Below are 72,089 nucleotides of genomic sequence, written 5' to 3' on the forward strand. Positions count from 1 at the left end.
AGTCTTCTTTTCCTACCGCCTTTGTCAGCACAAGCCAGTGGCTGCAAACGTCTAACAGAAAGGTCATTCCTGAAGTTGCTAACCTTTGAGGATGTCCAGTGAAGACTCTCCAATCTCATTATGCTAAAACCAATGGCTTTTTCAGTGTAGCATTATTGAAATGGCAGGACATCTGTACAGCTTTTTTCCCCCTAAACCATTTTGTCTCCTTCTTGTAAAGATTATTCCTTATTGGATCTTCCTAGCGTTGGCATTACTGTACCTATCTTTTGGAGGAAGAATTGAGACACAGAGACGTTGAGTAGCTTGTCCTAGAACATGCGGTTCTCAAAGAACCCAAGGGTCTCGGGATATTTCATGATCTTTTCCTAAGTGGAGGATATTTGGTAGTTGAGAGTCTCTGCTTCACCACTCTGCAGGCCATTCCAGGCCAGTCTAAGTCTGGTGCTATTGCTGACAACTAGCCGTAGAAATGCTTTAAGACTTGGATGCAACAGTAGACTAAAAGCACAGGGAAGGAAAATGGATTAAACATCCATTTCATTCCAGGAGAGTTATATGTGTCTAGTTATAGAAAATGCCCTGGAGTTGCCAAGATTGCGTTTTTTTTTTTTCTTTTTCCCTCATCTCCTTGGGGGCAGATTAAACTAGAGATTTTTTTTTTTTTAAATACTGTTGACATCGTTAAATTCTAAACCTCCCTCTGCTCATACCAGGAACTTTCCAATAGCTAAATGTGAGCAATTTAGACTTAGGTTCATAAGACAAAGTGAATCCACTAATATACAGTTGTCCATTTTCCCAGCTGTTAAAGTGCAGATTTCCAGGAACTAAATTAAAATTGAAGATTGCCAGCAACTATTTCCAACCAACTGCGTCTTGGTGCTTGAATTCAAGGAGGATGTGGTTAAAGAACTGTAACAATATTTTTTAAAGAGAAGTGTCTCTTGAGAGACATAGATAAAATACTTTATTCTATTATAATTACCTTACTCTTTGTCTTTATGCTTTTAATATCATTTTCTTCAATTAAAAACTACCTTAAATCTACATGAAATTCTTTGGTGTATATGAACACAGAAAAGCCTAAGAGGAGAGAATATAAATTACTTGTAACCCCACCATTCAATGATAGCATTTTGAGGTATAGCCCTCTAGTTAGGTTTTGAATGTGTGTGCATATATGAAAGCACATGTTTGTGCGTGTGTATGATTTTACAAAATCAAATCCACTATTTTACAATATGCTTTTTTACACTTAGCCATATATTATGAACATTTTTTCCATACCTTTTTTCTATGGCATCCTTTTAAGTGGCTTTGTAATATTTACTTAATTCTTATTATTGATTTTTACTTTTGAAGTATAAATAATATGATTAATATTTACTACATAAATCTTGAAAAATTTATGACTAACTTCCTTAGGGGACTTTATGAGTAAAGGAGTATACATGTATTTGGGCTCTGGACACACCTTGTCATTCCATCTTCCTAGAAAGTAGGAAACCTTTGCACTTTTCACCAGTAGTAGACTGAAGTCTCCATTTTCCTGCACCTCAGTGAGCCTATTTTGTTTCAGTCATTGCCGGGTTAGTTAGCAAAAAATGTGTTTTATTGTCTAAATTTATATCTACTTCTAGAAAGGATAAGAATTCATCTTGTTATCTAGTCTTTTTATTTCTTTTCTGAATTGTCTGTTAATTATCTTGAACATATTTTTAGGTTTTTGTTTTTGTTATTTCTGTTGCTGATTTTGAAGTGCTTGGAAGAAAAGTTATGACCAACCTAGATAGCATATTCAAAAGCAGAGACATTACTTTGCCGACAAAGATCCGTCTAGTCAAGGCTATGGTTTTTCCAGGAGTCATGTATGGATGTGAGAGTTGGACTGTGAAGAAGGCTGAGTGCTGAAGAACTGATGCTTTTGAACTGTGGTGTTGGAGAAGACTCTTGAGAGTCCCTTGGACTGCAAGGAGATCCAACCAGTCCATTCTGAAGGAGATCAGCCCTGGGGTTTCTTTGGAAGGACTGATGCTAAAGCTGAAGCTCCAGCGAATGTGAAGAGTTGACTCATTGGAAAAGACTCTGATGCTGGGAGGGATTGGGGGCAGGAGGAGAAGGGGATGACCGAGGATGAGATGGCTGGATGGCATCACTGACTCGATGGACGTGAATCTGAGTGAACTCCAGGAGTTGGTGTTGGACAGGGAGGCCTGGCGTGCTGCGATTCATGGGGTCGCAGAGTTGGACACGACCGAGCAACTGAACTGAACTGAACTGATGGTTAAAAAAATCTTTTTTCCTGCCATGAATTTTCTTTTACAATCTTTGTGTGTACGTGACTTTTCCACTTGCCCTAAGTTTTGTGGATGGCATTGTTGACATTCAGTGGTTTGCTTTTTTTGTCAGATCTGTCACTGTTATTAATATATTTTATTGATTCTATATTTAAATATTTGAGAACTTCTGTGTCCCAAGATCTAAAAAATGTTGATATTTTCTACCAGATTTTTAAAACAGTGCTGTTGTTTAGTTCTTGAGTTTGGCTGGGATTTAACTTCATGTGTTATGAGGAAAGAAAATATTATTGTTTACATCTAGCTAAGTATTATTTCTCTAGTGATTTGCCGTGATCCCTTTCATATACCATATTTTATATGAACTTGCCTTTGTTTCTGAACTTTAAATTCTATTCACTTTATCTATTTATTGCAAGCTTTCCACCCGTGTTTAAATTATTATTGTTTCATAATATGGTTTAATAACTTGAATGAATTCCCTCTTCTTATTGTTTTCACCTTTATCTTATTATGTAAAACTCTTTTCTTGGATATTTTAAAAGATTCTTTCAGGAAAATTTTAGAATAATTTTGTCAAATGAAATGTAAAAAAAAAAAAAAAAGAATGTTTCATTGATATTTTGACTGAAATTGCAATTGCATTTAATGTGTTAAATTAACCTGGATGATTTGATACCTTTCCAGTATTTGCTCTTATTCAGACTTGCTCTTTATTTGGGAGTGTTCATCCTCTACAGACATTTCCTGAGGTCATAGCAGATATTTCTCATTCTCCACAGGGTGTAGACGTCAAATGTTCCATATGTACCTCATAATTTGACCTAGAGGCTGCCTAAACATTAGCATTACCCTGCGGTCTGGCCAGTTAGCAAAGGCAAAGCAAGCAGGCTAAGCTTTTCTTTTAAGTAAGGAACTTGAATTTGATTAGGCAAGGAAGGAGGAGTAGCATGATCAGTGACAGGAGAGCAGGTGATTTTTTTTTGGCCTCTTCTTTAGTTGATGGAGAGATAAATTACCATAGAGTAGGAGGTGAATTTCCCAGTTTAGGAGAACTGTACAAAGATTGCTTTTGTTGCTAAAACAATTATAAGAAAAATAATGTGTTTTGTCAATAGGGAAGATGCATATATCTGTGTACCTCAGATTTGGTGTTCTGCTCTGATACTATATTCTAGACTCACCATTTGCTCTTGGGATAATTACAGGGCCAGCAACCACACAGGTAAGAATAACATCTCTCATGAACAAATTCCATTAAGAATTTTGTTTCAACTTTCACTTTGAGGAATGCAAACATATTAGCTGTTTATTTGAGGGAGGTTCTAGGAAAAAGCAAAACCCTACAGAAATGAGTGAGGAGGCGGGTGGTGGGTTGGACCCTGTTCCTTTATCCATTCTAGATTTTGTATAACCTTGCATTTTTGATGTTCGTAATATGGCATAAAACACAAATATTATCCTTAGTGTGTTTAGCCTCTAGGTGCTGTTTTTTTTCTCTTTGGATTGGAATCTGCTTTAGTAAAGAGTTGATTTGGGGTCAAGAGTGTTCAATACTTGTAAGAGGAGTTGATCATGAGGGATACAGGCTGTAGGAAGGATACTTTTCCCTGCCATGGAGTCAGAGGATGAGAATAAAATAAGCATCCCTGAATTGCTGTCCTTCTGGGTTAGAGTTCTGCTTTTGGCTTTCTGAGATGGATAGAGGAATTTTTGCTTGATTTCCTGAGTTATGAGCAAGTCTCAAAAACAAGACTTTGTATTTTTGATCTCTGCAATGTCTCCATTACAGTATGAGGCAAAATAAGGTCAGGAGACATCAAAAATGTGTTTCTTGAATCACCAGTCCAGGTTCGATGCATGATATAGGGTGCTCGGGGCTGGTGTACTGGGATGACCCAGAGGGATGGTATGGGGAGGGAGGTGGGAGAGGGGTTCAGGATGGGGAACACATGTACACCCGTGGCAGATTCATGTTGATGTATGGCAAAACCAATACAATATTGTAAAGTAATTAGCCTCCAATTAAGATAAATAAATTTATATTTTAAAAAAGAAATTTTACACCCCCCCCCAAAAAAAAGAAAAGAAAAATGTGTTTCTTTGGAAAATTCTAGATGTGAAATCAAAGAACAAAACAAAAGAACACCTGGACTATTGGTTTAAAAAAAAAGCCTTCTTGAACAAAGGATAATATGAATTTGGTTCCAACCAAGTCTTATTTCCATCTGTCTTATTTTATCTGGGATACCCAGAAGTATTTATGCTTTTCTGCTGGAAAAACGAAACCGATGTGAAATTAACTAGGTATAAGAAAAGGGAGGTTGGATAGGTACAAAACAGAGAGACAAATAATATGCTGTAGAGAGTGCAGAAGTAGGAACAATTCATTCTTATTGTGGGGAATGAGGGAGAATTCTAGAAAGGAGATGGCATTTGAGTCAGACTTAAAGTATTTAAATACTTTGAGAATTGGAGGAAGTGGGAACATTTTAAACTGAGGGAGTCACATAAACACCAGCCCAGAAGCATGAAAAAGCTTCCAGCTTGAGAATGTGCAGTTTCCAGAGGCATTGACTGCAGGGGGAATAACACAGGGAGTGCCCTCATCAGACCTGACTTAGGAGCAAAATATGCTGATGTACAGCAAAGTAGCTTCTTAAGTGCAAAATCAGGTTCAGATCACTATCTGAGGATGACACCTTGGAGTCCCAGGACATCATAAGAAATAGGCATTGACTGAAAACGAACAGAACCCTGGGAGGGGAAAAATGCTTCAATCAGTCTTTATGCTGTCATATAAATGGGTTTTTCAGACCACTTGGAATCTTAGAAGATTCTTTTTCTTTTATTCTGAATATAATTCACAGAGCTTTAAATAAAAAATAAAATTTCTTAAAATCTATTCCACATGGAAAGAAGCAAATTTTGGTGGTTAATAGTGACCATGACTTACCGCTGATGTGAATTTTCTGCACTGGGAATACCAAACCTTCTCTACTGGTTAACATTTTAACCAGACTAGACAGAGTTGCTCTGGAGAACAGGTGAGTTGTAACAGCATCCTTTGCTTTATGGCCCTATAATACAAGAACCAAAAGATATTTTACCAGTAAATGAAAAATCTACCTTATGGCATCCAGATGTCATTCTTATTTTATAAGGATCTGTATGTGAAAATTTTTGTCTTCCTTTTTTTGTGTGTGTGTGTGTATTCATTATCTAGCTGTTATCTTTGTGGAGGCACAACATCTTTCTTGAAGCTCTTCCAAAAATAGCAAATGAATTGGGGAAGAGTTGAGAAGTGTTTTGTGTTAATAACTTAATTGTGTCAGCATATGAGTACTGATGCTTGGGTCAGGGAGAAATATTGAATGCAGAAGTAAGCAAGCTGGGAGAATATGGACAATGGGTACCCACATATGTGAGTGCAAAGAAGTGACCTTCCCCAGGTGATGGTCAAAATCTGAGGAGCAAAAGTTAAGCTGAAAGGCAAATGAAAATGTTTTCATCTCCAAATTTCTCAGTGGCTAAAGGAAAATCTTAGTTCTCTCATGTAGTAAGGAATAGGTTAACTGAAGACACCATTTCTACTAGTGACCACTTCTGAAAGAGCTAAAAAAATACAAATGTATTTGTCACAATAACAAAGCTGCTCCTAATGAATCTTCCCTGGTTGATTCAAATGAGCTTGCCTTACTATAGAGCCATTATTGGGAACATTACAACAGTTATATTTGAAAAATGAACACATACTTTTTGATGGAGATTTCCAAAGGAGGTTTAATTTTATTGACATAAGCCATAGGGACAACTTAGTTCAGTAGCTCAGTCATATCCAACTCTTTGCGACCCCATAAACTACAGAACAGCAGGCTTCCCTGTCCATCACCAACTCCCAAGCTTACTTAAGCTCATGTCCATCTAGTTGGTGATGTTGTCCAACCATCTCACTCTCTGTCTCCCTTTTACCTCCCGCCTTCATCTTTCCCAGCATCAGGGTCTTTCCTAATGAGTCAGTTCTTCACATTAGGTGGCCAAAGTATTGGAGTTTCAGCTTCAGCATCAGTCCTTCCAATGAACACCCAGGACTGATCTCCTTTAGAATGGACTGGTTGAATCTCCTTGCAGTCCAAGGGACTCTCAAGAGTCTTCTCCAACACTACAGTTCAAAGCATCAATTCTTCAGTGCTCAGCATTCTTTATAGGCCAACTCTCACATCCATACATGACTACTGGAGAAACCATGACTTTGACTAAATGGACTGTTGTTGGCAAAGCAATGTATGTGCTTTTTAATATGCTGTCTAGAGTGGTCATAACTTTTCTTCCAAGGAGTAAACGTCTTTTAATTTCATGGCTGCAATCACCATCTGCAGTGATTTTGGAGCCCCAAAAGATGAAGTCTGTCACTGTTTCCATTGTTTCCCCATCCATTTGCCATGAAGTGGTGGGATCAGATACCATGATTTTAGTTTTCTGAAAGTTGAGTTTTCACCCAACTTTTCACTTTCCACTTTCACTTTCATCACAAGGCTCTTTAGTTCTTCTTCATTTTCTGCCATAAGGGTGGTGTCTTCTGCATATCTGAGGTTATTGGTATTTCTCCCAGCAATCTTGATTCTAGCTTGTGCTTCAGCCAGCCCAGCATTTCACATGATATACTCTGCATAGAAGTTAAATAAGCAGGGTGACAATATATAGCCTTGACATACTCCTTTCCCAATTTGGAACCAGTCTATTGTTCCATGTCCAGTTCTAACTGTTGCTTTTTTGGCCTGCATACAGATTTCTCAGGAGGCAGGTCAGGTGGTCTGGTATTCCTATCTCTTTAAGAATTTTCCACAGTTTGTTGTGATCCACACAGTCAAAGGCTTTAATGTAGTCAATAAAGCAGAAGTAGATGTTTTCCTGGAATTCTCTTGCTTTTTTGATAATCCAGCAGATGTTGGCAACTTGATCTTTGGTTCCTCTGCCTTTTCTAAATACAGCTTGAACATCTGGAAGTTCATCGTTCATGGACTGTTGAATCCTGGCTTGGAGAATTTTGAGCATTACTTTGCTAGCATGTGAGATGAGTGCAATTGGTGGTAGTTTGAACACTCTTTGGCATTGCCTTTCTTTGGGATTGGAATGAAAACTGACCTTTTCCAGTCCTGTGGCCATTACTAAATTTCTCAAATTTGCTGGCATATTGAGTGCAGCACTTTCACAGCATCGTCTTTTAGGAGTTGAAATAGCTCAACTGGAATTCCATCACTTCCGCTAGCTTTGTTTGTAGTGATGCTTCCTAAGGTCCGCTTGACTTCACATTCCAAGATATCTGGCTCTAGGTAAGTGATCACACCGTCATGGTTCTCTGGGTCTTGAAGACCTTTTTTTGTATAGCTCTTCTGTGTATTCTTGCCAGCTCTTCTTAATATCTTCTGCTTCTGTTAGGCCCATACCATTTCTGTCCTGTATGAGCCCATCTTTGCATGAAATATTCCCTTGGTAGCTCTAATTTACTTGAAGATATCTCTAGTCTTTCCCATGCTATTGTTTTCCTCTATTTCTTTGCATTGATCACTGAGGAAGGCTTATTATCTCTCCTTGCTATAATTTGGAACTCTGCATTCAAATGGGTATATCTTTCCTTTTCTCCTTTGCCTTTCGCATCGTTTTTTATCCTCAGCTATTTGTAAGCCCTCCTCAGACAACCATTTTGCCTTTTTTCATCACTTTTTCTTGGGGGTGGTCTTGATCACTGCCTCCTGTACCATGTCATGACCCTCTATCCATGGTTCTTCAGACACTCTGTCTATCAGATCTAATCCCTTAAGTCTATTTGTCACTTCTACTGTATAATCATAAGGGATGTGATTTAGGTCATACCTGAATGGCCTAGTGTTTTTCCCTACTTTCTTCAATTGAAGTCTGAATTTGGCAATAAGGGGTTCATGGTATGAGCCGCAGTCAACTTCTGGTCTGTTTTTTTTTTTTGCTGACTACATAGAGCTTCTCCATTTTTGACTGCAAAGGATATAATCTATTTGACTTTGGTACTGACCATCTCATGATATCCATGTGTAGAGTCATCTCTTGTGTTATTGGAAGAGGGTGTTTGCTATTAGCAATGTGTTCTCTTGGCAAAACTCAATTAGCCTTTGACCTGCTTCGTTCTGTACTCCAAGGCCAAATTTGCCTGGTACCCCAGGTGTCTCTTGTACTGGCATTCCAGTTCCTATAATGAAAAGGACATCGTTTTGGGGTGTTCATTTTAGAAAGTCTTATAGGTCTTCATAGAACCATTCAACTTTTGCTTCTTCAGCATTACTGGTTGGGGCATAGACTTGGATTACTGTGATATTGAATGGTTTGCCCTGGAAATGAACAGAGATCATTCTGTCGTTTTTGAGATTGCATCCAAGTACTGCATTTCAGACTTTTGCTGACTATGATGACCGCTCCATTTCTTCTAAGGTATTCTTGCCCACAGTAGTAAATATAATGGTCATCTGAGTTAAATTCACCCATTCTAGTCCATTTTAGTTCACTGATTCCTAAAATGTTGACATTCACTCTTGCCATCTCCTATTTGACCACTTCCAATTTGCCTTGATTCATGGACCTGACATTCCAGCTTCCTATGCAGTATTGCTCTTTGCAGCATCGGACTTTACTCTATCATCAGTCACACCCACAGCTGGGTGTTGTTTTTGCTTTGGCTCTGTCTCTTCATTCTTTCTGAAGTTATTTCTCCACCCTTCTTCAGTAGCATATTGTGCACCTATCAACCTGGGGAATTCATATTTCAATGTCCTATCTTTTTGTCTTTTCATATTGTTTGTGGGGTTCTCAAGGCAGGAATACTGAAGTGGTTTACCATTCCCTTCTCCAGTGGACCACATTTTGTCAGAACTCTCCACCATGACTTGTCTGTCTTGGGTGGCCCTACAGGGCATGGCTCAGAGTTTCATTGAGTTAGACAAGGCTGAGGTCCATGTGATCAGATTGGTTAGTTTTCTGTGATTGTGGTTTTCATTCCCTCTGCCCTCTGATGGAGAAGGATAAGAGGCTTATGGAAGTTTCCTGATGGGAAAGACTGACTGAGGGGAAAACTGGATCTTGTTCTGATGAGCAGGGCCATGCTCAGAAAATCTTTAATCCAATTCTGTTGATTGGCAGGGCTGTCTTCCCTCACTGTTGTTTGACCTGAGGCCAAACTATGGTGGGGGTAATGAAGATAATGGTGGCCTACTTCAAAAGGTTGGACAAAATTCAAGGACAACTTGAATTTGGTAAATGTCAGGTCCATGAATCAAGGCAAATTGGAAGTGGTCAAACAGGAGATGGCAAGAGTGAATGTCGACATTCTAGGAATCAGTGAACTAAAATGGACTGGAATGGGTGAATTTAACTCAGATGACCATTATATCTACTATTGTGGGCAGGAATCCCTCAGAAGAAATGGAGTAGCCATCATGGTCAACAAAAGAGTCTGAAATGCAGTACTTGGATGCAGTCTCAAAAATGACAGAATGATCTCTGTTCATTTCCAAGGCAAACCATTCAATATCACAGTAATCCAAATCTATGCTCCAACCAGTAATGCTGAAGAAGCTGAAGTTGAATGGTTCTATGAAGACCTACAAGACCTTTTAGAACTAACACCCAAAAAAGATGTCCTTTTCATTATAGGGGACTGGAATGCAAAAGTAGGAAGTCAAGAAACACCTGGAGTAACAGGCAAATTTGGCCTTGGAATGCGGAATGAAGCAGGGCAAAGACTAATAGAGTTTTGCCAAGAAAATGCACTGGTCATAGCAAACACCCTCTTGCAACAACACAAGAGAAGACTCTACACATGGACATCACGAGATGGTACACTGAAATCAGATTGATTATATTCTTTGCAGCCAAAGATGGAGAAGCTCTATACAGTCGACAAAAACAAGACCAGGAGCTGACTGTGGCTCAGATCATGAACTCCTTATTACCACATTCAGACTGAAATTGAAGAAGCAGGGAAAACCGCTAGACCATTCAAGTATGACCGAAATCAAATCCCTTATGATTACACAGTGGAAGTGAGAAATAGATTTAAGGGTCTAGATCTGATAGACAGAGTGCCTGATGAACTATGCAATGAGGTCCGTGACACTGTACAGGAGATAGGGATCAAGACCATCCCCAAGAAAAAGAAATGCAAAAAAGCAAAAGGGCTGTCTGGGGAAGCCTCACAAATAGCTGCGAAAAGAAGAGAAGCAAAAAGCAAAGGTGAAAAGGAAAGATATAAGCATCTGAATGCAGAGTTCCAAAGAATAGCAAGAAGAGACAAGAAAGCCTTCTTCAGTGATCAATGCAAAGAAATAGAGGAAAAGAACAGAATGGGAAAGACTAGAGATCTTTTCAAGAAGATTAGAGATACCAAAGGAACATTTCATGCAAAATGGGCTCGATAAAGGACAGAAATGGTTTGGACCTAACAGAAGCAGAAGATATTAAGAAGAGATGGCAAGAATATGCAGAAGAACTGTACAAAAAAGATCTTCATGACGTGGATAATCATGATGGTGTGATCACTCATCTAGAGCCAGACATCCTGGAATGTGAAGTCAAGTGGGCCTTAGAAAGCATCACTACAAACAAAGCTAGTGGAGGTGATGAATTCCAGTTGGGCTATTTCAAATCCTAAAAGATGATGCTGTGAAAGTGCTGCACTCAATATGCCAGCAAGTTTGGAAAACTCAGCAGTGGCCACAGGACTGGAAAAGGTCAGTTTTCATTCCAATCCCAAAGAAAGGCAATGCCAAAGATTGCTCAAACTACTGCAAAATTGCACTCATCTCACATGCTAGTAAAGTAATGTTAAAAATTCTCCAAGCCAGGCTTCAGCAATACATGAACCATGAATTCCTGATGTTCAAGCTTGTTTTAGAAAAGGCAGAGGAACCAGAGATCAAATTGCCAACATCCGCTGGATCATTGAAAAAGCAAGAGAGTTCCAGAAAAACATCTATTTCTGCTTTATTGACTATGCCAAAGCCTTTGACTGTATGGATCACAATAAACTGTGGAAAATTCTTCAAGAGATGGGAATACCAGACCACCTGACCTGCCTCTTGAGAAACCTGAATGCAGGTCAGGAAGCAACAGTTAGAACTGGACATGGAACAACAGACTGGTTCCAAATAGGAAAAGGAGTACATCAAGGCTGTATAATGTCACCCTGCTTATTTAACTTCTATGCAGAGTACATCATGAGAAATGCTTGACTGGAAGAAACACAAGCTGGAATCAAGATTGCTGGGAGAAATATCAATAGCCTCAGATATGCAGATGACACCACCCTTATGGCAGAAAATGAAGAGGAACTAAAAAGCCTCTTGATGAAAGCAAAAGAGGAGAGTGAAAAATTTGGCTTAAAGCTCAACATTCAGAAAACGAAGATCATGGCATCTGGTCCCATCACTTCATGGGAAATAGATGGGGAAACAGTGGAAACAGTGTCAGACTTTATTTTTTTGGGCTCCCAAATCATTGCAGATGGTGATTGCAGCCATGAAATTAAAAGATGCTTACTCCTTGGCAGAAAAGTTATGAGCAACCTAGACAGTATATTCAAAAGCAGAGATACTACTTTGCCGACTAAGGTCCATCTAGTCAAGGCTATTGTTTTTCCAGTAGTCATGTATGGATGTGAGAGTTGGACTGTGCAGAAGGCTGAGCACTGAAGAATTGGTGCTTTTGAACTGTGGTGTTGAAGACTCTTGAGAGTCCCTTGAACTGCAAGGAGATCCTACCAGTCCATTCTGAAGGAGATCAGTCCTGGGTGTTCTTTGGAAGGAATGATGCTAAAGCTGAAACTCCAGTACTTTTGCCACCTCATGCGAAGAGTTGACTCATTGGAAAAGACTTTGATGCTGGGAAGGATTGGGGGCAGGAGAAGAAGGAGAAAACAGAGGATGAGATGGCTGGATGGCATCACTGACTCGATGAATGTGAATCTGAGTGAACTCCGGGAGTTGATCATGGACAGGGAGGCCTGGTGTGCTGCAATTCATGGGGTCGCAAAGAGTAGGACACGACTGTGCGACTGAACTGATCTGATCTATATCAAGTTTAAAATTTACCAAAGAAAGAAAGCGAAGTTGCTCAGTCCTGTCTGACTCTTTGCGACCCCATGGACTGTAGCCTATCAGGCTCCTCCGTCCATGGGCTTTTCCAGGCAAGAATACTGGAGTGGTTGCCATTGCCTTCTGCAACTCTGTCTCTCAATTTGCTGGAATGAATGTCCATCACTTCTTAGTGCTTAAGAGAGGAAGTATTATCTCGTCAACTCAGAGATGAAGGAAATTTAAAATCCTTTTTCAAGTGTTTTGGAATAAACCTAAATTTATAAAACATTGTTTGGATTCTTATTGATTCAGAGAATCAATCACAAAAACTCATTTTCTCTAAAAGAATCTGGTGTTAAGTTTGTGTAGCACAGAGTACAAAGTGTTGCCATTCATTTTTATGGATTGAATTTTATGCAACTCTCTGGGTTCCATTTCACAGATAAGACTTTGGGAGAAATAATGGAACCACAACTAGGTGGCTATTAAATGACAAGATGGAATCTGAAACATATTCTCACTGCAGATACCATCCTTTTTCTGCTAAAACCAGATGTTGACCTTGACCCTTCATTTCTTCAAAATTTTTCAGCAGAAATTTGCAAGTTTTTAAAAAGTTTTCCAATAGAAAATCTTGAGGCAAGTTCATGGGCTCTGAGGCAGCCATCCTTTATTTCCTGTTTCAGCTGTGGTTTTTGGTTCTAAATCTCCCCCTTCTCTGTTTTTAGCTACTCTTCCTCTTCACTCTTTTCCGTTTCCTCCATTGGCTTCATTATCATCATCATATTTCATCGTCAAACTCAACTTGCAAATGAGGCAGAGGTTGTGATGACAAAATAGGAATAATTTTATGCTACCTCTCTCTCTATTTGTGCTGAAATTTATCTTGTTGTTATTGAGCAAAGGAGGGAAAAATATAATTCTTTCCTTTATTCTTTCTCTCTCTCAGTGAGACTCTTTTCTTTTATTGTTCACTTTACTCTTTACATCTTCCTCATTTTATTAGCTCTCCCCCAAGATTCTAACCACAGAAATTCCAAAGCAGCTGTTTTTTGGGACAGAAAAGCCATCTGTCTCCCTGCTTGGGCACCACCCTTACATACCAGGGATGGACAGGCTGTTCTCATCTCTCTGCCTCTGAATCTAGTTCATCACCTTCATAGGCTTCGTTCCACAGGCCACACATCAGCTTGTGGCTTCTGTAATATGTAAGATATATTTGTTAAATTTCAGATCAGGAGCAGAAACCAGTATATTTTGCCCATGTGGGCATTACCAACCTCCCTCCCCCAAATCACTGCCAGCTGTATCAACAAACAGAGCTTTAATTTAAAATCCAAACTCTGAGATCATAGTTTCTTAACTGCAGGAAGTCTTCCCCTAAAGTGAGCCATATCAAGTCTGAGATGCTCATAACGGCATGTGGGGATCTCTCTGGGTAGAGAAATGCATTTCCCCCCAGACGTGGGATTTCCCTTCTGGTCTATTCTAAGCATCAGAAAGCATCCGTATAAAAGATAATTTTGTTTAGGCAGTGGAAATTCATATCTTCCAGAAATCACAGATATGGTAAAAGCAGCAGCAACAAGAACAGTGGTAAAAGATGCTTTAGTTTAATTTTGGCCATGTAGTCATTGGTCCCTTAGCGAGAGGTTCAGAATCTCTGTGGTTGTAGGAAGGAGCTGGTGATGCTCTGCTTGGAACCCCCTTCAACACTGAGGTACTCATTCTTCCAGCAGCTGGAAGGGTGGCAGCTTAGTCATTGATTCTCCTATAGGATTTGCCCTTGGCCATCAATGCTACCATGCTCAAGGCCATGAACCTTCCCTAGGGACAGCCTGCACCTAGTGCCTTGTCCTCAAGCTTCAAGGCAGGACGAGCCCCAGAGCTCCCCATAGGACTAACAGGGTTAGTGCTAGTCCTCTGTGCACGCATTACAGCTAGTCTCTGTCTTGACCCAGTCCTAAAAGCTATCCCTAAAGACTCTTACACGCAATTTCAGAGCTTCAGAGACCTTTCGCTGGGGAACTTGACCTACCACAGATTCTTCTGACATAGTTAAAATATGTTAGGACTTGCTGGGATAAAAAGCCCCTGGACGTTTGCCACATCTATTCTCCCATATTCCAGGGAATAAAATCAGAAGTTTCTCACGAAGGATTCTTAGAAATTCTCATATTGTGAAAGACACCATCTCTATCTCGTCTGCCCACAGAGCTGAGATGCAAGCTGACCCATCAGGTATAGCAGCTACATGTGTCATTTCACTCTTGTTACCAGTTCCTTTAAATGGGGGTCATTTTGATCACCAGATTCCGAGGAGGAGTCAGAAAACCTTCTCTTATTACTAGCTATAGATCAGTAATTAATTATTTTATTATATGGTCTAGGAATCATTTTCTCAAACATGACAACTGTATACACGTGATATACAAAGTGAAAGTCTCGCATTCACGTCTGACTCTTTGTGACCCCATAGACTATACAGTCCATGGAATTATCCAGGCCAGAACACTGGAGTGGGTAACCTTTCTCTTCTCCAGGGGATCTTCCCAACCTAGGGATCGAACCCAGGTCTCCCGGATTGCAGGCAGAATCTTTCCCAGCTGAGCCACAAGGGAAGCACAAAGCACAATCATTTAAGAAAATTCTTTACAATAAAAACTGGACATTGATAAAATTTTATCCCCAAATTACTTTTGTTTCTAAGAATTGTAAAAGGATACTATAATGGTAGTTATCATTTATTGAAAAATTATGCTAAGTACCTTATATACCATTAAAAATAATATTAAAGAGAACAATCAAGATTATGTGAATAAATTTTAATACTTCATGAAGTGAACAGTCAGTCTCCTTTCAGAGAACTGAAAAGTGAAATGGAAGGCAGGGAGCTTTTAATAGAATAAAGAATAAGAAAACAAGGAAGAGAAAAATAGAAAAATATCTGATTGGCTGGGGCTACTTAGTCAGCTTTGTTTGGGGTGAAAAGGCCCAGAGTTGGTTTGCTGTTCAGAGATGGGCTGACTAGGTATACTGTGTTTCTGATTAAAAGGAGCACTTTATAGGGACAGAAACGTTATCTAAGTTTTGATTTGCTGATACGGTACCCTGGGCAGGACCAGCTCCATCTTGGGCCTGGAAAGTTATTTTCAACAGTCTGATCATTCACTTTTCAATTCAAATGGTTTGATCAAAAACATCCATCTTAGCATGACTCGGCTACCATGGCATCTTAGGACTCAGTGTAGTATTCACAGAGACCGGTCATGCTCCTGTTCTTCAAGCTGGTTACATTATTCTGTTCTCTTTTGTTGTTCTAGTTAGAGAGAGACCACCAATTGGCTGGTCAATATTAGAGAATATAGCGTGTAAAGGAGATAATACTAATTATTAGCAACAAAATAATGTCCACAGTTTGGAGAATGCTTCTGAGACCCAAACCAGCTAGAATGACGAAAGTCAAGTGATCCTACGGAGGTAGGGGTGGATGTCTGTGTGTATGTGTGGTTACTTCTTTAAGCCAGTTGACTTGTTTATGTGTTTTGTGTAATGGTCTCCACTTGCCTAGAAATATGTATCCAGAAAGCTTATTACAGAGAAATGGAGGGTTGTAAATTAGGGGGAAGCTTATGATGGACAGAAAGAACTACATGATTACCAGCATCATAGGAAATCCAACAGTTGGTTGGAGTTTGGATTACCCTCCTTTGCAATGGCCTGAGATATGTGAAAAATGTTTACAGGCCAGGGAGAGATAATAAGTGGACAAAAGAATCATAAAGACTTTCCTGCTATGAGAGTTAGGAAAATATGGTCAGAGTGAAGAGGAGGAGTGAAAGGAAATATTCCTGATCCTCCTGAGCCAATGTCTTGGGAAGAAGCAGTCTGCCTTGAGGTTTGCTACTTTTGTTCCCAGTCAATTTGATATCGAGGTCTGCAGTGTTTGGGGCTTCCCTCGTATCTCAGATGGTAAAGATCTGCCTGCAGTGCAGGAGACCAGGGTCCGATCCCTGGATTGGGAATGGGATCTCCTGGGGATGGGAATGGCTACCCACTCCAGTGTTCTGGCCTGAACAGTTCCATGGGCAGAGGAGCCTGGCTGCCTACACTCCATGAGGTTGCAAAGAGTCAAACCCAACTGAGCAACTTTCACTTTCAGTGTTCACTTCCCAGGAAGCGCTAGTGGTAAAGAACCCACCTGAAAAGGCTGGAGACATAAAAGACATGGGTTTGATCTCTGGGTTGAGACGATCCCCTGGAGAAGGAAATGGCAACCCACTCCAGCATTTTTGCCTGGAAAATCTCATGGACAGAGAAAACTGGCAGGCTATAGTACATAGGGTTGCACAGAGTTAGACACGACTGAAGTGACTTAATGCAGTGTTTGCATAGACCAGATAGATGTCAGTTCAAGCCTTCCTAAGTTGTGAAATACATACCCAAGTTGTGACACCTGGTAATCTGGCAGTGATGTCAGTTGGTCAAGCATTTTGGGTAGAGTCCTTTTCTTAAATCTCACTTTTGCAAAAGCATCAGAATAAAACTAGAACCATCTGTAGATAACAAAAGACTTAAAAATGCCCATGGTTAAAGATCTCATGAGAGCTTATTACAGTGAAATTGACAAGCAAATTGGTTATTTCTGTGAAGTAACATTTTAAAATAAGTGGGATTATGCCTGATAGCACAATACTAGGACATACCATATTTTTAGGAATTTTATATACTTTCTGGAACATTTATTAATGACATATACCCATACAAATATAACCTTAGAAGTTTAGACTTCACTTCTTAATTGATAATACTTCCAATGTGATTTTACATGTCAATTGTCTATTTTTATAAGAAGAAAGAATAATATTTTTGTAATATTCTGGTGGCCATCTGGAAAATCTCAGAGTTAGTATGAGATCAAAAAGACTTCATTTAAAATTTCATTTTTTGGAACTAGTCAAACGTCAAAGCTTTTATCATTTGACTAAGCAGCATCACAGAAGAAATAATACTTAATTATTTATTTAAAGTGAAAATAGAAGATTTTAAAGATAAATACAGAAGACTGACTATTTGTGAACGAAATAGCTATTTTTAGTACTGAAAAGACGGGGTTTTCTTAAGTAATTAAAGGCCCGATAAAGACAGTGTGGAGCTGAGTCAATCTTTTTGGTGAGACACAAAATCTTTGCTTTCCAGGAAGACTACTTAAAAGGTAAAGGTGAATCCTGTTTACAATATTTTTTTAAAAGCAGACCAATTTCTTTAAATCTTTAGATTTAAAGAAAAGTTTGTCCTTTTAACAGAGAGAAAACCAAAATCTAATTTTGCACCAGTATACTTCTGTTATTAAAATGCATTTTTAAAAGAAAGCTTAAATCAAGCCATTCTAATCTTAGCTAGATTAACCATATATAAAATTTAATTTTCTAAGATTCCTTTTCCACAAACCTCTTTAATTTTTTAATTCAGATTTTGTCTTATGTTTTTCCCCCTGTTGCTCATTCTGAAACAATCAGTTGTTTTACTTTAAGGACAAAATTGCTCTCTTTTTCCCTTAACAAAAACACATTCCATACCTCATCCATTTTTGTACCAAAACCACATCCTACTTTCCTTGCAAAGAGATTTTTCCCTTATTATTTCTAGTGAGTGAAAGTGTTAGTTGCTCAGTTGTGTCTGACTCTTTGTGACCCCATGGACTGTAGCCCACCTGTCTCCTCTGTCTGTGGAATTCTCCAGGCAAGAGTACTGGAGTGGGTAGCCACTCCCTTCTCCAGGGGATCTTCCCAACCCAGGGATGAAGCTGCAGGTATCCCACACTGCATGTAGATTCTTTGCATCTGAGCCAGTAGGGAATATATTTTTTTCTAGTAGTTTTAGTTATATATATTAACTAGAATTTTTAAATCATTAATTCCTATTAAAACTAAAAAGTAAGAAGTTGTACACTTTTACACTAACATTCTGCGAACTGACAAATTTGCAAATACATTTGGCAATTTCTAGAAGTATATACTTCTTCATAGTAAATTTTTCAATGTGAAACAAAACATTTGCCAGTAAACCTAAATAAATATCTTTAGTTCTTTTGCAATAGGAAGTCGTGTGAATAAACCCATATTTAGTAATTAATGTTTCAATATTTTATGTTATTTGGAAATGATATAGATATGCAGTGAATGTTGTCTACTGAAAAAAAATTTCACAGTGTAAAAGCTGAGAGCTATGTTTTATTTTGTTGACAAAACTGAGGATTTCCTCGGGAGTAAGCCGCTCAGCTATCTCTAAGAGACTGCTCTGAAGAGGTAAGGATTGTTGTTGTTCAGTTGCTCTGTCATGCCCAACTCTTTGTGACCCCATGAACTGCAGCACACCTGTCTTCCTTGTCCTTCATTGTCTTCCAGAATTTGCTCAAACTCATGTCCGTTGAGTTAGTGTTGCCGTCCAACCATCTCTCCTCTGTTGTCCCCTTCTCCTCCTGCCCTCAATCTTTCCCAGTATCAGGGACTTTTCCAATGAGTTGGCTCTTTGCATCAAGCGGCCAAAGTATTGGAGTTTCAGCTTCAGCATCAGTCCTACTGATGACTATTCATGGTTAATTTCCTTTAGGATTAACTGATTTGATCTCCTTCCTGTCCAATGGACTCTAAGGGAGGTTCCAGGATATATAGGAGTTTTTGTAACAGAGACCAGATAGTTGGAACATCAAAAGATTACTGTTAATTGAAAATCAGATATCTCAAGTTAAGGAATTTATCACTTTTCTATGTATGGGGAAATCCAAGAGTCTGGGCTCACTGAAGTCATTCTTTAGATGTACACCTCAGCTCTCTCTCTATGGCCTGTTTTCTGTGTTTTCTTACCCTGAGTTTGCACTGGAGCAGCTGCAAAGTTGGGTGGTTTGATGGCAGGCATTATGATTCTACCCCGAGTTCCCTCAGGGCTCACCATTAGGGCATCCGTAATGTGATGGCTTGATGGCTTCAACATCCTTTGTTTACAATATAGCAGGCACTACATTTCATTCACAATATGCATCATTTAACTTATTTCAGTATAACTTTGAGGTTTCAAATTACCAAAAAGTTTTCGAAAACTATTTTTAAGTAGACATATCATGAAGCAAAGTTATCATTGAAAAGTTCACTTATAAACTTTTACCTTCAATACGTCTATTTAATATAGTTATTCTGTTGTGGAATCCAGAGTCATGAAACACCTCAGGACACTCAAGACAGTAGAATACAGTTTATTATGCCAGCAGGTCCAAGGGGAATCAGTTCCCAACAAGGATCCTGATGTTTCTGAGAGGCCCAGTTTTATACCTGCCATTACATGACTGGTTATATGTTAGCAATCTCTTTGTTGTATATGATTGAGTTTTACAACAAGTAGGTGCTAGGAGAACAAACAATTAAGGTCAAAGGGGAGGAATGATGGTTATACATCAAGGGGAGATGTCTCCATGGTTAATCTAACAGGGGCAGCCTGACCCCAACTACAATCTCTGTTTTTCGTCTGTAGGGAGGGAAGTCTCCAGTAGACCTGGTTTTTACTAGCAATGGTTTCCTCACTCTAGGCCAGGGGTCAGACCCAGTTCACATCCAGTCTTTAAGATGGATGACAGGCTTCAAGATGGAGTCTCTACTGCTTTTCTCACACTGGTCCCAACATTCCTGCTCCTGATGCTCATCTTATCTTTAATGATGGGCATCAGTCATGGGTAAGTACTGCTCACGGGGACTATGTAACTGCAGCAGGGCCGTCAGTCTGGAGGGTACACATTCTCGAGTTATACACTGGAGAATACAAGGCCCCCAAATTAACAATATAATGATTAACAAAATAATTACAAAAAGTTGTTCCACCAATAACTGCCAGGAGCCAGCGTGAGGAATCCCACCCGTGACAAGGTCATGCGGCAGAGATCTGATGGGCAAGGTCAAGTCAGATCTCAGGTTTTCCCCCTGGTATTTCCTGAGCATGTACCCCAAAAAACCAAAGTCTGCCGGCCTTTGTACTCTGCTTTTCCACTCTTCTGACACACTCTAGAAAAAGTCATCTCAAGGCTTTAGTCTTCTGCATTTGAAAGGGTGTTTCAATCCAAAAACCCCTCTGGTGGCTTTCTAGCCTGCCTGCAGGACTCATACAGCTGCGCATGTTTGAGGCCTCCCGACTTGGGGAGGCACAGGAAGCTTAAAACATCCTAGGAATGTAGGGGCTTCCGAGGAGTCAAAATCATTAGAATAGGACTGATTAAAGGTTTCATTTGTTGAGCCAATACTTGCTGCCAAATTTTCATATCATTTATTTTTAGATATACTTGGTATATAGAAAAACAGGTAGTAGACCTGGTATTAGCAACATTAGATCTTTGAGTTAAGTACTTTCTTTGTTATAACCCACTGCACCTTTGTTCTACAGGAATGTAACTTTATTTAGTACTTTGAGGATGATGCAGAGTAAAGAAAAAACACATCTAGGGAAAAGGAGTTTTTTGGACAATTATCCAGGAAGAAAGCCATAAAAATGTTAACGGGCCTCTTGGCCAGAAGATAATGTAAACCACCTGAGACCTTTTGTATATGGGAGGGTATGCAAAAAGAAAGCCTGGTCTCAATGAGGGTCAGGACTGCTGCCCCTGCATAACTCTGCATATTCCACTATTTCTTTATGTACAACTTGGGATATATAAGCTGATTTTGAAAAATGAAGTTTTTGGAGTCTTGCACTGATGCTGGGCTTCTCCATGTCGTTCTTTTCTCCCCTTTTTCGGCTGAATTCCCATCTGGAGCGGGGAGGCTCACCGCGTCTACTTACTTGCCCTGGCTGCTAAGACCCACGCGAAAGGGAGCCTAAGGCGGGGCACCCTTCGATATTCAAGTGGGCGCCGGTGGCCTAACGTAGATGGTGCAAGCCTCTTGTCTCGAGGTTTTATTGGTTTTCCCCGTAAACCAAGTTATTCAGCCTCTTTTCCTCTGCCTAAATTTCCTACTATACTATTTCTTCCTAATCTAATCTTATATCTCTAAATACATAAGTTTTCCTCACCTATCCATCTCCCCTTCGAATCACCCTGGATCCACTGGGGCTGGACCCTGGCAAATAACAAACATCTAAAAAGAAGGATTATCATTAGACATTGCTTCTATCTGGTTTATCATGTAGTCTATAGCGGCCGATGTATTGCCAGGTAAATCAAGGATATGTACACAACATTCAATTTTACTTATAGCACAGGTCCCACCTTGGCAGCTGTAAGCATGTCTAAAGTCATCTGATTTTGAATCATTGCCTTTCTCATTTATATTTGTTCTTCATTTAAAGCTTGGATTGCCTTTGCATTGTCCAGGAGCACCTGTTTCACGAAGTTAGTTAGAGCTTTCATTTTAATCATCACAGACCTTGCCCACCCAACATGTTCAGTTCAGTTCAGTCCCTCAGTCATGTCCGACTCTTTGCAACCCCATGAACTACAGCACACCAGGCCTCCCTGTCCATCACCAACTCCCAGAGTCCACCGAAACCCATGTCCATTGAGTCGGTGATGCCATCCAACCATCTCATCTCCTGTTGTCCGCTTCTCCTCCTGCCCTCAATCTTTCCCAGCATCAGGGTCTTTTCCAATGAGTCAGCACTTCGCATGAGGTGATCAAAGTACTGGAGTTTCAGCTTCAACATCAGTCCTTCCAATGAACACCCAGGACTGATCTCCTTTAGGATGGACTGGTTGGATCCCTTGCAATCCAAAGGACTCTCAAGAGTCTTCTCCAACACCACAGTTCAAAAGCATCAATTCTTGGGCACTCAGCTTTCCTTATAGTCCAACTCTCACATCCATACATGACCACTGGAGAAACCATAGCCTTGACTAGACAAACTTTTGTTGACATAGTAATGTCTCTGCACCCAACATATAAATAAGGCAAATTTACTGGGGCTTGTTGTAAAGATGGTTTAATGAGCAAAGGCAAGTCCTAATGTGCAGTAGCTGACCCCACCAGCTGGAAGCCAAGGCCATAAATTTGATCCACACAGCCATTGGGTACCATTAGAGGCCACCCATTGGATCCCAGGGTTGTACTTCCAGTCTGAGCCAGGCCAGTGAGCTGGTAAATCTGAGTGATAAGTGATCTCTAATATTTGTTCACATTGCTCAGAGGACAAGTATCCCACATATTTTAATTGTTTTGGATCCAGCGAATGGTCACCAAATCCAACTTCTTGTTCCCTTTGTTCCCAACAGATAGGGGCAGGGGCAATAAGTTGGCCTTTTTCTGAAGTCATCCAAAAATACTCATCCCATATCTGGTAAAATTGTTCAAATTACCTGATGGATTGCCCTTCTGATTGGCCATTGAATTCTCATTCTTTTTTTTTTTTTTTTATGTAAAAACTATAGGCTTTGGTCACTTTCATAAGGCTTACATTTACCTCAAATGTCACCTCATGGCCTTGATCAATTTGATTAAAGTCCAGGTTACACCAAGTAAGAAGCGACAGGTTGTGTTTCCAAGGAAGCAAACGCCTCTCATTGCTGTCTCAAAAATGAGCAGAGGGAGCTAAAGCCCCCCTCTGCATAGGGGAGACACCCATGAAGGAAGCCCATCCATCTCTGACAAAGGCATGGCCCCACAAACCTAACAATTAGAAGTATTATGGAAATTTGTATATGAGTGGGCCCAGGACAGGAACACATTATCCTGAGTTTGCAGTCCCGGTAGGGTCATCCTGCTGATCAGGAACAGCAGAATTATTCGCAGAGGCTACATCCTGAACCTGTGGCCACCGATGGAAGACAAGTTGGGTCTTCAGTGGTTCCTTCAGGTCAGGAAGGACAGTCCAAGGTCCCTTTTCCTCTGCTGCTATCTTGAGCTGGGTGTGGTGAATTTAGGGAGTGATACCTGCAACTTTAACTGCAGTGGGAGTGGTTAGTAGTGTATGACCCTTTCCAGGTGGGGGATAATGTCTGCCGTTTTCAATCTTTTATGCATACTAAATCTCCTGGTGATTATGGGTGTACAGTAGTAGGTAAAGAAAAGGGAATTCTTTCTTTTTGAACATAAAGGGTGATGTCATGGAACACCTTTCTCAATTGTTCCAGTTGCCGTGACAAACCTCTATCCCTCCTCTTTGTTATAAATTTCCCTTTACTTTCCGAATAAGTGGGGGAGGCCTCCCAAACATTATCTCGTAGGGGGAATACCTGTGTGTGTGTGGGGTCATTCTGATCCTCACTGACACTAGTGGCAGCACATCCATCCAGGGGGGCGCCAGTTTCTTACACCCATTTTGCCAAAGTCACCTTGATGATCCAGTTCATTCTCTCAATCATTCTTGAGCTTTGTGGCCTATATGCTGTATGTAGTTTCTACTTAATATTTACTGCTTTGCAGACCGGTTGGAGTAATTCAGCCACAAATGCAGGCCCATTGTCTGATTCTATACTCAGAGGGAACCCAGACCTAGGAATAATGTCTCTCAGCAAGAATTGGGCCACCTCTTTAGCTTTTTCAGGCTTGGTGGGGTAAGCTTCTACCCATCCCATAAAAGTACATTCCATCACCAGCAAATATTTGTATCCTCGGCATGGATTTACCTCAGTGAAGTCCACTTCTAGATGTTTAAATGGAGCGGTCCCCTTTAATTGTATGTCAGAAGGAACGGTCTCCTTGGGAGACAGGTTATTCTTGGCACAGGTTAGGCATCAGTGGCTTACATCTGCACGCAAGGCTATTAGACATGGTATGACAAAATAGCAAGCTAGAATCTTGCTCAGTTCATGCCCAGGTGGTTTCTTTTCCTTGTCATAGACTGGGAGCATTTGGGCGGTTAGTAGGCTAGATACCACAGGCGTCACCATAAGTTTTGTTGCCCTATTGTCCTGGGTGGCTGCTTGCTTTGCCGCTTGGTCGGCCAGTTCCCTTTTGCCTGAGGTGTGTCCGACCACTGGTGGCCCCTGCAGTGCATCACTGCCACTGCAGTGGGCTCCCACACTGCTTCCAACAGCAGCAGAATTTCCTCTATTTTTTATCTTTTTGTCAGTTGCAGTTAGTAGCCCCCATTCCTTGTCTACAGAGGACAGCTGGTAGTCAAGAGCAGGGGAGCCAGGATGAATGTGCCAGTCTGACCCCACTTGCGGTGCTGCCTGGACTTCCTTAAGAGGCATCTGCAAAACCACTTTCTCTTGAGGTTTCTTTGTACACTCAGCCACCTCTGAATAATAGCTCTCACTTTTTCCCTTCTTCTGAACCAGGGAGGGGGTGTATAATGCTGGTGCAGTCACTCCCATCATACTCGGTGGCACAATAGGAGGGAAAAGAGCCTCCTTCACCAGAGGAGGTGAGAGAGGAAAATCTCCCTCTTTTCTTATTTCCTCCTCCTGCTCTGGGACTCCCCATCGTGTTCCCCAGTATGGGGGAGAAAGTGGGAGTTCCTCTTCCTCTGCATCATGATATATTTTTTCCCAGCTTTTCTTGCCTGTGTTCTGCCTACACCAGCAAAATAAGGCTTTCTCTTTTTTTAAGGTAACATACCTGGACCCAAGGGGGTGGGTTTTGCGCAATTAGTAGCCATGAGTCAATGTATAGAAACTGATGTGGGTGGCCTGGCTGCCTGGTTACCACAGAGTACACAGCCCAAACTTTGTCCAATTTTAGGGTTCCCTCTGAGGGCCATCCTACCCCAAAGCTTGGCCAGTCTATCTCACAAAAGGTTTTAAGCTTGTTTGGGGTGAACTTTATGCCCTAGTCTCCTCCAAAGCCCCTTCTGAAGTTTTTAGTCATGCATCCAAGAATGGTGGGCTTGGATTCTCCGCTACCCATCGTGCTTTCACTTTCCTTTTATACCTCTTGTGCTCCTCTTGCTCTCTTGGTAGACAACCAGACCCAATATATTAAGGCTTCCACCTACTCTTCTCTGCACAAGTCTGATCCTTATGAAATCCAAGACTGTCTTATCACTGGCTGGTGCAGGCAAACGTGCGTCCAAAACCACAGCTCCCAATCCAACCCCAAGCAATGCTCGGGAGGTCCCTGAGTCCCCAGGCAAAGGGGACAGTCCCTTGGAAAACAAAAGATACATTGACAAACAGTCAGAACAGGCCTAGCTAACAGAGTATCACTTATTTCAATAAACAATTTCCCACTGAGCCTATGAGGACACAGCTGCGGTAGACTCATCTAGCCCCAAGGGGTTGGTTCATCAGGCCCCTTTTTCCACTACTACAGTGGGACCTACCTGCATGCTTCCCTTCTGCTGTCCATAGTCTTGTGATGTCCACCTGGAAGGATAGTCACTAAAACAAGAGCCGATCTGGAGTGGGAGGCACCTTCCCATCCCAGAAGCTCTCATCCCAGCGAGTGGCAGGTGGAGGCTCAATGGGGCGGTCTCTCAGATGGCTTCCTGGCCGATGCACCAGAAATGTGGAATCAGGAGTCACAAAACACATGTTGGAGGACACTGAAGACAGTGGAGTACAGTTTATTATGCCAGCGGGTCCAAGGCGAATCAGTTCCCAACAAGGACCCTGATGTTTCTGAGAGGCCCAGTTTTATACCCCTTACTACGTGACTGATTATGTGTTAGCAACCTCTTTGTTGTGTATGATTGAGCTTTACAACAAGTAGGTGCTAGGAGAACAAACAATTAAGGTTAAAGGTTGGGGGGGGGACAATAATTATACATCAAGGGGGGATGTTTCTATGGTTAACCTAACAGGGGCAGCCTTACCTCAACTATAATCTCTGTCATCTGTAGGGAGGGAAGTCTCCACAAGACCTGGTTTTCACTAGCAATGGTTTCCTCACTCTTGGTCAGCACTCAGACCCAGTTCACATCCAGTCTTTAAGATGGATGACAGGTTTCAAGATGGAATCTCTCTTGGTTTCCTCACATTGGCCCCAACAGTTCTTAACAATTATGCTTATATTACTCTTAAAAGTGTCATGAAGCATCAAACATCTAACCATGATCTTAAGCTATCTTTTTTTCTGGCAAATCTGTGACAGAGATAACGTCAGCTCTTTTAGTAAGCCTTTTAAGTTGCATGTCTGCATTATTTTTAACATTGATAACTCTAAAGAATACCTGTTTTAATCAGGCCAACAAACTTGTTTGTTTTCTCCCAAATTATCCTAGATCACATGAACTTGAATAACATTTGGCTTAGTTTCTATATTCCTCAGACTATACTTAATTTATGCAAACACTTTACTCTCCTTAAGTCAGTTAAATAGAGCTCTTTATATGGGCTTTCCAAGTGGATCAGTGGTAAAGAATCCACCTGCCAATGCCAGAGACACAGGTTAAATCCCTGGTCTGGAAGATCCCAGAAGAAGGAAATGGCAACCTACTGTAGTATTCTTGCCTGGGAAATCCCATGGACAAAGGAACCTGGGGAAGGACAGTCCATGGGGTCGCAGAATCTGACACAGCTGGGAGACTGAGCATACACAGGCACAAATTAATTATGACAGTATCCTCTGAAGGTCGAAAAATATCACACATCTGAGACATACATATGTAAACACACTAATAATGGGTAAACAGATATTACAGCTTTCATTTTAAAATTTTAACCATAAGATAAGTATGATAATGAAAAACTCACAAGTTTGCAAAAGAAAAGTTGGATTCAAATCTTGTTTCTGGCAAATGGAATAAATTAAGCTTACCTGCTCTGATGGCTTAAACTTTTTATTAATATTCATGGAGAAGGCTTTAAAGATTTTCCATTTGCCTAGTTTCCAAATAGACCCTCACTTTTTTTTCCTTCTGATAAGAATTTACTTACTTGAAGTTTGCATTTCAAAGAGGTGGCTCTCTAGGGAAAACCAGTAGAATATTTACATCTCAAAGGCTCAGGAAGAAAAGTGAAGTCTCTCAGTTGGCCACCCCATGGACCTTGGCCTGCCAGGCACCTATGTCCATGAGGATTCTCCAGGCAAGAATACTGGAGTGGGTTGCCATTTCCTTCTCCAGGGGAATCTTCTCAACCCATGGATCGAACCTGGGTCTCCCACATTGCAGGCAGATTCTTTACCATCTGAGCCACTGGGGAAGCCCTGATTTCTGTTACTGAAGAGAGCAGGAGAAATGAATGTTGAGACCACTGGTGGACTCTTGCCACCTTTCCCATTTGTGGAATCAAACAGCTGACTTCTCCTGCATTGCAGGCAGATGCTTTAGCATCTGAGGAAGCAGGGAAGCAACAAAGACTCAGAGAAAGAATATCAGTTCCTTCAGGAAGGACTTTTGTTTTCTAAGACCAGAATTTTTAAAATACCTATAAGCCTTTTGAAATGAATAGGCGAGGTTTTGGAATTGGTAAAAAGGAGAGGTGCCGCGGCCAGCACAAGCAAGAGTCGCACCTGCACAGGGAGAGAACGGAGCGTCCCCGCTAAGAAAAATAAGAGAGAGACAAAAGATGGGGTTGAGAGGATCAGACCAAAATGGCTGATGCCTTCCTTTATTGTGCTGCAGTATATATAGGATAAAGTACGTGACTTCTGACATTCACAAGATTGTTCTTAATCTCCAAATACAATCACAAGACCCTTACCATTGTGTACAGATCACAATAAGATAATCTATCTTCTATCAATAAGATAATCTATCTTCTATGAAATGTTGCAAGAACCAAACGTCCTGGAGCCTTAAGGGTAATAAATTCTTCAGGGGGGCGGGACAGGGAGCTTAGGAACATGCCTAAGGCTCTGCATAACGCCGAGCAGCTCCCAAGACTTAACCCTTCACGGGCAGTCCCCCGCAGAGAGGTGGATTTTTTTCTATTCTTGTAAAGATTCAAGCTGCTATATAAGTTCTACCAGTTGTAGGACAGTTGCCTTTAATTTCTCAAAGAATTGGGTTGCAATCTGAATGATATCAAGGCTGATACCCCACTACCCTCAATCTAGTTACATTATCTTCAAATATGCTTTCTACTATCAGGGAGAAAATCTTGAACTAAAAAGAAACCAAAAGATTCTACCTACATTCCAGAGTTAGAGCTGTTTGTCTTTGGAATGGTTTTCATTCACTTTGGGTACATAGTTTTTTAACTTAGAAGAGAAGGCTTTTAAAAAGTTCCTTTCAGGCGAGAGGAGAATGGATACATGTATGTATATGGCTGAATCCCTTTGCTGTCCATCTGAAGCTATCAGGACATTGTTTATCTGCTCTGTATGCCTGCTAAGTCACTTCGGTTGTGTCTGACTCTTTGCTACTCTATGGACTGTAGCCTGCCAGGCTCCTCTGTCCATGGAATTCTCCAGTCAAGAATACTGGAGTGGGTTACCATGCCCTCCTGCAGGGTATCTTCCTGACCCAGGGATCAAACCCACATCTCTTATGTCTCCTGCATTGGCAAGCAGGCTCTTTACCACTAGCACCACCTGGGAAGTCCCATTTTCAGCTATACTCCAACGTAAAATAAAAAGGATTAAAAAAAATACTGTCAAGCTCTGAATATCAACTTTCACTTTGGCCAAATTCTGACCATTTGAGCTACATTTGAAAAAAAAAAATTCTTTCAAAATATCTTGCCTGTTCTGATTTATCTGCCCAGGTTGATTTTGCTGTGTGCCTATCTTTGAATATTGCAAAAAGGAATCATGCACTATGGCCTCCTGTGTGTCTGTCCTCCCTCCCACCTCTTCAATGCATTGTCCTTGATGTTCATCCATGTTCTTGCATGAATCAGGAGTTCATTCCTCTTTGTTATTGTTGTTTGGTCATATTGTGTTATATAAATATACCACATTAGTTTATTCCTTTTCCTCTTGTTTTTGGGTCTCAGCTATTATTAACAAAAGTACAATGAATGTTCGTGTACAACCTATGTTTTCATTTCTTTTGGGTAAACACTGAGAATTGTAGGATTATAAGTAATACTGGGCATTTTAGGTTTTTTAATTTTAACCACTGTAGTAGGTGTGTAATGGTGGTGGTTTAGTCTCTAAGTCATGTCTGACTCTAGCAAATCCTGCCAGGCTCCTCTTTCCATGGGATTTCTCACTTTGGTTTTAATTTGCATTTCCCTGACGACTAATGATGTTGAACATCTTTATATCTTCTTTTGTGAAATGTCCGTTCAAATCTTTGGCCCATTTTTAGTGGGTTGTCTTTTTAAAAACTACTTAATTGTAAAAATTCTTTGTATAGCCTAAATAGATATCCTTTCTCAAATATATATATTTAAATATATTATATATATTAAAATATATAAAGTGTCCTATTGTGTGTCTTCTCTTGACCTTTTATTTTCATCTTTTTACTTTAGCCTTCAGTATTTGCTCAAGGGTCTATAATATATGTACGTAACTTACAGTATATATGGAATTAATATACTATCGCTCTATGTACAATATAAGGTGATTACAACATTTTAATTCCATTTGCCTTCCCTGTTCTCTTTTCAAATTGCTGTCATATAATTTGCTACTATATACATTATAACCAATCAAATACAATGTTCTTTACTTTTACTTAAAGCAAATATCTTTCAAAGAAACTAGGAACAAGCAGTACTATATATTTTCCCATCCATTTACCATTTCAGCCACTTTTAAAACATTCCTATAGGAACAAATTGCCAGTTTCCAAAGTGATATCATTTTACTTCAGCCTGAAGAACTTGGTTTAGCATTTCTCACACTGTAGGTTTGTGGACAGTGGATTCACTCAGCTTTGATTTGTATGAAAACATCTTTATTTTCCCTTTATGCTGAAGGATATTATTACTGGATGTATAAAGTATTAGATTAATAGACTTTTTTTTTTGAAGTAGGACTACATTGTTTTTCTTAAAAAGTCAGCCTTCATTTTTCTTGTTATATCTCTATATATTATTCAGCTGTTTTTATGATATTTCCTTTATCTTCCTTTTCCAGAATTTGTTTCTATATGCTTATAATGTGTGGCCATCACTCCTGCCACTATCCTTGTGTCTTTAGAAACTCTATGTATATATTTGACTGTTTGATCCTGTCCCATAGGTCATTAGTGCTCTGTTCAGTGTTTTTGTTAGGGACCAAATGACAGGCTCTAGGACCTGAGTCATATTTACCAGAAAGAGACAGGATATGCGCTCATCCTGCCTGGCCAATCATGTAACGCCAGCTACTCCTATAACTGAGGCAAAGAACTGCCTGTATATAAGCCGCCATACTCCTTTGTTGGGGGCTCTTGTCACATTCCCTTGTGCGGGATGAGACTTGGGCGCTAGCGCGCTAGGAATAAACAAACTCCCTTCTTGCCTTTGCATTACTGTGGTGGACTTGCTCTCTCGGTCGGTTCGGAGATACGGGCTCGGTGCATAACATTTTCTTCTTTTTTTTTTTTTAGCTTCCTTTTAGATAATTTCTTCATGTGCAAAATCCAACATCAGGGCCCACCATGGAGAGTGTGAAGCGGTTGTCATCAATTCCCAGGTCCCAGAGCAGAAGTTGGATTGTCTAGAGACCTTACTGACTTTTTACTAAATTTTTTCTAGGTCTCCTGTGACATATTTTTTTCTTTTTTTTAGTATTTATTTATTTGGCTGCATTGGGTCTTAGTTTGCAGCATGTGAGATCTTTAGCTTTGCCATGCAAACTCTTGGTAGCACTATGTGGGATCTAGTTTCTTGACCAGGGATCAAACCTGGGTATCCTGCTCAGAGTTACTATTTGTGTGTTTTGTCTCTCACCAGATTTCAGATTTCAGGCTGGGACACAGTGGTCTTTCTTCTTCTGCCATTAATCCTTCAATCCCCACCTTCCCTATTTCCCTGCAGATTCAGCTTTTAACATCTAGTGTGGGCTCGTTGGGCCAGTTTTATCTATCATTCCAAATACAATACAAAATATTCTGGCAATTCTCAAATGTAGTGTTTTTCAGACAGAGCCTCTCATTAGAATCACTGGAGGAGTTTTTTTAAAATGGTAGTGCCTGGGCTGTGCTTTAGACTGATGAAATCAGACTCTCTGGAGATGGGATCCAGGGAACTCATGCTGAAAAACAAAGCTCTTATGGAAAGTGGTACCTTTATGTAGCACGCTAATATTTGCCTTAACTTTTTTATCTTAAACCAACATTTACCACATCCTTGAGGCACACGTTGGAATATTCGTGGGCAGAAAGTGAAGCAGAAACTGGATTATATCACGATCTCATCTCAGTGTGTCAATATGTCTGAGGTCATCTTGGCCAAATGCCCGTCAGCATCCTGGTATTCATTCAGCAGCCTCTTGGGTGGCTGGCAGCCTGAGAGGCTTACCTCGAGAGAGCAAACAAGGAAAAAACCCAACAACCTGTAGGTATGAAAGGTGTCAGGTTTCATAGGCGACTGGCCCATTATGTAAAATGCAGTGACATATTATTGCAAATATTTACCTTCACCTTTCTCTCAGGGAGTCTTTGTTCTCCTTTAAACACCCAATGGCCATTGATTTTTTTTTTTTTTCAAAGGGAAAAAGGAAAGTGGTAAATCTTTCACTACGTTTTTCATAAGAATTTTCCTTTTGAGACTTGGATTTCCTCCTCTGGCTTTTTGAGATGACAAGATTGCCTCTATATCAAGTGCCTTGGTTCACTTCTCTAACCTCCAAGACAGGTGCAGCTTCTAGGTCATGAAAGTTGGCTGGGGAGGAAAAAAAAAAACAGCAAATATTTGCCATAGATATTTGTTGGATCCCAAACCTGTACAAACCAACTTCTGAGTTTTCTCCTTTTAAGGAGCAACTGAGTAGAGGACTGAGGTTACATTTTAAGGACCTGGAGGAATGCTTTCAGCACTGAGTCATCTGGTGCCCAGAAAGGTGCCGGCCAAGTATGAGACCATGGATACTTGTGGGGAGCCTGAAACTTTGTGCTTAATGGAGCCAGCCTCTATTTTTAATAGAAGATGGTAATGAGGGTAGCAATCAGGAAGGATTTCCTGGCGTGAAAGAGGTTAGAGGCAAGAGTGTATCATTCTGTAGAACTTTTGCAGTTCCTTTTTAGGATTATGTTTTGAGGGAGAGATGGTTGTTTGCTTTTTAAAGAGTGGTTTCTTGTTGTGTGACATTATTCTTAAGACAAAAATGTAATAACTCCTGAGGATTCCTGCTAGGCCTGTAATTCTTGAAGACATCATAATCAGGGCAATTTAGAGGAAAAACATTCAACTTTCCTTATTTCAAGACTTAATAACCATTCTAAATTTCCTCATATTTTACAAGTTTGTCAGGTATGGGTCTATAATCATTGGAAAGAAGAAAAGATATTTTGTAGAAGAAGGCTCAGGGCTATCGCATATGACCTGCAGGTTGTGTGCACTTCAAGCTCTGTGGACCCTGTTTTTGAAACTATTCTGTGAGCTGAAGTCCCTGGAACTGTGAATCCAGTGGTCCTGGGAAGGAGGGTGACCTCCATGACAGTCATGGGAGGGTGGAATCATAGCTGGTGTTCCCATCCCTGCATGCAGGATGTTTTCAGTTGACTATGTATTTAAGGTTATTCAGTGATTTTAAAATTTGGTTTATATATTGCTAATTTAGTTCACGTTAGGAAAGATAGCAGAGAGGTAGGAGGAAAATCCACATATCTAGTTTTTAAAAAAGATGTTCTGATAACAGACATCATCTTTTTTTTGGAGGAGTGTTTATTGAAGTGTAGTTGGTTTATAAATGTTACAATGTCATATTAGGTTCAGACATACAGCAGAGTGATTCAGCTATATGTGTGTGTGTGTGTTCATGTGTATTTGCACACACACACACACACACATATATACATACATACTTTTTAAGATTCTTTTCCTTTATAGATTTTTATAAGATACTGAGTATAATTCCCTGTACTATATAGTAGATCCTTGTTGTTTATCTATTGTGTATACAGTAGTGTGTATATGTTAATCTCAAACTCCTAATTTCTCTCTTTCCACCCCTTGCTGCTGCTGCTAAGTCGCTTCAGTTGTGTCCGACTCTGTGTGAGCCCACCAGGCTCCGCCGTCCCTGGGATTCTCCAGGCAAGAACACTGGAGTGGGTTGCCATTTCCTTCTCCAATACATGAAAGTGAAAAGTGAAAGTGAAGTCGCTCAGTCATGTCCGACTCTTCACGACCCCATGGACCGCAGCCTACCAGGCTCCTCCGTCCATGGGATTTTCCAGGCAAGAGTACTGGAGTCGGGTGCCATTGCCTTCTCCGTAGGTAACCAAAAATTTGTTTTGCGTGTATGTGAGTCCGTTTCTGTTTTACAAATAAGCTCATTTGTATCCATTTTTTTTAGATTCCACATAAAAGCAATATCATATGGTATTTGTCTTTGAGCAATAATATTTCCAGGAAGAAGGTCAGTGGATACCTCTGGACATTGTTTGAAACTGTGTTCTTCTAGTCAATAGTGCCAAAGGCAGGAGGACTGTGGAGTGCAGTTATTTTCGCAGTGGAGGTCAGAAATACAGTTAGCCTAACAGAAACACCTCATCCTGAAGCTATTATAATTATTGTCATTTCTTGTTGTCTGGCCCTGTCATTCCCACTGTGAAATACTAGCTCAGTACTCCCCAAGAGTCGCAATCAAGTGGAGGAATTGCTTGGCTGGGTCTTTGGGCTGAACATCATTTTCTGCTGTCAGACCAAGGGTCATCTTTTAGTCTACTCACCTGGACTGCACACAGTTCTGAAATCTGAGTGCCCTGAGACTCTCCTAGAAGGACCTCTGGAGAGAGGATAGTCCACCCAGGACATGGCCAAGCTGTGATGGTATAGAGAGGGAGGGTGCTGGCTGTTAGGAAGTAAGCTGAAGATTCTCAGACTAATGGGCTACTCCACAGTCCTTTCTAAGTCCTGTCTGAGAATGTTTACTCATATTTAACGATTTGTAAGTGTCTACAGCCTTCAAGGGAATGGACTAGGTGAGGAATAGAACTAAGACACAAGAGTTCCTCATTCTAGAAACTTGCAACTTTACTGAGTAGAACAATCTTCATGAAACTATGAAGCACCAGCATATTGGAGGGTGTCCCCCATGTGGTTTGGAGTGGTTAGGGAGATGCTGGGAAGGAAGCAGGACTTGACTTAAGCCTTGAAACTTGTACAGAGTATCTGTCGGTGGAAGGGAGGGAAGAACATTCTGCGTTGTAGACTGCAGTAGATTGGAGCAAACCGAGGTTTCAGGGTTTTGGAATCATGGTAGTGATTTCTACAGCATTTGTTAGGAAGAGTGAGCGGCTGTTGTGCTCTGCGGTCTGCTCCGTTGTGCTCTGTGGTTTTGGACTTTCACTAGAATATGTTTTCAGACGCATATCAGGTTCCCGCTAATATGTTGCATCAGCACTCAGCTGAAGGCTGGATGTTCTGGAGCATAAATGGCAACAGACAGAAGAACAGAGCAGTGCATGGGGGGCTACCTGCACTGTTTATTGCAAGTCTTTGTAGCAACATCCTGCTTACTGTTAGGCTTGCCAAATTTCTTTTGAGTTCTGTGCCTACCTATGGGTTGAGGATAATTTGTGTAGTTGCTGCTTTGTTGAGTTTCTCCTGCTCTTGAGTAAGAACACATAATTTAGAGTTCAGGTTAGTTTTCTGGATTAATATGCAACTGTAGCTCAGAGAGTCAGGCTGCCTCCTCAAGGGTGATTCCTTACAAGGCTCTTTTTAGAGCTGCTGCCTCTGCTGTTTAGTCTCTAAGTCTCCAACTCTTTGCAACCTCATCGACTGAATTCCACCAGGCTCCTTTGTCCATGGGATTTCCCAGGCAAGAATACTGGTGTGGGTTGCCATTTCCTTCTCCAGAGGGTCTTCCCAATCCAGGGATCAAACCCACATCTCCTGCTTGGCAGGTGGATTCTTTACCGCTGAGCTACCTAGGAAGCTCCTTTTGAGAACAAGGCTTCCCTAATTGTAATGTGTATAAGATTCTTGTTTAAAAGGCCCTGCTTCATTAAGCCTGAGATGTAGCCCAATATTCTGCATTTTCAATAAGCCCTGTTGCTGGTGCTGATGTTCTGAGAATCACACTTAGCCTGGAAACTCAACGCATGGTATGGATGCTTATGGCAACAGAGTGACCCAGGACGATTGAGTGTGGGAAGAAGCCGGATGGAGCAGAAATACTTTTCATATGAGATGATAGCCACCCGGGCTCCCACGTAGGCTTGACAATGAGTCACAGTCACTATCCACCCAGACCCTTACTGTTCATTAGAAGGGGCTCCCCCAGGACATGCCCACGCTAAAGCCTCAGGAAGACCATTCTTTTCCCATCAAAAGCCCAGTGAGGAAGCATATGACTTTCCAGCAGTGAAAGATACAGGGGTAAGCTTAATGCCCAATTGGTCTTGCCTTTTCTCCTTATCAATCACATTGCAAGTTGGAAGGTAAATCTGGAGATTTGTTCCACTCTGTTCAGCTCAGCAGGTGCTTATCACATGTCTGCCCTTGGCCTGACATTATGTTATGTCTGTGGGTTGCTGGTGAAGGGTGAAAAGTGGTCTCTGTCGTTTAGGGACTAACTGTGTTATTAGGAAGAAGAAAGCAGAACACTTAACAAGCAATGAAAGGAAAATTTCTGAGGGTGGGGATATAATTATGTGTTAAGTTGAATATAATCAAGTGCCAAACCTATGACACAAGCAATAAGGGCTGTGAAAACTCAGGGAGAGTTTGGATGTTGGCTTAGCTTGCTGAAACCAGAGTTAGAGTTTTTAAATTGAGGGCTCTGTTGTTTGACTTGTGATGGGATTTTGGAGATCTTGTGAATATGGAGTTTGAAACTACTGGACAAGAAAGGGAAAGGCAGAATCTAGCACAGAAACCCAGTTCACTTGTTGCAGATAGTGAAGCTCCGATGAATGCAAACCACACCTCCCCCCCCAGACCTCCCCATTCCTCCAAAGAATGAAGCATTTCTCTAAATGAAGCCAGCTCTAGAGAATGAGATCACTGCTACATTGTACTGGATTTGACCAGGCCCTCCTACAGCTAACTGGGGATTCAGACCTCAAGTGAGTTCTTTCCACAAAACATGAATAATCATGGCGATTAATGGAAAAGGGCATCTCAGAATCTCAGGGCAGATACCTTATAGTTTATAGATGAGGTGGACAAAAGGAGAAGGGACTCTGGGAAAATGCTTTCAGAGGCAGAGAGGGAGCTCCTATCTTTTATCTTGCCCATGAGAGCTCTGTGGAAGAACAGTGCCATTCAGTACTTATATAGCACTTTCAACTCTTTTATAGGAAAGTCACATGACATCCCTGGAGAACAAGTGTGTGTGGTCTTCCCTGATCTCTGAGAGTGGATTATGGGCACAGAGCCTATATGTGTCTGGTGAAAACTCTCAGGTATCCCTTGACCTGCCAAATTGGGAGAGTAGGCCAGTCTCCATGGTGCCAAATCTATCGGGGGCTCAGCTCTGCCATGTATGGACCATGCGCCAGGCCTCTGCATCTACCAGGGTCTCTAATTTGTCCCGTGGAACATCCGCCTCCCAGTCAGCATTGAAGGAGACGATGGCGCTGCTCCTCCTCCCCACCCTGCCAGTGGGGTTTGGAGGCACTCCCAATTCCCTTCAGAGAGGTTCCCTGTCTGCTTCTGTGTCTTGATTTTGCATCCTTTTCTGGCCGTGGTAAAGAATCCACCTACCTGTGTAGGAGACTCCGGAGATGTGGGTTTAATCCCTGGGTTGGGATGATATCCTGGAGGAGGAAATGGCATCCCACTCCAGTATTCTTTCCTGGAGAATCCCATGGACAGAGGAGTCTGGCAGGCTACAGTCCATGGGGTTGTGTAGAGTGGGACATAACTGAGTAGCTGAGCACATACCCTGAGTAGCATCTGAACGCAAGTTCCAAAGACTAGCAAGAAGAGATAAGAAAGCCTTCTTCAGCGATCAATGCAAAGAAATAGAGGAAAACAACAGAATGGGAAAGACTAGAGATCTCTTCAAGAAAATTAGAGATACCAAGGGAATATTTCATGCAAAGTGGGCTCGATAAAGGACAGAAATGGTCTGGACCTAACAGAAGCAGAAGATATTAAGAAGAGGTGGCAAGAATAAACGAAACTGTACAAAAAAGATCTTCACGACCCAGATAATCATGATAATGTGATCACTAATCTACAGCCAGACATCTTGGAATGTGAAGTCAAGTGGGCCTTAGAAAGCATCACTATGAACAAAGCTAGCAGAGGTGATGGAATTCCGGTTGAGCTGTTTCAAATCCTGAAAGATGATGCTATGAAAGTGCTGCACTCAATATGCCAGCAAGTTTGCAAAACTCAGCAGTGGCCACAGGACTGGAAAAGGCCAGTTTTCATTCCAATCCCAAAGAAAGGCAATGCAAAAGAATGCTCAAACTACCGCACAATTGCACTCATCTCACATGCTAGTAAAGTAATGCTCAAAATTCTCCAAGCCAGGCTTCAGCAATACGTGAACCGTGAACTCCCTGATGTTCAAGCTGGTCTTAGAAAAGGCAGAGGAACCAGAGATCAAACTGTCAACATTCACTGGATCATGGAAAAAGCAAGAGAGTTCCAGAAAAACATCTATTTCTGCCTTATTGACTATGCCAAAGTCTTTGACTGTGTGGATCACAATGAACTGTGGAAAATTCTTCAAGAGATGGGAATACCAGACCACCTGACCTGCCTCTTGAGAAATCTGTATGCAGGTCAGGAAGCAACAGTTAGAACTGGACATGGAACAACAGACTGGTTCCAAATAGGAAAAGGAGTACGTCAAGGCTGTATATTGTCACCCTGTTTATTTAACTTACATGCAGAGTACATCATGAGAAATGCTGGACTGGAAGAAGCACAAGCTGGAATCAAGATTGCTGGGAGAAATATCAATAGCCTCAGATATGCAGATGACACCACCCTTATGGCAGAAAGTGAAGAGGAGCTAAAAAGCCTCTTGATGAAAGCAAAAGAGGAGAGTGAAAAATTTGGCTTAAAGCTCAACATTCAGAAAATGAAGATCATGGCATCAGGTCCCATCACTTCATGGGAAATAGATGGGGAAACATTGGAAACAGTGTCAGACTTTATTTTTTTGGGCTCCAAAATCACTGCAGATGGTGACTGCAGCCATGAAATTAAAAGATGCTTACTCCTTGGAAGAAAAGTTATGACCAACCTAGATAGTATATTCAAAAGCAGAGACATTACTTTGCCGACTAAGGTCCATCTAGTCAAGGCTATGGTTTTTCCTGTGGTCACATATGGATGTGAGAGTTGGACTGTGAAGAAGGATGAGTGCTGAAGAATTGATGCTTTTGAACTGTGGTGTTGGAGAGGACTCTTGAGAGTCCCTTGGACTGCAAGGAGATCCAACCAGTCCATTCTGAAGGAGATCAGCCCTGAGATTTCTTTGGAAGGACTGATGCTAAAGCTGAAGCTCCAGTACTTTGGCCACCTCATGAGAAGCATTGACTCATTGGAAAAGACTCTGATGCTGGGAGGGATTGGGGGCTGGAGGAGAAGGGGACGACCCAGGATGAGATGGCTGGATGGCATCACTGACTTGATGGACGTGTGTCTGAGTGAACTCCTGGAGATGGTGATGGACAGGGAGGCCTGGCATGCTGCGATTCATGGGGTCGCAAAGAGTCAGACACGACTGAGCGACTGAACTGAACTGAACTGATTAAGGTCTTTAAAACAGCAAACGATAAAAAAACAAATTATCATAACAAACTGACTCATATCTCTGAAATGTTGAAATGAGTTCTTATTTTGCAGGAACATGATAGGTTTGTCATGTCAATATTTGTAGTTCAAATATTCCTGATCAAATGTTTTTCCTCAGTAACCATATCACAGTAGTTGTTTATAATCAGCTTCTATACCATTTCAAGCAAAAAGAATGCTCTCAAATTTAATGCATTAGCTTTAATGTAACTTACAGTAAGTGGACTTTTTAGTTTAGTCAACATTTTGGTAATACAATTTTCTTGATTAAGGAAGCACTTCATTGATTTATACTGTGGCACAGCTCTTCCAAAATGATTTCCATAAATCTATCAGAGAGTACTCCCAAAATTTATTATTTTTTTTTTTCTACAAAATCACTGGAAATTTATTTATTTATTTTTTTATTTTATTTTTTTTTTTTGGCAATTTATTTTTTTATTTTTTATTTTTTTTAATTTTAAAATCTTTAATTCTTACATGCGTTCCCAAACATGAACCCCCCTCCCACCTCCCTCCCCACAACATCTCTCTGGGTCATCCCCATGCACCTGCCCCAAGCAAGCTGCACCCTACGTCAGACATGGACTGGCGATTCAATTCTTACATGACAGTATATATGTTAGAATTCCCATTCTCCAAAATCATCCCACCCTCTCCCTCTCCCTCTGAGTCCAAAAGTCCGTTATACACATCTGTGTCTTTTTTCCTGTCTTGCATACAGGGTCGTCATTGCCATCTTCCTAAATTCCATATATATGTGTTAGTATACTGTATTGGTGTTTTTCTTTCTGGCTTACTTCACTCTGTATAATTGGCTCCAGTTTCATCCATCTCATCAGAACTGATTCAAATGAATTCTTTTTAACGGCTGAGTAATACTCCATTTCAACATTTCCAAGCAAGCATCTTTGATTTGTAATCTCTCAGTAATATTTCATAACTGTGTGGGTTTTTTGACTTAGCAACTCAATGTTTTACTTTTATAAGAAGCTTACAAAGCACATTTACTTCTAGTAGCTGTTTGATCTGTACTTAAAAAAAAATTCTGGTTTTGAATTTACTTTTTATGATTTGGGCGTAAATATTTCTTAGGTCTTAATAATTTCATTGATTGATTAGCCAACCCACCTCTTCAGATAACACACTATTATTTAACTCTTAAACATCAATTATGGCTGCAAAGCTCAACTCAGTATATGAGGAATCATACTTTCAAATAAAAGTATAAAACTTTTCAGTATTTACTTCTATGAAATCTTATTTATTGTCATCATTTAGTTAGTACAGCAGCTATGATCATAAGAAGTTAGTATTTTCTTGATAAAAAATGATCAGTAAAGCTTGTTCTTACCTGTAAATTAACCTTAAAATTAGTAATACCAATTTCAATTCTCAAATATATAAATTTCATTTGTATATATGCTTATATATATTTATATGCTTGTACTTTCTCGGATGTCTATCAATCTATCTATCTATGTCTCTGCAGATATATGTGCTTATACAGTCTCAGATTTTTAAAACACTTTTGCTGACAACTGACAAGATAACCTTTAAAGTGACATATCATAAAGTCCATGATTAGCAGGCAGTTTGGATTATATGTAACTCACTAGGAAAGTTCAAAGATGTTCACCTCATTCAATGAGATGAGTCAGGCAGTGTGAAATTGCTGCAAAAGTTTCTAAATTCTTATTCTCAAATTCTCTAGTTATCTTGTTATGGACTCATAACAGATAGCATGTGGATTGTCACTGGTCCATGGATAACGTTGTGCATAGCCCTTAAATAGATGCCTCTTCAAAACTCTTATGAAGCTACTATAAATTCTTTAATACTTACTGAGTAATATCAGACCAAGAAACTACTCCCTCAGTCAGAGAATAAAAATAGAGATTACATTTGGCTATAAGTATCAAAACAAAACAAAGTAAAATTATGCAACTTATACAAGATTGCAGTTATTTGTTTCATATTAAAGGAGTCTGCTCCTCGGGAGTGATGTAGTCAGTGAGCCTTTGCATCAGCAATCCAGGCTTCTATCTTATTGTTTCAGTGGACATGGATTCTTTTCTCAACATACCTTATAACACAAAATAACTGCTGGAACTCCAGCTATTATGTCAATATTCCAACCAGCTAGACGGAGCAGGACAAGGATTAGAAGAGCAACCCCTCCTTTTAAGGCTCTTCCTGGAAGCTGCATGCATTGTTTCCACATACATTTTATTGACAAGAGTTTTAGTTGTGAAGCCAGTCATGCCAAATTTGAAGAGATGTTCTGAAATGTAGTAATTATTGCAGGAAGTCATACTCACCTAAAAGGAAGATGGCAAAGAATGGATGTTGGAGATTATCTAGTTTATTCAGAGATACTTTCAGAACCTCAGGGTATCAATTAGAAATGAATGTGAGGATTCCATTAGCCAACACAAACTGTTAAGAACTTTCAGTACAAGAGAGAATGTAATTCACCCCCTTCAGTGACAGGGCTTGTTCAGGACCTATAAAGATTTATCCAGTTTTACATTTTGTAACCAATTTGTATTTTTGAGTGACTGCATATTCTTTGTGTACCGATTTCCAGTCCAGATGCTGGATGGATATGTTTTCCAAATTAAAACAACAACAACAAAAACTGTGGAAAATGACTAACAGGAAACTTAATGGAGAAGGTCCAAAACCTTCAATAAGGTATTGTCCCTGAGACGTGGTGGAGAGAAGGCAGTGGACAAGGCAATGCCCATCATCAAAGAGCTTACAGTCTAGCAGGGGAGATAATGAGTAAACAGATAATGGCAGTATGGTAAGAAATGAGCTTTGAAAGATACCATTGGAGTGATTTCAAAGCAAACTGCAAAACTTCTAATTGAAATCAGAATCAGTCCATTTTTGTGAAAGTATTATGTCCTGCAGAAGTTCTGCTGATTAGCTAACAATTACCTGAAGTCAGATGAACTGGCCTTAGATATATTAATATAAAATTGCCAGTTTGTTTCCCCTCAGTATGCGTCATCAAGTCTTGTTAGGAACCCCCAGTATTAGCGAAATTCCATGTCTTAGAAATCCTAAAAAGGAGCATCTCTGTAGTACCGTGTTGGCAATCAGAGTTTCTCTCTCTTTTCTTAAGGGAAAATAAGCCACAAAAAAAGGGAATTTTACTTTCTTTTTTAAAAGCTATAGGATGTGCTTTTATCAGTAGAAGTTAGTCACCTATCTAGAAATGTGTCCCCTTGTTCTGGTTAATAAATCAGAAAATAGACTTATGGACATGGGGAGAGGGGAGGATCAGGTGAGATGCATTGGAAGAGTATCATGGAACCTTACGTTACCATATGTAAAATAGATAGGCAATGGGAATTTACTGTATGGCTCAGGAAACTCAAACAGGGGCTCTGTATCAAACTCGAGGGGTGGGATGTGGAGGGAGATGGGAGGGAGGTTCAAAAGGGAGGGGATATATGTATACTTATGGCTGATTCATGTTGAGGTTTGACAGAAAGCAGCAAAATTCTGTAAAGCAATTATCCTTCAATAGAAAATAAATTAATTTTTAAAAAACACCGCAAATATCACAATAAATCAGGTCACACAAATTTTTTTGGTGTAAAAAAATAAATAAAAAAAATAAGGATGAAGAGAGTTCTGCAATATGCGAGTGTGGGTAAATACACAGACTGTTGCATATAGATTTAGATTTTGAGATGTTCTTGCTGATCTTGGTTTAGACATTTTTCATTGTGCCTGAGACCCTGCTGCTGAGAGCTGTGCATCAGATTTTGATAAGCAAAACAACAACCTTCACATACAGCCAACTATTTAATTTCCCAAACAGGAAACTTTTTAGGATTTTTAAACTTTGTTTTCATTTATTTTATCTTGTTTTCTCTCAAATATTTCATTCTGTTTTCATGTGGTTAGATTTTTACAGATTGCTGTTTTTGGAATCTGCCTCAGAAGGAAGCTAGCGTAGGATCATATATTTGTGGTATCACCTAATATATCTTTCAGAAGACTTTCTCAGTCATTTCAGAAAAAATTTACTAGCTTTCCTTTTGTCAGTCTCAGGGCAACTGGTTTTCTCTTCTGTCTAGGAGCTTCTATCAGGTTACGCATGGGTGTTTGTATTGGTTTCCACTCCCAACCCACCTCTAGATTGCAAATGTCTAGAGAAAATCAGGGTCTTACTCATATTACCTTGTTCATCATATGATCAGATGAAAGTGTTAGTGGCTCAGTCATGTCCGACTCTTTGTGGACCCATGGACTATAGCCCACCAGGCTCCTATGTCCATGGAATTCTCCAGGCAAAAATACTGGAGTGAGTAGCCATTCCTTTCTCCGGCGGATCTTCCTGATCCAAGGATTGAACCCGAGTCTTCTACATTGCAGACAGATTCTTTACTATCTGAGCCACCAGGGAAGCCCATTATCTTGTTTCCTGCTATGGACTGAATTCTTCCCACTCAGCAAATCAGTATGTTGAAACTCTAAGCCCAAATGTGACTGTATTAGGAGACAAGGTCTGTAAGGAGGTAATAAGTTTAAATGAGGTGATGAGGGTGAGGACCTAATCAGATGGGACTGATTGGGGTTTTTAAAAGAGGAGGAAAGGAAACAAAAACTCTCTCTTTCTCTCTGCACAGAGAAGAAATGTCACATGAGGGCACATCAAGATGGCAGCCATCTGTAAACCAGGAGAAGGAGGCCTCTTCAGAAACCAATTCTGTGGCACCATGAACTTGAACGTCCAGCCTTCTATATGGTGAGAAAATGAATTACTATTGTACACAAGTCATCCAGATTGTGGTGTTCTGTTATGGCAGCTCTAGCAGACTAATACATTACCGAAAATTTACACAGTATTTTGCATATAATATCTAGTCAGTAGATACCTACTTATTTCTTACTGACATTAATTATTTTCATGGGGGAGAATTTGGTTTTATAATTACCTTACATTCTTTTAAGATAAAAACCATCTCTAAGAGTTGATTTAAATGCCTTTGCTCATCTTTTTCCAAATGCACACACATATAAGCTTCATGTTAGCCATTTTGAGTGCACAGAACGGTCAGTAAATTTGCTTTTATAAATTGGAGAAAGTACTTAATTTCAAACTGTTGACAGAAGATGTTAAAAGCATACATATGTTTCCCTAGAATCCTACCCTCAGAAGATATGTGTCATCTTAGTTTATTATTTCCTCTAATGTCCACTTTTTGATATCTGTGTCCCTAACTTTTTGCTCAATGTTTGTCATTGGTGCAGTGACCCCAGCACCAACTGACAGGCTAATGTAGGGGAAAGGGGAGGGGGCATTTTTACAAAAATGTGTCCATTTATTCATTTACTTAATCATTCAAATCACTTTTAGAGAATCTATTCTTGCCAAGCCTATATTGGGAGCTATAAGAATAGAGGTGAAAAAACAGAGTATATCCCTACTTTCGTGTTTATAGTCTGGTGGTGGAAAAGGCAGGCCATATATGAGCAAACAAGCAAGTAAACACTATGGTTCTTATGAAAAATTCTCCATAACTCTAAGACCACCCCCCCTCGATATCCAAGATACTGGTAGCAGCCATCAGGTTAGGTTTAATAGATACTGAAAGTAAAGTAAAGGCGTTAATTACTCAGTTCAGTTCAGTTCAGTCGCTTAGTTGTGTCCAACTCTTTGCGACCCCATGAACCACAGCACACCAGGTCTCCCTGTCCATCACCAACTCCTGGAATTTACCCAAATTCGTGTCCGTTGAGTTGATGATGCCATCCAACCATCTCATCTTCTGTCTTCCTCTTTTCCTCCTGCCCTCAATCTTTCCCAGCATCAGGGTCTTTTCCAATGAGTGAGTTCTTTGCATCAGGTGGCCAAAGTATTGGAGTTTCAGCTTCAACATCAGTCCTTCCAATGAACACCCAAGACTGATCTCCTTAGGATGGACTGTTGAGATCTCCACGCAGTCCAAGGGACTCTCAAGAGTCTTCTCCAACACCACAGTTCCAAAGCATCAGTTCTCAGCGCTCAGCTTTGTTTATAGTCCAACTCTCACATCCATACATGACTACTGGAAAAGCCATAGCCTTGATTAGACAGACCTTTGTTGACAAAGTAATGTTTCTCCTTTTTAATACACTGTCTAGGTTGGTCATAACTTTTCTTCCAAGGAGTAAGCATCTTTTAACTTCGTGGCTGCAATCACCATCTGCAGTGATTTGGGAGCCCAGAAAATAAAGTCAGCCACTGTTTCCCCATCTATTTCCCATGAAGTGATGGGACCAGATGCCATGATCTTAGTTTTCTGAATGTTGAGCTTTAAGCCAACTTTTTCACTCTGCTCTTTCACTTACATCAAGAGGGTCTTTAGTTCTTCACTTTCTGCCATAAGGGTGGTGTCATCTGCATATCTGAGGTTATTGATATTTCTCCCGGCAATCTTGATTCCAGCTTGTGCTTCTTCCAATCCAGCGTTTCTCATGATGTACTCTGCATATAAGTTAAATAAGCAGGGTGACAATATACAGCCTTGACGTACACCTTTTCCTATTTGGAACCAGTCTGTTGTTTCATATCCAGTTCTAACTTTGCTTCCTGAACTGCATATAAGTTTCTCAAGAGGCAGGTCAGATGGTCTGGTATTCCCATCTCTTTCAGAATTTTCCACAGTTTATTGTGATCCACACAGTCAAAGGCTTTGGCATAGTCAATAAAGCAGAAATGTTTTTCTGGAACTCTCTTCCTTTTTCCATGATCCAGTGGATGTTGGCAATTTGATCTCTGGTTCCTCTGTCTTTTCTAAAACCAGCTTGAAAGTCTGGAATTTCACGGTTCACGTATTGCTGAAGCCTGGCTTGGAGAATTTTGAGCATTACTTTACTAGCATGTGAGATGACTCAGTCATGTCCAATTCTGCAATCCCATGGACTGTGGCCCAACTAGGCTTCTTTGTCCATAGAATTCTCCAGGCAAGAATACTGGAGTAGGTTGCCATTTCCTTCTCCAGGGGATCGTCCCCACCCAGGGATTAAACCTGAGTCTCCTCTGTTGCAGGCAGATTCTCTACTGTCTGAGACACCAGGGAACCCATTAGTCTAATATGTGAATTTTACTGGTGACTGAAACATACAATTTTTTTTTTCAATTCTGGCATTTTATCCTTTGGATTAAAATATATATCTCATTTATTTAAATGATGAATATCTAGGATGCTGCTTTCATAGAGAGAAAATATCAACTCACATGATCTGGAATAGAGATCTTAAATTAAAACATTTTCTTAAGAAAGGAGGTGTGTGGTCTTGGACAGCAACTTCTCTGGATACCTAGATAGATGGTTATTTTAAAATATTATCTAAAAATCATACTTGTTATATCTGTGAAAAGTGAGATTCTTGGGTCAGATGAACACAGAAATAAATAATTCATAAGCAGAATACAAATCTAGTCCATAACTGGAAAGACTTTAAAATTTTTTTTTTTTTCTGCATTCAGGGTATATATCCCTGTACTCATAATTCTTTGTAAAATATTAGTAAAACTTTGAATTGCTTTTAATTCTGGCTGACTGTTTCTCTTTGAATGCCTTTCTAGGCTTAGATAGAATTATGAGGTGTCCTGGCTTTTATTAGGGTTATGTATGACTTTTTAGTATCCTACGTTACTCCTTAAAAAGGGGTCTGGAAATGTGTGTGCATTTTAAATTCAAGGTTTGTGGGAAGTTATATTCTGATACATGATGATTGAAAGACAAAGGTCGAGGAATTTCCTGATGAACCACAAACTAGTTATATACTAGAAATGCAAATCACAGGATTTAAAATTAAACAATTGCTAGTACATTTTTACTAAATTCGTGAAAGAAATTAGGTGATAAAAATTATTGGTAGACAAGAGTGATAGATTAAGGATTTGATCTAAGATTGTGAATTTAGTAGTCAAGTTTGAGCTCCAATAATATGTTCATTGCCACCATATGGCTTTAACTTTCAAGGCTCAACCTGCCAATCTGTTGCTCAGGGAATATACTGTACATTATCCTGTCTTGATTCTAATATTCATGAACAACAGAAAAAGAAGTGAAAGAATTCAAAAATTATAAAAAGTTTGAGAAACATGTAGTCTCCATCATTTGGTAATTTCCCCACTCCCTGCCAAATATACATTCAAATACCCTAGAAGCTACCAATTAATATTATTTCCTCTCAGAATCAAATTATCTGGGTAGTTGTCTCATTTTTTGACTTACTTTGCCTGAATTGAAAAGTTGATTCATTGAGAACACTGCATGTGATGTGCTGGGCAAACCACATTGGGGAAGCAAACACACCTGTTATGGAAACACCTGTGGCCATTCCCAAGGAAGAGAATGAGCAGGACTGGCACTTACGTGTCAGTGACAGATGTTATTCCACACCCCTAACCACAGAAGTCATTTCCACTGCCCAGTATATGACTACTGCACCCCCTAAATCTGTTCATTTATTCCTGACTCTCTTGGAACAGTAGGCTATGGCATACCTGTGGGAAAGTACAATATATCCCACAGTGATTGAAGCTGTATACTAGATTTAGCAAGCAACCCCTCGAATAACCAACTTTACTCATTACATGTCCTAATGACTCCTTTAAATTATATATGCTTTTCTTATAAAGTGGTCCTAACTGCTTTATTAGTCTGCTTGGGCTGCCATAACAAAACACCACAGACTAGGTGGCTTGACAAAAGAAGTAAGTTTTTCTACAGTTCTGAAGGCTGAAAGTCAGAGATCAGGGTGTTTATCAAGGTCAGTTTCTGATGATAGTTGTCTTCCTGGCTTGTAGATGGCCACCTTTTTGCTACGTCCTAACATGGTGGAGACAGAGATTAATTTCTTTCCTTTTCTCTTCTTATAAGGCCACTGACATTTTAAAAATGTGTACACGTCTTTCTATATCCTGTAAGACTCATCTCAACCGAGATCTCATTTATGAAGTTTAATCCAAACACTTGGTTTGAGCTAAATGCTCTGGTAATTTCAAAATAAAAATGTGTAATAAAATTGGCATAATAAAACTGTTGAAATAATGAAGATTCCTTGAAGTAAGGGACAGTACCTTTACTGATTATTATATTCCTAGTATAGTACCTGATACATTGGAAGTTTCCAATAAATCCTAGGCTGTTGCTAGAATAAAATTAAATCAGAAATAGACATGATCTTAGGCAAACTCCATGAGATAGTAAGGGACAGGGAGGCCTGGTGTGCTGCAGTCCATGGGGTCGCAAAGAGTCAGACACGACTTAAAGACTGAAAAACAACAACAAGGCAGTGTTGAACTGGTATTTTTATTTTTTAAAATAGGATTCCTTGCCTGCCCATTTGAAGTAAAAGCAATAACAACAAACATCTGACCGATAAACTGGCCATTTTCCCTGGTGCCTTGAAGGACCTTGTAAATATTAGTGAGTGCACTTCTGCTTCTCATTGTGCCAGGAACCTAAACACAGTAACTTCATTTGAAGGGCCTGCAGTTCTTTTATTTTCAGAACCATCAGAGTGAGATATGTCAAACAATTCAAACGAGAAAGTTCTAGTTTCCACCTTTATGTATCTCCTGGGTTTTCCTTTGTTCACCCAGTCACCTGCAAAAATCATCAAGTGTTCAAATTTATAGTCTGTGACTCAGTGACCCCAAACCTCTTGGTGGCCTGGAATCAACATGAAATGCTCTTATTTAGCACTTGGAGTCAGTCAGATATTAGTTTTCCTGCAGTAAATCTCTGATGCCAATGAAGAGGGAAATCAGAAACAGATCAGATAGTTCTGGCCCATCCCCTCCCAATATGGTGAGAAAGTCACTAACTGAAATGGAGTTGGATGCTGGGCTTCTCTCTCCTAAGTCCTTTTATCCTAGTTATTAAAATGTGTTACTTCTTACAGCTGTGATAGTGAAGACTACTTTATTGAGATGGTGAAGAATTTAGCTTCTAAAATGTCCTTCTGCCTCTCCATTAAGACATCACAACCTCCAGTTGGGGCAAGATTCAGTATTTGGATGTTTATTCCCTCTGGCTACCTTGTGTTCCACCCAGGAGACTGAATTCTCTGTACAAAGAACTATGCCAATCCATAGAAAATCCTTAGGACTTCCCAGGTGGTGCTAGTGGTAAAGAACCTGCCTGCCAATGCAGGAGAAATAAGAGATGCATTTTCAATTCCTGAGTCAGTAAGATCCCCTGGAGGAGGGCATGGCAACCCACTCCAGTATTCTTGCCCGGAGAATCCCCATGGACAGAGGAGACTGGTGGTCTACAGGCCATGGGGCCACAAAGAGTCAAACACAACTGAAGTGACTTAGCACAGCACAGAAAATCCTTGGGTTGAGTTATTTCCTTGTTTATGACTTCTCCATATAGTTGCTTCTGCTTCAGTTTCTTTGAAAGGACATCTGTTGGATGATTTGACATGATACCTGTGCTTGCCGAAAGTCTCCTCTGACAGATCAGTGTAAAAGAACCTGCAAGGGAAAGCTCAGTCATGTTGAGTGGCTCTTAAGTGCAGGAACAGATTTGAAAGGATTATCCAAGACAATGACTTTAAGATCAAACTAGGCCATGGAGTTGGCCACAGGACTCTGAATTCTTTGTAGCTCCATCCTCTGGAGTGTCCTGTCACTGATCTTGCCAGTAATGAATTTCACTTCCATGTGGGAGCTTTCAGGTCTTCCTCACACACTCTAAAGCCAAATGTGTTTAGTCCCTTCAGACATCATTTTGCTCTTCAACTTGAAGAACAGTCTAAGTCCATGAAATTTGCCATGCCATCAAACCTCCTTATAAACCCACAACTCTTGAATAATAACTACAATTCTGGAGAGTTGACTCAAGAATATTTCCTGCTGGCAAACAATGAGAGTAGTCTGAGGAAATTAAATCCACACAACTAATTCCCTAACTTTATCTCATTCCATGTTTAAAATATTCTCTACCTCCAAATGCTTTTACCAGGCTGCAACATATAGCAAAATCAGCTGACAGGACTCTCCTTTTCCTTCTTCCCCTATCTTTCACTTTTCTTGAGTGGTCCTAACTGTAGAGAGGTCACCAAAATGAGGTGGCGAAAAAAAAAAAAAAAAAAAAGAGAAAGATTCCAATCCATTTTTCTTTCTTCTTGTAATCCTATTTTGAAGACAGTCTCTGCTTCTTAGAAAGGTCAAGCCAAACTCAGTCAGAGGTAAGACTGGAAACCTCAGTAACACTATGATATGTGAGAAATCATGTGAACAGATAGCCAATTACAGATAGTTAGCTCTGAATATGTTCTTTAAAGTAGTCTTATGCTTTTGGCACAGTTGTAAAACGGGGTACGTGGGAAAGCCTGCCTTGAGGGACTACATTGTTTAAGACAATAATAGTGATTTGTAGTTTTATTCTCCAAAATTTTGGGACAAGGTCACAATATCCAGGTGCCAGAGGTACCCTTCTTTATAGGAAGGGTGATACTACAGCCCTCTTGAGTCTTCTGAGGACCTTAAGTACACACCCTCCAACTACCCAAATAATACCCTTTCTATGGTTACTTTCTGGTCTCTAGGATTGTAGTTTCTACATATGAAGAAATCAGTTTTGGAATATAAGTTGCCACTGTAAAGATTTTAATTTATTCAATACCTACTAGGTACCAGTTTCTCTATAAGGTACATTTCAGAGATGCTCTTATTTAGTCCTCATCTAGGAACTCTTAAGTTTTGTTCACATTTTACAGATGAGGAAAATGAAGCATAGGGAGATTAAGTAACTAATTCAAGGCAACCCACTTATCAAGGGGTGGAAGCTAGAGTTGAGTCAAGTCTGAATGAAACTCTTCAAGGTCAGAACTTTTTCTGTTTTCTTCCTGAACACCTAGAAGAGACTCAGATATCTTGCAAATTTCAGATATTCAGTCTACACTGTGGAATGACTGCATTAATGCGAGATTCCAGGCATGTGCTCCTAACTGTTCTTCTATACCCTCTCACCTCTCTCTCCTCAGACCAGTCTTCTACCCATCTCTCTCTCCACCCTCTTTTGGAGGGAAATGGCATTCAGGGCTGTATCAGTCTGCAGGAGAAATTTAAGTCTTTATACCTACCTGCTGAAGGAATACAGCAGTTGGCGGAAAGTTGTGTCCCAAGGTCTGGTTATCCCTTTTTTCCTCTCTTTCCCTTCCACCCTCTGTGTCTCCCTCACTTCCACAAAGATTCTCAAGTCCCTGTTAAGTGGGCTAAGCACTGGAGATTCAGTAAGAACAAAGCTAGGCATGATCCATCCTCAATGCAAATTGTTGGTTATGTTATAGATATTACAAGCATTTTGACAGAAAGCTAGAGGGTGTTATATGAGGAGAGAACAAGAGAACCAATCCTGTTCTCTGGGGTCAGGGAAGACCCTCTTGCAAATCTGATCTTTAAGATCAGACAAAATAAGTGGTGACAAGGAGCACATGCACACTGTTGTTCGGTAGGTAAGCTAGAAAAGCCACTATGGAGTTTTCTCACAAAACTAAAAACGGAACTACCGCATGATCCAGCATTTCTACCTCTGGGTATGTATCTAAAGCTGTTTTGGTACAGGGACTGGTTTTGTGGAAGATGACCACTCACTTCTCCTTGGTTCCCAACAGGCCATGGACCACTACTGGTATGTGGCCTGGGGGTTGGGTACCCAAGAAATGAAATCATTACTGTTAATCTGTGCTCACATGTTCATAGTAGCATTATTCTCAATAGCCAAGGTATAGAAATAACCCAAGTGTCCATTTACAAAAGTATGGATAAATAAAATGCAGTCTATGTGCACAATGAGGTATTCATCCTTAAAAAAGAAGGAAATCTCTCCATGTGTAACAACATGGATGAACCTGGAGGGCATTATGCTAAGTGAGACACCCAGAAAGAGGAAGACCAATACTACAAGGTATCACTTATGTGTGGAACCTTAAAAAAAATGTCACACTCAAAGAATGGGTTGTTGCCATGGGCTGAGAGTGGGGGGAATGGGGAGAGGTTGCTAAGAGGTTATAACTTTCAGTTATCAGATTAATTAAGTCTGAGGATCTAATGTATAACATGATGACTATGGTTTATTTGTTGATAATACTGCACTGTATGACTGAAATTTGCTAAGACAGTGGAGCTCAAATGTTATCACCAATTAAGAAGGTAACTATGTGAGGTAATGGATGTGTTAACTCATTTGTGGGAATCGTTTTATAATATATATAAATCATGCTATGCACTTTAAATAGTACAGTTTTATTTGTCTATTGGGCCTTAATAATGGCCTTCTTTTTTGAAGAAGAAAGAAGCAGAAGTTCTCAGAGTACAGCCTGAGATTCCTGAAATCCCTGCCTAAGCTGCTTTTGGGTGTTCAGAAGTCAAATCTAGTCCATAATGATACTAAGAAGTAAATAGTGTTTATTCTCATTCTTTGACATGTGTGACAGTGAAGTTTTCCAGAGCCTACATGACATATATCACAGCAGATTAAATGTGGAAGCATATATGATAATCTTTTGAGTCAGACATTAAAGAAATTTGCAAAAACGCAGACCAATGCCATTCTTTTCACTAATGTAGTTTTGGTTTTGGTAGATGTGGTTATTCTCCATAGAATATTTTATATTCATTAAAGTAGAATTAGTTTACTATGTTATTTTTTAATGAATTAAATATTTTTAAATTTCCCAGGTTTGGTTTTAGAACTTGTGTGTATCCATAGATAGATACATAAATAGATATCTATCTATTAGATATAGATAATCTAGATATAGATAATTAGATGTAGATAATATAGATCTATCTAATAGATATAGATAGTATGTAGATTAAAAAAAGTTCTTTGGAGTTCTTAATAATTTTTGAGAGTGTAGAGAAATCCTGAGTCCCAAAGATTTGAGAATTGCTGAGCTCAGCAAAGAAGAGGGAGTATTCCATTTTGAAGAAGCAGCAGGTGAAAATAGTTTTACCTAGTATGCAACTTACAGCTTTGAAGAAATTGAAGTCCACTGTGGTTAGAGCACAGAGACCAAGTGGGAGAAGGTGTGAGGTAAAGGTCAATGAGTCTACAGTGCCAGGTTTGGGGATGAGGACTTAATCTCAGGTCATTGGGAGGTCACTGAAGGTTCCTAAGCAGGCTAGGGTTATTCAAATTTATGTTGAAAGAAAGGAAAGAAAGAAGGGAGGGAGGGAAGAAAGGAAGACAGTGATTTTGGGGAAAGAAATGAAATTCTTGGGAAGGGAGGGTCAACACAGTCTGCAAAAGCTCTTCCTTTTACTCCTATATGACAGTGGGGTTGTGGTTTCCTTAAGAGCAAACAAACTTCCTCTGTCTCTGCATCTGTCTCTCTCACCTTGAGGGCTGCTCCATCATTCTGTTTTATTTATTTAAAATAATTGAGGTAACATTGATTTATAACATTATATAAGCTTTATGTGTACGGTACATTTATACCTCTGTGTCCCCTACAGTGGGATGACCATCAAAAAATTTAGTTTCCATCCATCAATATGCCGTGTATCTCCTTTAGCCATTTTACCCTCCCCCAGCTCCTCGTCTCTGGTAAACATTGTTCTCTTCTCTAGATCTATTTGTTTGTTTTGGTTTGATTTGTTCATTTATTTTATTTTTATTTTTTATTAATTTTTCATATTCTGCATTTGAGTAAAATCATATGGTATTTGTCTCCTCCATCTGACTTATTTCATTTGGTCTAGTATCCTCAAGGTCCATCCATGTTGCCACAAATGGCATTATTTCATCCTTTCTTATGGCTGAGTAGTATTCCATCGTGTGTATGTGTATGTGTACATGTGTATGTGAGTATACACATGTAAATATATATATATACACATGTATATATATCACATGTTTCTATACCTTGGTTATAGTAAATAATGTCATAGTAACATAGGGGTGCATTGTTCACTCAGTCACATCCAGCATTTTGCAACCCCATGGACTATAGCATGCCAGGCTTCCCTATCCTTCACCATCTCCCAGAGCTTGCTCAAGCTCATGTCCATTGAGCCAGTGAGGCCATTCAACCATCTCATCCTCTGTCATCCCCTTCTCCTCCTGCCCTCAGTCTTTCCCAGCATCAGAGTCTTTTCTAATGAGTCAGCTCTTTACATCAACATGGCCAAAATATTGGAGCTTCAGCTTCAACAACAGTCCTTCCAGTGAATATTAAGGGTTGATTTCCTTTAGGATTGACTGGTTTGATCTTCTTGCAGTACAAGGGACTCTCGAGAGTCTTCTCCAACACCATAGTTCAAAAGCATCAATTCTTTAGCACTCAGCCTTCTTTATGGTCCAACTCTCATATCCACACATGACTACTAGAAAAACCATAGCTTTGACTAGATGGACCTTTGTCAGTAAAGTGATGTCTCTGCTTTTTAATACGCTGTCTAGATTGGTCATAGCTTTTCTTCCAAGGAGCAAGTATCTTTTAATTTCATGGCTGGAGTGACCATCTGCAGTGATTTTGGAGCCCAAGAAAATTCAGTCTGTCACTGTTTCCATTGTTTCCCCATCTATTTGCCATGAAGTGATGGAACCAGATGCCATGATCTTCATATTTTGAATGTTGAGTTTTAAGCCAGCTTTTTGCTCTCTTCTTTTGCCTTCATCAAGAGGCTCTTCAGTTCCTCTTCACTTTCTGCCGTAAGGGTGGTGTCATCTACATATCCGAGGTTATTGATATTCCTCCTGGCAATCTTAATTCCAGTTTGTGCTTCATCCAGCTTGGCATTTCTCATGATGTACTCTGCATATAAATTAGATAAGCAGGGTGATAATATACAGCGCTGATGTACTCCTTTCCCAATTTGGAACCAGTCCATTGTTCCATGTCTGGTTCTAACTGTTGCTTCTTATCTCAGGAGGCAGGTAAGGTGATCTGGTATAAAGAATTTTCCACAGTTTGTTGTGATGCACACAGTCAAAGGCTTTAGCATAGTCATTGAAGCAGAAGTTGATGTTTTTCTGGAATTCTCTTGCTTTTTCTATGATTCAACAGATGTTGGCAATTTGATCTCTGGTTCCTCTGCCTTTTCTAAGTCCAACTTAAACATCTGGGAGTTCTTGGGTCACATCCTGTTGAAGCCTAGCACAGAGACTTTTTAGCATTACATATAGGGGTGCATATATCTTTTCAAATCAGCAATTTTATATTCTTTGAATATACCTTGTCATTTAGATTCAGATCTTTTTCCTATGGGCTCACTGTTTACTTGAAGTTTTGTACTATTTCTCTTTTTTTCTATAGTCTGATTCTATTCCTGTGTTCAGTCACCCTTTGTTGTTCCCAAAGTCTTCAACAAGTCTTACATATTTCCATGACTTGTCATATGCCTAATTTTGCAGAGCTTTCTCTTCCCCAGCAAGTACTATCTACATAAAAAATAACCTAAGAGGAGAGTTAAGACATAATCCTTAAAGTGATTAGAAATAAAACATGGTAGTCCTTATGGTAAAGCACATGACTGGGACCTGATACCTCCTGTCATTGTTTCTGTTAGCTTTTGAAAGGCTGTTCTCAAATGCACTGACCTGAGAATTTAGGGTGGTATTTCATTGGGGGCCTGGGGGAAAAGAAAACAGTGAGTTCCAGGGTCATAGGACCATGAGAATGTTTTGCGTTTTGTCAAGTGGCCCTTATAACTGAGAAGCAGAGCCTGGGAGGTGAGCAGAAGAGAATATGGGTCTGGCAATCTGCCGTGCAATGATGAGCTTTGTCTGCACGCAGGTTCCCAGATCACAGACAGGACGCATTTGAATAGAATCCATTGTTTACCCCTTGGGTGGAAAACAGAGGAAGCAGGCCAATGAGTCAGGCACCCACTTGTTTCAAAAGGAATTTTTCTAAGTATTTCAGAGAAATATAAGCAAAACCAGGAGTTCAAGGGAAGATGAAGGGGACAAGGGCAGATAAAATAAGGGCTGCTTGATGTTAATGACGCTTTTCAATCTTTGCTGAGAGCCTGTCACAGCTCTGACCATGAATCCAACAGGGAAGCTAATTCCATTCTGGGGAAGGATTCTCACTAAAATCTAATCTTCAGTAATTTAGGGTAACTGATCTTCCTCCCTTCTCCATTTAAAGAACATTTGTTCAGACTCAGGGATTAAGCTGACTGGAGTCATAGACAAGTTAACTCTTTGAGACGGGGAAGTTGGTGAACTTTGGTGTAACCTGGCTATTTGGTGGGTAAGCATAGGGTGAAGGAGGGGGAAAAAAGATGGAGAAGATTCACAGCAGTCATGCAGCCCTAAAAATTCAGCTTAGTAGCCAAGTATTGTAGAAGTTTCCCAGCTGGATTCTTAAAGTGAATCGGCCCTGTGACAGTAATGAAGATGGTGAAATCAAGGCCCAAAAAGATTAAATAAAATATAAAAATAAAGAACATTTGCTCAAAATCCCTTCCTCATCATAGAGGCTGGGGAACAGAGAAAGGATTATGATGTGTATAATGTGTTTCTTTTTTTAAGTATAGTAACTGATCAGCAAATTCTACAAGCATAGAATCTTTTGTTAGTCCTGCTCCGCAACTTGATTTCCTCATCTGCAGATGCTCAGACTGACTTTCCATTTTCCTATGGCTCAGGGCTTGGTGAAGGAATGGTCTTTCCATTGTGTCATTTCAGTTGGGAAAAATGCAGGGTAGTGATATGAATGCCTATGAAAAGAAAGAAATGACTTGGTGTCTGTGGCAAAGAATCAACTATGTTCTGTTGAAAGTTCCAGTTTGAAATTCAAACTTGATTCATTTTCATTTTTTAGTTTCAGTAGCTTTTTTTTTCCCCCCAAATTTGGTTACAAAGGAATAAAATTCAGAAATTACAAAAAAAAAAAAATTCCAAGGGAGAAAATAGAATAATCTGTAGTCTAACCCCCAAATAATAAGAACCCCAAATAATAAATTCTGCATATTTTTAGTATCCCATAATTAATGAAATATTTTGTACTATATAGTAAACTACCTTTGTCATCTATGATTCATTTCACATTTTTTTTCATATATATTATATTCTTTCTGACTGTGATTTCAAAGGCTAGCAAGTATTTGTTAATTGTTCTCAAGTTTTGAACACTAAAATTAGTTTCAAATTTTCACTAGTTAAATACTTCTTAAGGAAGTTTTGCAATGAACATTGATTCATTCAAACACCAAGTTCAAATCGTGAAATTAGGCATTATTTGTAGGAGGCAAAAAGATAAATGAAGATATAAAAAGTCCTTTCCTTCCAGAGATTTAATGAAAAGAAACTACTTCCTAAACGATAGTAACTGTTTGAAAAGTGCTTTTCCCTTTTTCTTCTGTGATCTTCCAGTCCCTTTGTATTCTCTGTGAATACAGTTCATAAAACTAGCTCCTGGGGCTGATTAGTCCATCTTCTTTCTTTCAGACAGTATTGTGTAAGAGCCCAATAAAATGATATGGGGTTGATTTGTTAGAGATTCTGTTAATTTCTAAATATGTAAGTTACAAAACAGTCAAAATAGTATCACGATGACTATAGTTGGTATACTTTGGTAACAATAAACAAAGACTGAATATATAGCTGAAATTTAAGTTGATTATAATCAGGAAAACAGCTTAATCATATTTAGTTCAGAAACTCTTGGTTGCACAATAAAAGTGTGGTTTAACAGCAGGGTAGCTGGGTTTCCAACTCAAATGGTGGTCAAAGCCTTACTCTTTCGGGGCAATGAAATATTTTAATGGAATCATCGGTATCTCTGCCTCTGAAATCAATGCTGCCTTTATTATTACTTGCCCAGTAGGATGACTGGTTTGCTCATTTGTGTAGCACATACTTCCCCTGAAGTCATGACCACAGGAGTGATTCTCTGTTTCAGGACTGCAGGTTGCATGTCTTAATTCTAAATCTCCCTCATAGAAAACCATATTCTTGCTATAGACAGAAAGATGAAAAATGCAGATATGTTTGATTAACAGTAGCACAATCATGGTTGTGGTAGGGAGAATTTTAAAGAAGACTCCCATGCCTCCTGATGTTAATCCCTTGGTTATGTTCATTTAAATGGTAAAAGAGAGATTGTCCTGATGGGCTCAACCAATTGCATGAGCCCTTCAAAGGCAGAGAGTTTTCTCTGGCTGGAAGTAGAAGTTGTTGGAAAGATCTGAAGCATGAGAAGGACTCTGCTCACCACTGCTGGCTTAAAGATGGAAGGGCTGTGTGGAAAGATAGGAAGGAAATGAATTCTATCAACAACCAACAAGCAGAAGAGGATTTGGAACCAGATTAGAACTGCAGCTGACTGATACCTTAGTGTGAATCTTTGAGCGAAGGAACCAGATGAGCTCACCTAGAATTGTGAGCCCACACAGAACTATCAGGTAACTAGGTATTGTTTCAAGCTATTAATTTGTGATAATTTGTTATTCAACAATAGAAAACTAATATGATGGTCATAACAATTTGGATTTTATGCTTTACTGAAGCAGGTTGGCCACATATTTACCATCAACCAAGGACATAACTTTTTTTTTAATTTAAATAAGCTAAGAATAAATTTTATGACTTAGAGACTGAACAATAACAGCAAAAAATTTTATGAAACTCTTACCAAACCCTCATATAATAAAAAATGGTATATCATCAAAGAAAACCCATAATATATGCATATTTTTGTTTAATGAAAATGCATATTATTTAAGATAAACTAATACATAGTAATTCAACAAATGACAAATAAAAATATATTCAAGCTGATGTTAGGGTATGGAGGAGGTCACTTAACTCTCTCTGGGAAGTACAGGAAATTCTTCCTAGAGGAAGTGGTTCAGTTCAGTTAAGTTCAGTTGCTCAGTCGTGTCCGTCTCTTTGAGACCCCATGAATCACAGGACGCCAGGCCTCCCTGTCCATCACCAACTCCCAGAGTTCACTCAAACTCATGTCCATTGAGTTGGTGATGCCATCCAGCCATCTCATCCTCTGTCGTCCCCTTCTCCTCCTGCCCCCAATCCCTCTCAGCATCAGGGTCTTTTCCAATGAGTCAACTCTTTGCATGAGATGGCCAAAGTACTGGAGTTTCAGCTTCAGCATCAGTCCTTCCAGTGAACACCCAGGACTGATCTCCTTTAGGATGGACTGGTTGGATTTCCTTGCAATCCAAGGGACTCTTTAAGAGTCTTCTCCAACACCACAGTTCATCAGTTCTTGGTGCTCAGCTTTCTTCACAGTCCAACTCTCACATCCATACATGACCACTGTAAAAACCATAGCCTTGACTAGATGGACCTTTGTTGGCAAAGTAATGTCTCTGCTTTTGAATATGCTTTCTAGGTTGGTCATAACTTTCCTTCCAAGGAGTAAGCATCTTTTAATTTCATGGCTGCAATCACCATCTGCAGTGATTTTGGAGCCCCAAAAAATAAAGTCTGACACTGTTTCCACTCTTTCCCCATCTATTTGCCATGAAGTGATGGGACCAGATGCCATGATCTTCGTTTTCTGAATGTTGAGCTTTAAGCCAACGTTGTCACTCTTCTCTTTCACTTTCATTAAGAGGAAGTGGTAGTGTTAAGGAAATGTGAGAGGTAACATTTATTACAGGGCCAGGGAGAATCAACTTTCTTGGTACTGTGCATAAAAAAAGTAGGGAAGATACAAGGCAGCTATGATGATCCAAGAGAAGGGGACTGGAAAACAAACATGGAAACTTTGGGTTTCCTTTCTTCTCCCACTTCAATTTTTAGGGTGATCATTTCAGACAGGAATGCTCCTGTCTGACCCTCCCTCAAAAACTTCCCTCAGGAACAAAAGGGGCCTTAATTATAGTGGCTAAGGATCGGATTTTATTACTACTCTAAAGTCCAAAAGGTTTTCTATGTGAATTAAATTTAATGGAAAATATCCCTATTAGAAATCCAAGCCACAGGCAGCTGAGACGACCTTAGGTAAAGGCTGAATGCAAATAATTATAGTGCCTAGAATTCACAACCTAGAAAGAACCTTTTAAAAGGCCACAATCACTGTTACTGCTGTTTCTTGAATTCTTCTTTTATAAAATCAGGGTAGTAGCCATTCCTGACCATCTTATTAAACCAGTATGGTGACAGATGAAAAGTTCTCCTGAATAAGATCCTTTTGTAGAAAGAACACTGCATGAAAACATACAAGGGCCATTTCTTGTTAAGGTATCTTTTGCCCTGGGAAAGTGTGGATGGCTACAGAGCCTTCTGTGTCCTTTGGAGTCTTCTGTGCTTTCAGTGAGCTTACCTGTTGGAATGTGTGGAGTTGAGGATGATTGTGGGGAAACCCAAGGTATCTTTTGGAGGATCCTACAGAGGAGGCTGGCAGACTACAGTCCATAGGGTCACAAAGAGTCACACATGACTGAAGCGACTTAGCATGCACACAGCTCTATTAATTCAAACTTGATTTCTAGGAGTTAAGGGGAAGATAGAGGATTAAGGCAGATGCCAAGCCAAAGACCAATGGATCCATGGGAGCACAAAGAGAGAAAAAGTATGCAAAAATATAACTGAACCACAAGTCACTCACTTTTGCCGTGTTGTCCCTCTATAAGTGATTACAAAAGTAGTTCTTCCCACTGTCTGGTGGTCTTGACCCTCAGGAATTGCATTAATGGCTGGTGCCAACCAAAATGTTTGCTTTATCCATTGCCATCATTGACTGTTTTTCAGCAATCAGGATATTTTTCTCCTCTCTGAGATGTCACGTTGAGCAGGTTCCAGTCTGATCAAGGAAATACTCTTGTCCTCACTCTCCCTGTTTCAAATGCCCTGGCAACCCTCTGAAAGCAAGATAAATGAGGTCATGTATTTAGCTGAGTGATGTCTTGCCTATGAGAGCTGAGATAAGTAGAGACTTTTCTACCTTCACTATTCAGAAACAGAAGCTACAGAGAAGAGATTTAGGATGTAATAAAACATGCACTGGATTTAGAGGAAGAAAGATCTGAGCTTACTGACTGTGACTTTGAGCAATTTGCTTTATCCCTCTGATTGTTCATCTCCTGTAAGTTATATAAGAATTGCCATGAAGTTTTGCTTACGCTAATGCTTGACAGAGTATCAGCTCAGTAAATGTCAGTTCTTTTTACTTCCTTCTTGACCATCCAGTTTCAGGGAAATTTGATATGTGGTGTAAGAGCTCAATAGAATTACAAATGCCTTTGCCTTATGGAATAAGAAACTTATCATCATCTTTATTTTACTCTTAGCTCAGAGTCCTCTACTGCTCTTCTCTTTCAGGATTGGAGATCACAGGAACTTCAAATTATTCACTTTGGGATTTTACATACAGTCTGAAACCAGTTTAGACTATTGTTTAAACCATTTTTGGAATTTTTCAATTGAAAGTTTTTCCGTGAACATTTGGAAAGCTCTTTAATGGTAAGGGCAATCAGTGTGAATCTCCCTCTGTGATCTGTCCATAAAACTGGCATTCGGATAAATATAGCTATACTTTCAAATTGTGCTCCATCTAGCTGCCTGCAGCAAGTGGAAGGGACACAAGATTTTGGGATCCAAGTACAAATCAAGCAGACACATACAGATTCATTTTCAAGAAGGAAAATCCATGTCAATGTGTGTGAAAGCTTCAGCTGAGATTTTATGTATTCTCCCACCTTAGAAAGGCTTATATGAATTTTATTTTGTCCATGCTTGTGTTTGTTTTACTATTTGTTCCATATGGCTTCTAAGAAGGGCCAGAAGTTTCCCTCTTTGGCTTCCTAAACTGAGATCAGGGACCCTGTTGGTCCCTTTGGTCTTGAAGACCCCAGGGAAGACCAGAGAGTGTGGTGGTGATATTCCTATTCATTTCTTAAGATCAGCACAGACATTTTTCAGAAGGAGAGTAGGGCCCTTTCCAAGTCTGATCTCAGCCCTGGCTGTGTCCAGATGGTGTCACAGGCTGTGTCCAGATTGTGGTTTCAGGCACTTGCATTTACTGACTTGGTTTTGGCTGAAGAAAGAAGAGTTCCTATCACGAATATACCCAATTGCCTCATGATCCAAGGATGGAAGCAGATATTCACAGTCTACTCCATCTTTAACCCAACTTCTATTTCTCTACACCTGCTTCTACTCAGGAACAGGAAAATTTTAATTTTAGCTTTTTAGTACTAAAAGGCAGTTTATTTCTTTGCAAGCTTGTAGGTGTTTAATAGAACTTTTATGAGACTAACTTTATTCATAATAACTTCATATTCTTACCATTCATGAAAATTTCTAGGCTCAAAACTCTATCAGTGTATGTGGTATTCATAATGTATTGCTGTGTTTTAGCACTTAGGAAGTCAATGGTTTTCCTAAAAGATGTCACAGAACATTAGTATTATATATATTTTTACTTTAAAAATGTGATAAGTTCTAAGCTAATAATGGTAACAGTGGCAAGAACAGTAACATGAACAGTAAAAGCTACCTCTTCATGAACACTGGTGTTTCAGTTTATGTTAGCTTTGTATTACTGTGTGAATGAGTTAATTTAATCCTCACAAAGGCTTAGTGAAGTTAATTATTTTCTCCATTTTTCAGATGAGGAAACTGAGACTGAGAAAGATTTAATGACCCATTCAGGGTCACAGAATAAATGGCGAAACTAGTTTTTGAGCCCAGGCAGTCTCCTTCTAACTCAATAGTTATCCAAGAGCAAATGCCCCACAATATCACTAATCATTAAGTAAATGAGAATCAAAACCACAATAAAATACCAGCTCACATCCAGTAGGATGGTTATTCTCAAAACTAGAGAAAATAACAAGTGTTGATGAGGATGTGGACAAATTGGAAGCAGTCATGCATTGCAGGTGGGAATATTTAATAGTAAAACTTCTGATGAAGAGAGAATGGGAATCTCAAAAAATTAAACATATGGTCACTATTTGATTTAAACAGATCCACTTTAAGTATTTACTCAACAGAATTGAAATTAGAGACTCATCCAGATGTTTATCTACCCTTGTTCATAGTAGTATTATTCACAACAAGAAGGTGAAAACAACACAATGTCCATGGACAAAGAAATGGACAAACAAGGACATACAATGTATGAAACAAAAGTAAACAAACTTGTGAACAAATTCTGTATTGAGTATTAGTCATCTTTAGAAAGGAATGACATTCAGACACATGCTATAACATGGATGAGACTCGAGGGCTTCATTGTGCTAAGTGAAATAAGCCAGACACAAAAGGACAAGTATTACATTATTCCACTTACATGAGGATTTTAGAGTAGTCGGATTCATGGAGACAGAAAATAGAATGGTGGTTCCCAGAGGCTGTGGGCTGGGGACAATGGAAAGTTACTGTTTAATAGATGCAGAGTTTCAGTTTTGGAAAATGAAAAGGTCTGGAGATGGATGGTGTTGATGGTTGCTCAACACAATGAATGTACTTAATGCCTTTGAAGTGTTAGTTGCTCAGTCATATCTGACTCTTTGTGACCCCATGGACAGTAGCCTGCCAGACTCCTCTGTCCATGGGATTATCCAGGTGAGAATACTGGAGTGGGCTGCCATTTCCTTTTCTAGGGGATCTTCCCAACCCAGGGAACGAACCCTGGTCTCCTGCATGACAGGCACATTCTTTACTGTCTGAGCCACCAAGGAAGCAGTATGCACTTAAAACTGGTCAGAGTGGTAAATTTAATGGATGCATATTTTCCCACAATAAGAAAATAATTACTAGAGAAAAATGAAGTAAAAGAAAAATATAGAAGAGTCAATTCTGACCAGAATGTCTTCCTGTAATGAACTCATCCTATTTTAAATTCAGTGAATTCTGTTCGTAAATGATGACTAGTCCAATAATAGTACATGTGGCTTTTTAAGGAATGTAAATTAATTGAAGAAGTGAATTGTCATGTCTGTATGACAAATAAGCAGATAAACACATAGGACAGGTTATAAAAATGTTGATAAGATACTTAGGTAAAATTAGATTATAATTTTGAGGAAAAAAGGACAAACACGGCCAACTGTAGAAGACTATAACTTATCTCATGACTGTCACTTCTAGACATTCTTTGGTCTAGGCACGGGCCTGTTAGACTTTCAGTTCTGCATGTTTAGAGATATCTTTGACCACTCTAACAACACGTCTAGGGTGTGACTCTTTTCTTCACAAAAGCAGTGAGAGAAAGGACCTGTGTCATTGCTGCCTGGACAAGAACTGAGCTGTTTCTGCTCAGACTTCCCTCCCGTGTAACTGACTAGGGAACAACCTGCCTCTCTCGCTCTTGCCCTTTCCTTTATACTCCATGTCTGAAATTGCTGCTCCACTGCTACCTTCCCATCCTTCACTTTGCTATTCTCTCCTAATTATGTCTTCATGTTCAATGTCAGAAGAAAATGGAAGAACCAGTTATGAGGCACATTCCCAGGAGTCCCCTGAAAGACCCTACCTAGAGATTTGGGGAATTGCAGGCATGCCTGTCTATGAATCTTAGGTCTATATGGTTTAATGGTAAAACAAACAAACAAACAAACATGGATTTCTTACAGACCCTGTCATCTTAGATAAGTAACTTATTTTCTCCAGGACTTCTCTTTTCAATCTATACATTGGGAGGAATAAGTCTCTTCAACAAATGGTATTGGGAAAACTGGATAAATATATGCAGAAAAATGAAATGGATTAAAGACTTATACGTAATACTTTGGAAAAGACCCTGATGCTGGGAAAGATTGAGGGCAAGAGGAGAAGAGGGCAACAGAAGATGAGATGGTTGGATGGCATCACTGACTCAATGGGCATGAGTTGGAACAAACTCCAGGATACAGTGGAAGACAGGGAAGCCTGGTGTGCTGCAGTCCATGGGGTCACAAAGAGTCAGACATGACTTAGCAACTGATCAACAACAACATAGTACCTGATATCAGGAGTGCTCCTAAACACTTCTGGTTTGACACTGCCTGATTTGAATTGATTTTTGCTCAAATCAACTTTCAAAATTTTAATATGCCTTTGTTAATCTATTATTAGTAGTTCTATCTCAGATGAGAGAATTGAGGAGACTGCTCATGGGCCATCAGGAGCAATGAGGTGCCTGTGAGCTCCTCGAACTCTCTGCTTTCTTTCTGCCTCTGGAGGTCATAGGCTCCTGGATCCCAGCTCTGTAGATTTTGTATTAAGAGCTTTCAGACTCTAATTGAGCATTTCTGTTTTTGGACTGGGGACAGAAACTGGCCCGAGTCAGACTGGGTCTAGCTTAGAAACTGGGCTGCATTTGGGGTCAGACTGTATCTGACTTAAACTGGACCAAGTCCAGTGTACGATCTCAGGTGAATAAAATTTGTTTTGAGGTTGAACAAGTAGGTTAATTTTGCTAAAGATAATCTTGATTTACAGTTCTCATAACCATCTTGGATTAGCATATCCATTTATGAGGTACCTTAGAGGAAAAGGTACACCCTTTTCCTCAGCCAGGCACTCACTATAAGGAGTAGAGGGAAGACTATTTCTCCTCCTCTAAAGTGTCTGGTGACTAGGTTGAGACCTGCTGAGACACCCCACATACTCCAGAGCCTGCAGATGGCAGGCATTCTGGGACTGGCAGAAGCTGGCAAAAAGGAAGAATTTTTACCAAAGTCAGCTCTATCAGATCTCTGTCTGTGGTTCCTGGTCAAGAGAAGAAGGTAAAATTTCACATTGCACCTTCTTTCCCAAATTCAGGTTGTCAGGGAACAAGTTCAGTTCAGTTCAGTCGCTCAGTCATGTCCGACTCTTTGCAACCCCATGAATTGCAGCATGCCAGGCCTCCCTGTCCATCACCAACTCCTGGAGTTCACTCAGACTCACGTCCATCGAGTCAGTGATGCCATCCAGCCATCTCATCCTCTATTGTCCCCTTCTCCTCCTGCCCCCAATCCCTCCCAGCATCAGAGTCTTTTCCAGTGAGTCAACTCTTTGCATGAGGTGGCCAAAGTACTGCCCAAAGCTTTAGCATCATTCCTTCCAAGGAAATCTCAGGGCTGATCTCCTTCAGAATGGATTGGTTGGATCTCCTTGCAGTCCAAGGGACTCTCAAGAGTCTTCTCCAACACCACAGTTCAAAAGCATCAATTCTTCAGCACTCAGCCTTCTTCACAGTCCAACTCTCAGATCCATACGTGACTACTGGAAAAAGCATAGCTTTGACTAGATAGACATTTGTTGGCAAAGTAATGTCCCTCCTTTTTAATATGCTATCTAGGTTGGTCATAACTTTTCTTCCAAGGAGTAAGTGTCTTTTAATTTCATGACTATAACCACCATCTGCAGTGATTTTGGAGCCCCCCAAAATAAAGTCTCTCACTGTTTCCACTGTTTCCTGATCTATTTACTATGAAGTGATGGGACCAGATGCCATGATCTTAGTTTTCTGAATGTTGAAACTTAAGCAGCCTTTTCACTCTCCTCTTTCACTTTCATCAAGAGGCTCTTTAGTTCTTCTTCACTTTCTGCCATAAGGATGGTGTCTTCTGCATTCTGAGGTTATTGATGTTTCTCCCAGCAACCTTGATTCCAGCTTGTGCTTCATCCAGCTTGGCATTTCTCATGATGTACTCTGCATATAAGTTAAATAAGCAAGATGACTATATACAGCCTTGATGTACTCCTTTCCCAATTTGAAACCAGTCTGTTTTTCCTTGTCCAGTTCTAACTGTTGCTTCTTGACCTGCATACAGATTTCTCAGGAAGCAGGTCAGGTTGTCTGGTATTTCTGTCTCTTTAAGAATTTTCCACAGCTTGTTGTGATCCACACAGTCAAAGGCTTTGGCATAGTCAATAAAGTAGAAGTAGATGTTTTTCTGGAACTCTCTTGCTTTTTGATGATCCAAGGGATGTTGGAAATTTGATCTCTGGTTGCTCTGCTTCTTCTAAGTCCAGCTTGAACATCTGGAATTTCGCAGTTCACGTACTGTGAAGCCTGGCTTGGAGAATTTTGAGCATTACTTTGCTAGCATGTGAGATGAGTGCAATTGTGCGGTAGTTTGAGCATTCTTTGGCATTGCCTCTCTTTGGGATTAGAATGAAAACTGACCTTTTCCAGTCCTATGACCACTTCTGAGTTTTCCAAATTTGCTGCCATATTGAGTGTAGCACTTTCACAGCATCATCTTTTAGGATTTGAAATAGCTCAACTGGAATTCCATCACCTCCACTAGCTTTGTTCAAAGTTATGCTTCCTAAGGCCCGCTTGACTTTGCATTCGAGGATGTCTGACTCTAGGCGAGTGATCATACTAATGTGATTATCAGTTTAAGTCTGAATTTGGCAATGAGGGGTTCATGATCTGAGCCACAGTCAGCTCCCATTATTTGCTGACTGTATAAAGCTTCTGAATCTTCGGCTGCAAAGAATATAATCAATCTGATTTCAGTATTGACCATCTGGTGATGTCCAGGTACAAGTCTCCCCAACAATCAGGTTGGGAACCCCAGAAGATGGCTAGACAGAAATATGGGTTGCTGTCTATTTGTGGCTAGGGTCCTGCTGACTACTATTGACCACTCTCAGGGTAAATTTCTATGTCTTTCTTTTGGTTATCTTTGGGAGCAGGTCTGGATCTTTGTCTTTCCAGGTGGTACTAGAGGTAAAGAACCACCTGCCAATGCAGGAGATATTAGAGACTCGGTTTTGATCCCTGAGTTGGGAAGATGCCCTGGATTAGGAAATGGGAACCCACTCCAGTATTCTTGTCTGAAGAATCCATGGACAGAGGAGTTTGGTGAGCTACAGTCCATAGGGTTGCAAAGAATCAGACATGACTGAAGTGATTTAGCACTGTATCTTGAGGGAGTAGTATCTTTTGTACCCTTTTATGGGAACCTCTTTTGTATTCATGGAATTGTTCAGTACTGCCAGGGATATTTACTTGTTGTCCTGGCTTATTTTGTTGACAAGATATTCAAAAGAAATTTTAAAAGTAGCCCTTTGATCAAAAGTTGGCCAGATTGGAAGCTGACATTCAGAACTGGATAGGAACTTATTTTAGGCCGTCTCCCTTAAGCTAAAATGAAACTGTGTACCCAGAAGAAAAAAAGAAAAAAATCCTGATGCCTTTGTAGGATTTAATCATTCCAAAGAAACACTCTTTAAATCTAGAATATGGAGATGTTTGATTTCTATCTCAGTTAAAGAAGCAAATTGAGGATAATGTGGTTGGATGGCTTGATATCATTCAGGTTGCACCCCAATGTTTTCAACTATACTTGCCTTATGAAACAAATCTTTAGAAAAGCAGAAAAATGGCTATAGAAAAAAATTCAAAGCCCACCTATTATTTGTACCAATTTCCAAAACGAGGTGTTAAAAAGTAGGCTAGTGTTTTTTCAAGTTTCTTAGTGTGTCTGTCTGGGTATGTATTTGGAAGGTGTGTAGATGAATTCATTTGTGCTATGCATCTACAGTTTTTACAGTCCAAGTTGAGGCTGAGTTGAAAAGAATACTCAAAGGAAACTGACTAAAGTTTGGTCAAGGAGACAATTGTTGCCACTTCTCCCATTGGGTCATGTTGAGGTTCCAGAACCATCAGTACAAAGCATCAGGCATCCACCAATCAGGGAGCTGGGGAGAAGCCATCTTGCTCATCTCATTGCCACTTTGAATATCTTCCACTCTGACAATATGACCCTCTGGATCGCAGGCTTTTGGTTGCTCCTTGTCACACTCAGCTCTCTGGAATATTCCTCAGGACAGGAAATCTCAGTAGCCATTGACTCACACCCTGAATGGAAGTCCTTTCTGGAATATTGCCATGAAGCCGCCCTGAGTCCTAAAGGCCTGCCCCCAGCAGGGGAGTTTCTATTAATTTATGGGCAAAACACCTTTGTCTCATCTGTTTTATCCAAGCCTCCTTGTTTTTTTTGTTTTTTTTTTTTTAATCAAGCTCTCCCCTGCTCAAAATGAGCTTAAGGTTTTAAAGATATAATTCAGGAAGTTTTTCATGCTACTTTTGTTTCTACTCATTCTTGTATTTCCCCGAGGCAGTGAAATACAGAGTCTTTCTTGATTTGACTAGGCGAAATTCAGAGAGAGAAAACCAGGAATAAATTTCTTAGAATATCTTCCAGCCACATATACCAGTTGGTCTGGGACAGATAAGCTTAGGTTTGAAAATTGATCCTTGGACACGATAGCTTATAAAAGGACTCCATTTTTTGACCTTAATATTTTACTTCAGTTCAGTTCAGTTGCTCAGTTGTGTCCGACTCTTTGTGACCCCATGAATTGCAGCACGCCAGGCCTCCCTGTCCATCACCAACTCCCAGAGTTCACTCAAACTCACATCCATCGAGTCAGTGATGCCATCCAGCCATCTCATCCTCTGTCGTCCCCTTCTCCTCCTGTACTTAAGTGAGTATAAAGGGAAATACGCTGATCTGAACTGAAAGACATTTCTACTGGTTTTTCCTTGCTCAGTATCATCTGACTGCTAGTTCCTTATCTGTGATATAAGTTGGATAGATACCTTTTCCATCAATCATATTTTTAGCTTACAGAAATGTGCAGTGATTTGTGATAGTTATTATCCAAGTAGCGCATAAATTACAAGGTGAATTGAAGCAGAAAAAAATCCTGCTAACTGATTTTCATCCATTTACAGAAGAGTTTGTGTGTATGTGTCTGTGTGTGTTAGTCACTTAATCATGTCTGACTCTTTGCAACCCCATGGACCGTAGCCCCTGACGCTCCTCTGTCCATGGAATTCTCCAGGCAAGAATACTAGAATGGGTTGCCATTCCCTTCTCCAGGAGATCTTCCTGAACCAGGGATTGAACCTGGGTCTCCTGCATTGTAGGGAGATTCTTTATACTTGAACCACCAGGGAAGCCCCAGAGAACAGTTTCCTTGATGCTCAATAATATCATACCACATGGTCATTTCAATCATTTTAGGAAAAGTCCTTCAGATCACTTACCAGTGTCAAAGATTACCCTGTTCTGATTGAATTTTTGGCTTTTATTAGAGTACAGATATTTTCTTTTCTGACATAAATGGGACATCACCTTGCCTCTGGAAAAAGTAATGGACATATGCTCTCATTGCTTCTCTCCCTTTTCTTCTGGAACCATTTCTCAGGATGACAAGAATTTTCCTCCTTTTTAAAAGTTGGATTTTTTTTTTTTTTAAAAAGAAGATAGAGCCACAATGTCTGTTAATATAATTACTCACTTTTCCTTTTACCAAGTGGCTTGGCTAGTGGCTGGGGAAAATTAATAATCAATATGGTTTCCATTTAAAATGAAATCTATTGATGCTCACTTATAGATAAAAAGAGGCACAGAAAGGTCTTCAGCACACCTCTTCAAATGCATGTTTGCAGCCCTGTTATCAGTCATCTTCAGATGTTTCCTTTACCACAGTTCCTCCCCCCATCACTCTGTTGCACAACAAGAACAGTCTGAGAGGTCTTCTCCTTTTGTATTTTCTTGCCCTTTCTCTCACTTGGCACTTGGTACTGTTTTCCCGAATCTGTTTATAAGGGAGAAGATTAATGTCTTTCATGGTGTCTTCTTACTGTCTCCTCCCTGAGTTGCCTGTGAACATCGGCATCTGCTGGGATTTGTTATAAGCCAGTGGATGTCAGAGTGCCCTGCCGACTCCTCTCCCATCCCCTTCCCTGCAGCTCCCTCACCAAGGTACCATATGTGTGCTTTGTAGAGCATGTCTTATTCAAAGTCAGATGTTTTTGGCCAAATGTCAGGACACATCCTGATTCTGTTTATAGGTGAGGAAGGATGAAGTCTAGTCCCTGGAGAGGCTGGGGAGCATAGAGTTCATGATCATAGTCATGTGTCAGACCAAAGCAGACAAGAAAGAAGCTGGCTTCCTCTGGAGATCGATGTCACAATCAGACTTGTTGTTTCCTGATTTTGGAAGACACTGAAACTAGGACACCTCTATATTGTGTTTATTTCCTGCTATTGAGTTACGATTGTCCCCTGCAAAAAACAATAACGAGGCAGAATGTGTTCCTAAGCACATATTTCTTTGTCTCTGTGTACTTCTAAAGTGGAAATGAGCACTTTGTCTCAAATGTTATTCTGTGTTCTCACTGCTTCCCTCTAAACACTTCCTAATGACTTTTGTTTAATCAGGACCCTATTTCTCTGGGGTTCTGAGTATACACCTAACATGGGTTTGTGGTCAGGAGAACCAAAGAAGGGGAAACACATTAAAACACATATACACAAAAATGTTTTATTAGAGACCTACATGAGAAATGCTGGGCTGGAAGAAGCACAAGCTGGAATCCAGATTGCCAGGAGAAATATCAATAACCTTAGATATGCAGATGACACCACCCTTATGGCAGAAAGTGAAGAGGAGCTAAAAACCCTCTTGATGAAAGTGAAAGAGGAGAGTGAAAATGTTGGCTTAAAGCTCAACATTCAGAAAACTAGATCATGGCATCTTGTCCCATCACTCCATGGCAAATAGATGGGGAAACAGTGTCAGACTTTATTTTTTTGGGCTCCAAAATCACTGCAGATGGTGATTGCAGCCATGAAATTAAAAGACGCTTACTCCTTGGAAGGAAATTAAGATAGATAGATATCATAGATAACTATGATAGATATCATAACAATCTATCATAGATAGTTATGATAGATAGATAAATAACCATATTAAAAAGCAGAGACATTACTTTGCCAACAAAAGTCCGTCTAGTCAAGGCTATGGTTTTTCCAGTGGTCATGTATGGATGTGAGAGTTGGACTGTGAAGAAAGCTGAGGGCTGAAGAACTGATGCTTTTGAACTGTGGTGTTGGAGAAGACTCTTGAGAGTCCCTTAGACTGCAAGGAGATCCAACCAGTCCATCCTAAAGGAGATCAGTCCTGGGTGTTCTTTGGAACTGATGCTAAAGCTGAAACTCCAATACTTTGGTCACCTCATGCAAAGAGCTGACTCATTGGAAAAGACTCTGATGCTGGGAGGGATTGGGGGCAGGAGGAGAAGGGGACGACCGAGGATGAGATGGCTGGATGGCATCACTGACTC

At 40.0% G+C, this 72,089-nt stretch overlaps 1 protein-coding gene across 1 annotated transcript; it reads right to left on the reverse strand.

Annotated features, from left to right (window-relative positions):
• On the reverse strand, positions 25,701 to 49,758 carry C10H15orf54 (chromosome 10 C15orf54 homolog). The gene is given in 5 exon segments (XM_018053768.1): positions 25,701 to 25,864; positions 49,414 to 49,497; positions 49,500 to 49,533; positions 49,536 to 49,689; positions 49,691 to 49,758. Coding segments are annotated over 5 exon segments (504 nt in total).

The sequence above is a fragment of the Capra hircus genome, chromosome 10 (genome assembly GCF_001704415.2).
Source record: "Capra hircus breed San Clemente chromosome 10, ASM170441v1, whole genome shotgun sequence".
NCBI classification, from domain to species: Eukaryota; Metazoa; Chordata; class Mammalia; order Artiodactyla; family Bovidae; genus Capra; species Capra hircus.